Below are 72,089 nucleotides of genomic sequence, written 5' to 3' on the forward strand. Positions count from 1 at the left end.
ATGACAAGATGATTTCTACGAAGGAGTTCAAAATTGGTCAAAAAGTCATTCTTTACAATTCACGACTTCGTTTGTTTCCAGGTAAGTTGCATTCTCGTTGGATTGGACCTTTTGTTGTTACTAATGTTTTCCCTCATGGTGCAGTTGAAATTCAAAGTTTAGCAACTTCCAAAGCGATCAAGGTGAATGGCCATAGACTTAAGACTTTTTATGAAGGTTTCCAAATAGAGAATGTGGTAAAATTGGATCTTGAGGATCCAATTTATACTGATTGAAGAAAGACTTGAGTCGAGCCAACGACAATAAACAAAGGCGCTGCTTGGGAAGCAACCCAAGGGGAGTTTGTTTTCTTATTCTCATATTTATATTTTTGTTATTTTTGCCTTTTCTTTGCATTTCACCTACATTGGGGACAATGTTAGTTTTAAGTGTGGGGGAAGGGATTTAGGTTGTGTTTTAATTTGTTTTTATTGTTAAAAAAAAAAAAAAATGTTTTCCTTTTTGTTTTTTTTTTTTGTGGTTTTCAATAATTTTTGGTTGTGTATGCCATGAGCAAGATTCAATTAAGCTTGGAAAATTCATAACATGATTGGATAGTAATCTTTCGACTTAGAATTATTTAGTTTGATTATTTTCCTTAAGATGGTGGTGACTAAATTTGGTAGACAAAAACCGGTGAGATTTTGAGCCTTTAGACTGACATATCCATATCAGTCTCACTATTTTCTTTCATGTGTGATATTCTTTCATGGATTTGTTTCTCCAGAACTTGCCTTGATTCTCTTCAAGATCATTTTGACACGTGCATGCATGAATATGATTAAGGCCCTCTTTGTTATAAATTACATGAAGCCAAATAGTCTACCTTGTAATTAATTTTTCCTTTGTTGAACCCCTTTGAGCTTTATCATTTATTATGAACCCACATTACAAGCCTTAAACCCGAAAAACAATGTCTTTACCTAAGCCATAAAGTTAGTGGAGCATTGTTCATCATTATGATATGTATGGGTATGCAAGAAATAAGTGTGGGGGCGTCTAGATTTGTGGTTTGGCTATGACTGGTGAAATGGAACATGTTCTCATTCTCAATTCATGAGTTCCATTGTTGATGAAAAAAAAAAAAGAAAGAAAGAAAGAAGGGAAGTGATGGAGGAAATTGCCTTTGATATTACAAATTGTCCATGTTTATAATTCCTCCTAAAAAGGGAGTTTGTTTATACGTGAAATATACAAATTGAAGAAAGCTGCTGAATGGAGTAACTGGTTTTACATGTCTTATATATTCGAGCTTGAATTGATTTGATTTTTGCTCCACTAGTTTCAATGGCTTTTGAGCTACACTCCCAAATATTTCCTACCTTGATCCTAAACCCTGTTACAACCCTTGAAAAGTCCTTATGATTCATGTTATGCATGTGGTCCCAGTGGTGGAGAATGAGAAGATATGCAAGCCTATGGTAGATCATTTCCATTGGAATGAATTTGAGCGAAACACATACCCTTCAAACACATGAGAGTCGAGTGTTTATTTCCGTGAGGGTCTACGCTTTTAGTCTGCTCCATCTTCAAGTGAAAATGCTTGCTAAGTAATTTTAACCTGTTTAAAAAATTGTTTGTTCATGATATGTTCTGAATTGTGAATAGCTTGGTTGTTCCTTGTTGATGGCATTACAACCTTGGTTTTCTTAGGAAGGTGAATTTGAGATTTGCTCGAGGACGAGCAAAGGTTGGGTATTGAATTTTGAGAATTAGAATTGAATTCTAATTCTATTTACAAATATCGAGGTAAAAAATTGTGTTTGGATGTTGAATTTTGAGATTGAAAAATATTATATCTTAATGGTAAGAAATGATTGGAAGTTTAAAAAGTTGTGTATAATGATTGGTATTTTGAAAAGTTGTGTAAAATAATAATTTAAATAATAATAATTTATTATATATTGATTATTTAATTAAAAAATAAATAAATATTTTTTTAAAAAAAAAATTAAAATTAAAATTAAAAAAAAAATGATGCAGGGGTGGCTGCCGGCAGCCACCCCTTTGGGGGTGGCGCGCGGCCACCCCCATTGCCTGGGGGTGGCCGGGGGAGGCCACGCTGCCACCCCCGCTGGTCAGGGAGGCCGCGCAGCCACCCCCAGTGGTCGGGGGTGACCGCGCGGCCACCCCCGCTGGTCGGGGGAGGCCGTGCGGCCACCCCAAGGGTCGGGGGAGGCCGCGCGGCCACCCCCAAGGGTCGGGGGTGGCCGCGTGGCCACCCAGTTGGCAGCCACCCATTGTTTTTTTAATTAATTTCTTTTAATTTTTTTTTTATTTAAATTTGTATTATTTTATTATTTATATGTGGGACCCACGCGTTTTTTGGGAGACAGCTTGTCCTGCGCGTGGGTCCCAGCCATTACTCAAAATGTCAACTTAGAATTCAAATGAAATTCGGGTCAAACTCGAGTATTCGGGTGGGTGGGCGGGTTTTAGAAAAAATCCGAGTGGAATAATTATTCCACTCTATTGCCAAACACACCATTAAGTGTGGGGGAATTTGATGAGAATGTAAAATGTCGTATTTTTCCCCTTAATATTTAATCTCTTATACTTATTTAATGCCTAAATGCACTCATTATTCTTATATTTTGATTTAGGATGCAAATTGAGGCATTAAATGCAAAACAAAGCTAATTGGACGATTTTGGACAGATTTGATATCAGTTCGTAATCTGAACATAACTCTCTCATAAAAGCTCCGATTGAGATGATTCAAGATGCTGTGAAACGCCAAGAAAAATATCTACAACTTTTATGTTTTGCGTTTTGAGAGATACCGAATGAATCAAGGTCGAAATTGGGCTTGAAGTTGACGTTCTGATGTGGATCTGATGCGGTTTAATTGCAGAAGTTTTCAGATATGGAAATTTCTTTACTTTGAGACTTTTCATAATTATCTAATCAATTTCAGCCAAGCCAAGCAATAAATACAAAGTCAAGCAAAAGGAAGAAAAGGAAGGAAAAGATGCCTGGAGGACCATGGAAATAAAGAAGAGATTTGTGGGGAGTCGAACAAGGAAAGAATCGATAAAGCATATGGCAACAAAAGTCCCCATTGAAATCATCACTTTCCTAGTTATCCTAGCCTTTATTTTATGTTTAATATTTTTCTTAATTAGTAGATTTGTGTATTGTTATTTTAGGATAGTATTTGCAATATCTTTCTTTAGGAGATTTCCTAGGTTTCTAGCATATGGGATGAAACATGTGTAAAAGGGGGGAACCATGACACACAACACACACCTTCTACCTTACATCTTCTATCTTCCATCTTCTCCCCTCTTTTCTAACTTCTTTGAGTCATGGTCTTGCGTGGCTAAACTTTTATAATTGGTCGAAGGAAACGGAAGCCTCGGAATCAATAAAACTGTGAGATCTAATATGTTTTTATTGTTCGATTTATGCTTTGAGTATCGGATGTTCTTCTTTACCTAATTCCATGATTGTCTCGTTTAATTGCTAGGAGTACTACTAGTTTATTATTCGTTGCAATCTATTGCTAGAATGGATATCAAATCCATAATTGTTTGATCCCTCCAATCTGTGAAGCAACTAAGATTTAATGATTTGCTGTTTCTCAGTGATTATTAAATCTTTGGAAGAACATCCGACGAAATTAAATGCAACCGCTTGTGCTTGTGTTGTTTCGCTTCATCGATCTCTCTAATTCTTAAGGCTGCTACTAGATTAAACCTATAGCGCTTGTCTTAGGTTGTTTAGTAGTTAGGGTTAATTAGAGCGCTTGTCTTCTAATTAACTACGACTAAGGAGAGATAGGAAAATAGTTCCAATGGTGAATATTCAAGTATGAATTGATATATATTTGCATCGATGATCAGTTGTAAAATTCCGACGGTGGAAGTTGACTTAGACCAATGTTTTCTTACTTGATTGATATTTTAAATTGTTTCTTTGTTATTTTTCTTAAAATTATTTTCATACTCAAAACCTCCCATCCTTGTTCACGTAGCATAAAAATCCGGCTAATTATTCTCCGTGGGATCGACCCTTACTTGCACTACTACATTTATATTTTTAGAAGTAAGGTTTTATTTTTGGGTGCTCGCGACAGCACGCCAGTTCCACAGCCTATGGACGAACGGCCGATACTCGTATAGTAAGCCTATGGCAGTCCGACTGCATGTATCGGTTTACCATTTCATATGATACAATTAATATAGTCAATTTATTCAAAAATAAGTAATACTTGTCTTGAAACAGATGTAAGGATATTATAGAATTTTTGCATGGTTATGACATATATTTAAGGAAAATAAAGTATGTTCAGTCCATTGACTATTGCATGTTAAAGTGAGATCAGTTTTGTAAATATTCACTTACCTCGTCTTCTCATCCACAAGTTCGGACATTTTAGATTCTCACTACTACGAAACAAACCCTAACATAATAAATAACTACTCAAAAATCTAACTTAAGCAAGTAACACCTTAAACCACAATTAAAACCCTAAATTTGTGATTTTTAGCACATTTGAACGTTCGGCCTTTAGCACCGATCGTTTGATTCACAAGGCTTAACCTTATGATTATTAATGTTACTTTTATGTTATGATGGGCTTTGGATCCAATGCTTTTTTTTTTTTGTGACTGGCTCACCATTTACGTATAGGGGTCACAGTTACGACTTTTCTAGTAGCATGAGCCATGCACCCGTGGTTGGACTCGGTCGGGTTGCTAATATATGATGGTATGCGTACATATCCGAGACACCAGTGTTATATTACAGATCCCTCGGGATAGCATTAATTTTATCGAGAATGAGTTAATATCTTGGGTAGACCATACGGAAGATAACTATGACTAAATTATATATGTATAGCATATTTCCCTGCACTAAAATATTAGTGTTGTCGCCAAAATTATGCCCCAACAACTCTTCAAAATAAACTACATTTTATTAGGCATAATAACGGAGGCAATATGCATCAATTTGTGAAAACCCACGTTTATGGTTCTAAAATTATTAATGTCACTTAAGGCTTATTACATAATTAGTTTAGTAATGATTTATTTACTAAGTCATAGACTTTTATGCAGTTATTTCCCTTTTCTCGGTGTTTAGAGTTTAGCGGGTTGCTAGTATTTAAGAACAAAAAATTCGATAGGATGAAGACGCCAAGTGAATGGCTCGTAGTAGCAGGTTTGGTTGTTTTAAATTTGTTGTAGAAATGATATTGAAGAACTCTGAGTTTTTAATTGAAGATACGTTTATGGATGATTAAAATAAGTAATCTAGTATCATGATATTTCGTTTTCCGCATTATTTTACTTTAATAAGCTGCTATGGTAATTCTACTAAACAGTTATCAGTTAATTGATCTAGGGGAACCACTAGCAACTCTTCAAGTTAAGCAAATATAATTACCTAATTTTGGGGGCATTACATGAATAGTCTATATAAAATAGATGAATTATAAAGACATTCATAAATGCTAAGTCTTACATTGATTTCTTTTATTAGGTGAAACTAAGTTTTATAAGTAATTCTGTGAAACTCAAAATTAATTAATAATTTTGGAGTGATAACGCATATGTAACTAGCGCTTTTTTTGTATTGTTTATCATATCAACCTAGTATTTAAGAGGGGGGGATAACAATGAGTGAATTATAAAGGCATAGCAAATTAACGTTAAAAGTGAAAAAATAAATTACAAGTTAAATTTACATATTTTGAAACAATAATTAATTTTTGTTATATTTATTATGTTACATATATTCTTAAATATAAGTTTTTCTTTTTTAAATTCTATGCGAATCAAAATCCTAATTCCGCCACTATATGACTTAAACATCCATAATTATAACGCTAATCTTTCATATTTGAACTGCACCCATATGGAATCTTGTTTATTTCTCTGAAATGCCTAAACCTAGGGACAAGAGGCTTGGCGTGGTGTCAACTTCTACTCGTATTAATTCGCATATATTTGTTATAAACTATCCCAATAGTCGATGAGTCTTCCACTTCAATTCTATAGTATTCCCTACACTCTACTTAAATGTTGAAATTATTATCAGCAAAATTTAACTTTACCTTTTAGTTTTACTTTGCTAACTATGCAAGTGAAAACTAATCCAAAACTAACACGGGTTACATTCATAAAGACAATAATGAGTACATGAACCTTAGATTTGATGTTTCGTGGTCTTAAGCAATCCATTCTAAATTTGATGATTATTTTAAAAGTTATGTTATTTTTGGGATAAATAGAGAATAAGAGTCTTGTATATAACATTACTCATATTATATAAAGAGAAATGCTACGTTGTATTCTCATGTCATTCTTTCATCAATCTCCGCTGATGTAGCACTGGCAATTCACCATTGATTTTTTTATTTTTTCTTTATTTTTAATTAAGATTAATCTAAATGTGAATTGACAATGTTATGTCAGCAGAGAATGATAGAAAAATGACCAAATAATGATGTATAACATATCTCATATATGTATATACACACACATTGTTAGAATATATAAGGGGATTTGATTTCAGAGATTTGTTGTAATTGATTGCAATCTCCTATAATCCGATTTGATTACCATATTTATCTACCCTAATACTCTTATAAATAAGAGTCTTACGTACTGTTAAAACATCAAGTGAATAAGAGTAAAAATGTAGATATAGGTCATACACCAAACTACATACATAAAATTATTTATCTCTATTTCATTATTCCGTTATTTTATTTATTATCCGTTGCATTGTAAGTTCTTTCACACATGATGTTGAAACTGATTTGAAAAATGGTATTGCAGACATTAGACAACATTGGAATCATTGTTATTAATTCAATAGTGATCAATTGTAAACCTAATGATAATTTTAAAAGGTACATCATTTTTTGAGTGACACAATAATGACAAAAGAGTGACTTTTAGCGTTACTCTAAATATTAAGGGGTAATTACCTTTTCCCCCCATGAACTACCAAAAAATGCGCGATGCCCCCATGAACTACCAACTCGACCAAAATAGAGCATTCAACTACCAAAGATAACCATTTTCCCCCCTTCCGTCAGTCACACGCCGTTTTACCCTCATTTTCTTTCTCTTTTCCCCCTATGAACTACCACCATCTTCCTCTTTTCCCCCCATGAACTACCATCATCTTCCAACATGCCCCCATATAAAACGGCATATGACCCGTTGACCGTTTGTTTAACCCCTTTGACTGACGGAAGGGGGGAAAATGGTTGTCTTTGGTAGTTGAATACTCTATTTTGGTCGAGTTGGTAGTTCATGAGGGCATTGCGCACTTTTTGGTAGTTCATGGGGGAAAAAGGTAATTACCCCAAATATTAATAATGGAACATTTCGACAATTCTCTTTCGGAATATATTTGAATACTATGACCATACCTACTCTAATTCCGATCGTGAGATTTGACAGTATTCACTACACGACTTTGAGCACATCACTTTCTAAAAAAATATTTCGTAGACTTAGATCTTTACTGAATTATGTTGCATAAAGAGCCGGCAGTGCCTCAACCACAACTGGTTTTAAAGGCCGGATTTTAATTAGGCTTCTAGCTTTTGCATGGCTAACTATAACATCAAAATACTTACCATAATATATACAATATCAAAAATATTTGTCAGGGTACGATGATTGATCATAGTATTAAAATATGGACGTTAGGTACAAAGAAAACGTCATGCATTTGTGAATTCTGATAAATTAACTTTATTCCGACAAGGCACTGAAGTTGTTTTTGTTTTTCAGTGCATTTAGCATCTCCGTGATTCAAAGACAGCTAATTCAATCAAATTCCAATTGTTTTGGTAATAGTTACATTTAGCCTAACCTCTTTTTCTTAAATATGATAAATATATTTTTGGACCTCTTGAAAATTCAGATTATGTTTTAGGCGGGGTCATTATGAATGTGTACTAGCTAGTATACTAATAGAGGAGATGCTCTCCAACGGTTCACGCCCAGAAGGAAAGTTGCAATTTGAGTAAATATGGTCATATTATTGAGGCAGTTAATGGGGCTGCTACGGTCTTACGAAGAAAGCACTTATTCTTAGTGAGGAACGGGTTTTTTCTTGAGGAATTTCTTTACTGTTTTAATGGTCTTTTTTCATGTAGAACGCTTAATTTTATATAAAAGGAGATCTCTTTTTTTAAAAAAAAAGAAAAGAAAAGAAAAGAAAAGTAGTTTATTGTTGAAAGCCAATATTTAAGCAAGTGGGTCTGTCATATTCACCACCAAACACCGGGACAATTATTTTGATTTCTGCAATATGAGGGCACCTTCATGTTCCAAGGACAACATCATCCCCATCAAGGATTTGTTTATCCTAAATAATTAATTTGTTTAACATATATATGAAATGAAATGGCTTGTAATTACCAAAAACAATCTCTTGGACACAAAAGAAACGTACGTTTCTGTGTCTCTGTGTCTTTCTTTAGGGAACTCCCTTTAAACCAAAATCTGATCATACACAAAAAGAAGTTTCAAACAAATTAACCCAGATGGAAAAAACATCGGAAGGAAAAGAAAACGAAGAAGAAGAAGGAGGAGATCGGGATTTGGCTATATGGGATTGTGGCAGCCCTCTATATGACTCGCATGAATTGGTTTCACTTAGTCATATCATCGATCGGCATCTGATGGCAGTGCCACATGTCGGCGGATCAAAGCGTCTCATCCCCCGATTCCATCGCGCAAACAACGTTGTCACCCCGATGGTATCGAACCCCTCCAGAGGGTCTGCCATGGTGGTCAGCGTGAAGGAATTTGATGCCAGGAAGAAGAGGAAGAAGAGGAAGGTGACAATAGGAGGATGGAAGGAAACGAAAACATGGCTTTCTGCCGTTCGTAAAAGGATTAATGGTTTGTGGAGGAAATAGATTGAAACCGGCCATGCGCACATATCATATATATGAATGGAAAAGGTAATTACTGATACGTCACAGCATATGGAAATCATGATTTAATGTATATTTCATATATCTTTTCTTTTTCTTCGTTTGTATCGAAGTAAATAATGTGTAGCTGTGTTTTCTTTTCAGAGAACACTCTTTTTTAAATAAATTTATTGAACATAAAATGCTTTGTTTTCGTTTTTCTTAATTTGTTTTTCCTCTTTAACCTTCTCCCTGATAATTTAATTTGATCAAATCCATATGAGTGACTCAATTTACATCCTATGTAAAATAATATGCATCCTATGATCATATCCTATATATCATATAGCAGTTCTAACTAACTTTTAGAATATATATATATATAAACAATGACGGATCAAGGGTTGGTTAGGACTGTCACGTTAGCATTATATTGTTGGATAAAAATGTAATTTTTAGCATTACTCCTCTCAACCTAGTCGATCTTAATATTTTTAAAAGTTGTTAATCTTTATGTTTTAAACGTTCACTGTTAATTAATAATTCAATTATTAAATTTCAAATTAAGTTTTTAAGATATAACACAAGGAAATTTGAGCTTAGCTCAGAGGTGATGATGATTATTAGAATATTAATATAAATAATTAAATTTTTCTTTTTTATTAACTAAAAATTTAGAAATAATTGATAATAAAATATTCAGAATTCTAGAACTTTTTAACATAGAACGTATCTCAATGATATGATATCCTTGAATAGTTGAATGTAAAACTCATGGAGTGATGTGTTGACCTATTCAATAATAGTCTCAAAGTAGTTATTAGAAAGGAAAAAATAATATTTATGTTCCGTTTGTTTCGACGTAAAATGATTTTCGTCGTAAAATGGTTTCAGGGAAGTCATTTTTCTGAAAAATATTTTTCGCCGAAAGCATTTTTCGGTGTTTGGCGCGTACAGAAAATCACAAATATTTTTCATATTTTCATTCAATCATATTAACCTATAAAAATTAATTTTTATTCAGAATATATAAATATTAATATAAAATAATATAAAAATCATCGATTACGAGATTCAGTCACTGACCGACAAGATTCTGACAATTTTTACCTGATTCCGGCTAATATAGCCAGAATTCGAGATAAAGGCCGGAATCCGAAAAGTTTTGTCGGAATTTGGGATAGCCGGATTCCGGTAGTTTTGCCGGAAATCCGACACAAACTGCCGGATTTCGGCCATTTGGCCAAAGAGGCCGGATCCCGGCAGGCTGGCCGGATCTAGCCAGATCCGTCAGGCCAGCCGGCAGTTCTTGGCCAGATCCAACCTGCCGGCCGGGATCCGGCCTCTCTTGCCAAGGCTGTCCGGGATCCGGCCTCTCTGGCCAGATCCGGCCAGATTGGTCGCCGGAATCTTGCTGACTGGATTCCGGCAAAGGTGGCCGGATTCCGTCGCCAGATTCCGGCAACATTAACCGGATGTTGTCGGATTCCGATACTGGCAATATTTCGATGGTACTCGGCTGCTTGAACGTAAAAGTCGATTGTGTCATTTAAAATAGATCGACCGTGTCTGGCATCTTCGGAAAACGATTTACGCTTTTAAAAAGAAATGCCGTTTTGCCGTTTAAATGATTTCTGCTTGACCAAAAATGTCGTTTTGCTTATTTACTATTCACACTGGAATGAAAAATTATATTTTGCTTATTCTATGAAGACGAAAAATGGCTCATAATGAAACTAATAAAACCGAGTGGATTTTTGAACTTAAAATGAAAGATATATTAAGTAGAACTAGGTTTTAAAGTAAACCACTCGCTAATGTTATTCAAAATGAATGATTATTTCAAAAGTTTAAACTAATAATTTTTTTTTTTCTAATTCTGAAAAGTAATGAATTTGATCATACAAATGTTCTTTTAAAAATATGAGTGTGTTATAATAATGTCATTATATACCATTTGTGCTGTGTTTTATTAACTAGATCTCAATTACTTTAAAAAAGAAAAAAAAAATCAATTATATAAAAAAGAATTAATTTTATGCATAAAAAAAAAATGCCAACATGTAGAAGGTGTTACATTGGGAAAATTATATAATGAATTATAAAGGATATTCATAATTTAAAAATCCAATTAAAACTTTGACCAACCAAATCAAGATCCAATGATTGATGTCACGAGTATCTCGCATTTCTCGCCCGACCCATTCTAGCGTCAAGGTCTATGAAGACTATGATTCCTTACAGCTGTGGCCCAAGGAAATGGTGCGAAACTTCAAGTTCGGGGAAGTGACGTGGAGATCCGACCCACTTAATCCCTGTATTTGGGTGAGCCCAATCGAACAAACTTCGCCCGGCCCAAACTTAAACACATCTTGATCTTGGAGACTTTAGACTTGCAGGTTCCAATTAGCCCATTCCTGTGAGCTAGGCTGAGTTAGTTTGGTTCAAACCCAACTACGTATGTAATGAGATTTTAGCAGCCAATTTTTCCTTTTTTCTTTCAATTCTAATTTTTTTTTTAATAAAATTTTACACAATAAAAAATAAAAAATACATAAGCCAATGCAAATGGGCTTAATTGGGAGTAATTACTATTAGGAAGGCAGATCCATATATTGCTTATTAAAAATAATGTATTTATTATAAAATAAAAATAAGTTTTACCACTTTTTCTCTCCTCTTTATCTTTCTCTTTCATTTCTTTACCATAGATTGAGATCTCCTGTATGGTGGGTATGCAATTCTTTCAAATTTGGCTGTTCTTTGTTAATGGACGGTTGGGTTTTATACATATTAAAAAAGTTTGTCACGTTATTTAAAAAAATAAATGTCTTTAGGGATGGTTATATACCACCACTAAGTAGTGATCAAACCACCCTCGGAATGGTTTATAGAGGTGGTTGTATGGGCTAAAAAAAGTTTTTGGAAATAGTTGGCCACATTTAAAACAACTGATGAAAGTCGTCAGACCACTCCCAAGCGTGTTAAAGGTGGTCAGCCACCTCCAAAGCAACCAATAGGTGGTTAGACAATCTCTAAAATAATTTTAAAGCTAATCGGTTATCACTAGAAGCTGTAACCACATTTTAATGTTTTTCTATTTTTTTTAAAGAATGAATGACATGACAAACTTTTTTAATAAAGTATTTAAATCTCGACCGTTCATTAGTCAAGATTGTAGAGAATTGTAGGGATCTCAATTCTCCTTACCATTATCTCCCTCTCTTCCCTTAGGCCTCTCTCTCCTCTCTCCCTAATTCTATGGTATATGGAGATGGAGTTCCAACCTCCATAACATTCAACTTGATTTTGACCCTAAACATGAAAGATACATCACGTTTGAATATACTAACTGGTTGACTACAGGATATTTGAAACGGATATGAGAAGCTGATTCTATGAACCGGCAATACTTGGATCCATTAAGAATAAACATCATCCAACTTGGTTTTGACCTTAATCATGTTATTTTTATATCTTTTAATTTGTTCATATTTTTCGTGCACTTTCATATGTATCATTAATTTTTTTTTTTTTTTATCTAAATTCATAAATTAGAAATATAGATGAGAGGCATATATACGCATCTCCTGTACAAACAGATATGAAAAATCCTACTATACAGACATAATATAGATGGGTCTTCAAATTGAATAAAAAGAACGAAGCAGTCTCAATCAAATTGCTTGTGGAGTAGTTAAAAAATGGGTCTTCTAGATTTCTTTCTAATTTTAAATTGCATTAGAAAAAAACATTTTGACCAACAGAAGTGCAAACCAATCAATAAAGTTGAATAAAGTTGTCTTCGTAATCCATCATATATGGCCCTTTTTATTTTGGCCCAATTCAACGCGTACTCAATGGAAACTAGTTCCATTACCATCATCTTAATCTTAATAAGGCTCTTTATAACCGTAACATAAAGATGTTGACTTCAAGCGCAGAGTATATTTTTTAAGGGTTAAATATTTTTATGGTTCTTTAGTTTTGAAAATTTTAATTTTTAGTTTTTGAGTTTCAATTTGCATCACAGTTGGTACCTCAATTTTAAGAAAAGACCGAATTAGTATCTCAGTTAAATTTTTTGTCCAAAAACTAACGGCTCACCACGTGTCAACCTTTGTAGCACTATATATAATAATAATAATAAAAAAATAAAAAAAAAAGCAAGGGGGTGGTTGGTCTGGGTTGGTCGAACCACCCCCAAGGGCAAAACTGATCTTGCCATATATATATATATATATATATTTCTTTCTAGGGGGTGGCCAAACCACCCCCATAGTGGCCAAGAGCCACATTTTTTTATTTTATTTTTTATTTTTTAATTAATTTTAAAGATTTTTAATTTTTAATTTTTAAATTTTTATATACTGTCAGAGGTTGACACGTGACGGACCGTTAACTTTTGGACGGAAAATTTAACTAAGGTATCTATTTGGTCTTTTTCCAAAATTGAGGTACGATCTATGATGCAATTTAAAACTTAAGGACTAAAAAATAAAGTTGTGAAAATTGAAGAACTAAAAATATGTTTAACCTTATTTTTTAATTGTAATTGTGTTCAAGATTGTATTTAATGAACCATTCCTCTTCTATTTTAGTTAGGTATGGCTAAAGTAGTACTTGCCAGTTGGAATCATACAAGAGGGGTATAGACGGTGAGAATTATAGGAGCTCTCTTAAGTCCGACCGAATCATAATCTGATACAATGCCATCAGAGGATCCAAAGGAATCCAAGGTGTTAATACAAATAGGGTTGTGAATTTTCATTTTGAAAGTCGAACTCCCACGCTAATATATGCCAAATTACTTGAAAAAATTTCTTAAGGTCACTAAACACACGACTCATTGTTAAATTGACTTGAGTGATGAAAATTGCAGATATGCTTATGTTAATATTTGAGGAGCCTCTGCAGATCAATATTCTTGAAGTCAAACGATTATTTTACTCAAATGATCAGTGCATCCCAAGTTCCCAACCTTTCCCATATATTTTAAGAGCATAATGGAGATGGGATCTTTCTCTCAACAGAAATTGGTAAGTGTGTTTATTGTAGTTGATGCAGTTCAACCAGAAACAAAACATGGCAGCGGAAGAGAAAGAGAGAGATTTATAAGGAGTAGGGTCCAGGAGGGACGGCACCCGAGAGATTGGTGGTGGGGCAGCGACTCATGGAGGGGTAGTCAGAAACCCAGACTCGTCAGCCGAAGATTTTACGCGGCTGCGTCTTTCCCTTTTCACATCTTTTCATAACGGCCAAAACCATGCTTTTTCGCAGTAGTCACAAACAAGCAACACCAAGGAAAATGAAAGGAAGAAGAAAAAGTGAGAGAGTCGGTCAGAGAGAGAGAGAGAAAGAGAGAGCGAATAAAGTTAAAGAGAAACAAGAGAAACTGGCCATTCACTTTTCCGCTTTTCCGCTCTTCACACTAAGAGTAAAGCTGGAGGGCAACGACAAGGTTTTTTTCTTTTCTTTTTTTTTTTTTTGGAAAAAAAAAAAAAACTTGTTTCCATGGCAATATCATTGGCCAAAAACATTGGAAAACGATCCGTGAAGTTGTGACCTCTCTCTGTCTGTCTGTCTGTCTGTCTCTCTCTCTCTCCACGAAGCGCTCTCACTTTGATCGAACAACCTCCTCGAATGTAGTTTCAGAACATTTCACGAATTCTAGGCGTTAACCCCCGTACTTTTCCAGAAAAATTGTCTCCACGAAAATCCTCGCTATTCGTTTCCCCTCTGTTTGGATCCTGAGAAAAATGGGAGGTTAACCATTCAAAGAATCAAACAAGTGGTACGGAAATTAGATTAGATGTGATTCTCAGCTAGTAAAACATTTAGCTGAGCTCACATTCTGTTGTCTTTTTCTTTCGTTTTCTCAGCGGTCAATCGTTGACTATAAACAGTGGTTCCATCTATTATATTTTAAGATTTTTCTAGTTGTTCACACTTCACTTGTTCTTGTTTGGTACGTCGTCGTATTCTGTTTCGCTTTCTTTGGTTGTCTACTATGGCGGACTCCGCTAAGATACGGTTGGTTCTGTGCCCAAAGTGTGAAAATCTTCTACCGGAGCTCGCTGATTACCCTGTTTATCAGTGCGGTGGTTGCGGTACGGTTCTTGGAGGTATTTTTATTCCCTTTCAATGGTAATATAAAGCTGTTTGTTTAATTTTAGAGACAGAGAGAATTAGAATGATGTTTCGAATTTTATATGATTATTTTCCATAAAATTTTTGGAACTCTTCAAGAGTAGTCGAAATATTTTTCTTAGGTTTCACAACCAAAATGTTACTTTCTTTTATATTACCTACCCTTTCTCAGTAATCAAAAGCTGCATCACTGTTTCTTTTTCTAGTAATGCTATTGATAATTTAAGAGTCACTTTTCGTTCTTGTAATTCACTGAGAAAATATCTTTCTAATTGGTGAGAAAAACATTAGAAAAGAGATCAAAATCTGAACCTTTAATTTCCATTGTATAGAACCCAAGAGCAGGAAAATCAAGCAACACACCCATTGGTGTAGGGATTGAGTTTTTTTTTTTTTTAAAAAAAAAAAAAAAATTGGATGCCAAAAGAAATCTAAGCATGAGGTTTAACATTGCAACTAGTGACCATTTCCGTCGTTTTCTCTTTAACAAAATAGAGCATCACTCGATTTTGTTACCCCTCTAGAAAGTAAATTTCTAACCAAAATTTGAGTATAGTATTCTTGTTAATTTAATTTGCAGCAAAAAAAGAGAATCTCGAAGGAGATGGCTTGTCCGAGAAGTCAGATGAAGAAAGGTTAGGCGGACTACCTGCTAAATCAGAGAATTCCTCGGATAGAGGAATGGTTGATTTGAGTGAGGCTTCTGATACTGATGTTAAGCCAGATGGTGGCTCTTTGAGATGTGGTCAAAGGGATTCAAAGAAGGATGATGTTGCATATGCTGAGCAATATGGGAATGAATCTAAGGTTGCAACTGATAATTGGGTAGCTGAGACTGGTCTTGATATGAACACAAAAAGAGATGAATTGGGTGAAGCAATGGGAAGGGAACAAGGAGAACTGAATACTGAAATTGGATCTATGGGAGGATTCCAAAGATCGGGACGAATGTCTGATTGGAAAATGGGAGACAGACGTGAGATGGAGGGGTTTCGAAGAAACCCGAGAAGTGATGTCGAAGGTGTGAGGCTTTCGACTTCAAACTATCTTGATGAGGAGGGCCCATCAAATTACAAGTTGGATTCTTCTTATAGTTTTGGGGAGTCATCTAGGAACCCTGTTGACCCAGAAGGTGCTAATAGGGTTAAGTATCTTGAACAAGATCGAGCTGAGCTTTTGAGGAAGCTGGATGAGCTAAAGGATCAACTTAGTCAGTCTTGTGATGTGGCTGATAAATCAAAAGAGAGGGTTCCTCTTGATGGCAGGATGGCTCCTCCAGATTCGTATGGTGGCCCTGACAATTGGTTTCAAAATGGTTCTTCGGTGTCAAATAGGGCTCCAATGCAGTTCTCTGGATCTGATAAACATGTTGCAGGCCACCCTTGTTCCAATCATTGGCCTGATCTATTTCCTTATCCCAACAGGCATGAAATGGCCATGCATAGCTTCTTTCCTCCAGTGCATAATCCAAATCATAATCCTGGATATGGAGATCCTTTTGGACCTGAAATGCTTAGGAGAGCTCCACACCAGTTACCTGGGCAATATCCACCACAGCCATTGCATCCATACTTTTCTGGACAATATATTGACACTAATCCCAACTCATTTGAGGCATACCCACCTAACTCAATATTTCACCAGCCTTCTTGCTCTTGTCTCCATTGTTATGACAAACTTCAGCGAGTTTCAGCACCAGTTCCACCCCCTTTCTGCAATAGAAGGTTTCCTGATGTCCCAAACAATCCTGTTATGTACCATCATAAGAAACCTGGGGCATTTGGTCCACTTGGTCATAATTCTAGGCCTATCATTCCTCCTCCATCAAGCATTAGTGATCCACAACGCCATGCAAGATGGCCGAGTGACCTTAATTCTGATATGGGTGGTTTTGTTCGCTGTCATCCTCGTAGGGTGGTGTTAGCCAGTGGTGCCCACTATTGCCGTCCCATAGCTCATGGTGCCCCCTTTGTAACATGTTATAATTGCTTTGAGCTACTGCAACTGCCCAAGAAAGTACTGCTTACCATGAAGAATCAACAAAAAATACGGTGTGGGGCATGCTCTGCAGTAATCAACTTTGCTGTCATCAACAAGAAACTAGTTCTTTCAGTTCATGCACAAACAAAGGATATTCCCATAGATGTTGATGGTAGCTCTAATGAGGTGGTGAAAGACAGTTCTTCGCATTTCCACGGCCACATGAACCTGAATAGTGCTAATTTCTCTTCTGATGATTATGATGTTTCTGGTTACGATTTTCATTCAATAGATAGAGAACCTGTTTCATTGTCTACGGGCCCGGGTTTGAACTCAAACAACGCTCAGAAGATTGGAAGCTTTCTTTCTTCATCCCCCAGCACCTCTGAGGATGAAAATGGTCCAGAAGTCATAACTGCTTCAAAAGAAGTCAACACCTCCAGTCAGCAACCAACCAAAGCTGTTCTGTCTACACCACCTCCTGGTTCACCTCTTCAAGAACATTTTGATTATACTTCTAATAATCATGCAGTGGACCGTTTTGGAAAGGGAAACCGAAGTAGTCGTTCAGATCAAGAGAAGGTGAAACCTAACAAGGCTGCCTCACGCCAAAATTCTTTGAAAGAGGCATCACTTGCTACTGAGATGGAGGTATCATTCAATGACTACTCCAATACCGTGGTTTCTCAAGATTCTGGGGATGCAAGCAGAGAAGACGATCAACCAAGAAACAACAAAGGGGGTGAATCATTTTTTGCGAACATTATCAAGAAAAGCTTTAGGGATTTTTCTAGATCTAATCAAACAGATGAACGTAGCAGAAGTAATGTATCAGTAAATGGGCATCTCATACCAGAACGTGTGGTTAAGAAGGCTGAAAAGCTGGCCGGACCAATTCAACCTGGAAAATATTGGTAAGAATACATTCACAAGTCTATTTTGCATCAATCCTCCAGGCACGCATGCTTCAAATTAACATTACAATTTGCTAGTAGTGCTATATCAAAGTTGCGTGATCAGACATGCATGCTTGAATTCACAAACCTATGCAGAAGGAAATAGTAACAGAGATGCATAATTATTTACGGTAAAGACCAATAATGGTTTTGCTGAAAATGAGTTCAATAGCTTTATATTGGCAGAATTTTGAAATTTGTTGTTGTAAAGAATTTGTTTTTAACATCAAACCATATTGGACCCACTCAGAATATTTCGTGCATTGGATTCTGCTAACTGGTTTCTCATTTGGATGTATGCTCGTTTGTAGGGGTGAAAACATGGGCGGATAATAACTACCCGCATCCGCTATCTGCACTTACCCGCTATCCACAAATGTGGATGCGGTGAGCAAAAACCACTATACACATATGCGGATGCGAATAGAGGTTTTAGGGTATGCGGATGCGGTGCATTCCCTTTATATATAATAGATATTTTAATTAAATTCACTAAAACAATGTTTTGAATTTGGTAAGTTTAGGACTTTTAGGTTATGTTAGGTTTTTTTTCATTTTTATCTTAAAGTCATACTTGACTACATTTACTTTTTTTCTTTTCTTTAGTAATCCAAATTTCGATTACTCTATGAGACAATGACTATTTATGACTGATAATCGTGAATTGTGTAACAAGTGAAATCTTAATTTATTTAAGCTTGTATTTACTAATAACCGCATTATTTAATCTTGCATATAGATTTAGATAGTAATTCAAAACGACCATTACCTCATATGCGGATAGCGGATAATAACTGTAATAACTGCGCAGATGCGGATAGTAATTGCATGAGACTGATACCTAAAAGTGATAACCGCATTATGCAGATGCATAAATTGCTAATAACCGTATTTGTATTTTCACCCCTTACTCGTTTGATATAAATCCATCTGGCTTATAGACGTTCTTTTTAGTTCTCTTAGGTGGAAATCAGGATATTCTGCATTAAAAACTTATGTTCTAAACTAATTTTCTCCTTTGCAACTGTGCTTCTGATATAATTGTGTGCTCGGCTCTCATCCTTTGATTGTATTAATGGATTTGGTTTTCTTCAATTTGTTTAACCAGGTATGACTTCCGAGCTGGATTCTGGGGCTTAATTGGTGGGCCTTGTCTGGGCATAATACCTGTAAGATCAACTAATTCTGACAAAACCATTATTGCATCACTCATGTTATTCTATTTTCTTCCTTGTTGTGTTGCTCATGATGACTGGCATTTCTCTTGCAGCCATTCATTGAAGAGTTCAATTATCCCATGCCAGAGAATTGTGCTGGAGGAAATACTGGTATTTTTGTAAATGGGAGAGAGCTTCATCAAAAAGATATAGATTTGCTTGCTAATAGAGGTCTTCCCGCTGCTAGAGATAGATCTTACATCATTGAGATTTCTGGGAGAGTCCTGGACGAGGACAGTGGTGAGGAGCTAGATAGCCTTGGCAAACTTGCCCCAACGTAAGTGCCATTTTTTTTTGTTTTTATGTTTTTGTTTCGTTTTCTTATATCTTCCTCAATTCTATTTTCCTGTTAATTACTTGCTATAATTTCTAAGTGAGATATTCATCATCCAAGCATTTTTCTTATCGCTAGATCCAATTTCCTGGTCCTTTTGGGAAGGAAAAAGAATTTGAAGTTCTTCCTAAATCAATAACTTAGCATATTCATCTGCTGTTGCATGTCAGTTCTTATTCCATAGATCATGTTTAGTACTGGAGAGTCCATGTTACATTCATTTGTTTCATATACTAGACAATAGCTAGAGAGTGTCCTAGGTTGGAGAGAGAGGCAAGTAACAAAATAATGGGCAAATCATTATTGGTTAATCAGGGATAAGCATTACATGATGACCTCAAGTGCTCTGGAGATGGCTTGTGTAATATGATGGGGAGTTGGTGGACTAGGTCAGTAAAGATGGGTTGTGCATTGAAATGGGTACTAGAGACAAATTTATCACTGTTCTATAATCTCCTATATTCTTGTAAGTATTTTGCCTTGTTTGAAAAAAAAATTAACCAAAGCTGAAATTTTTGGACATACATATTCTAGAAGATACTTTCAACATGCATGCCAATGAATCAGTGTTGTATATGCATTTACCACATATGCTGCATCATCTGCTACATTCAATTGATAATCTACTGCACTACTCCGCAATCAGGTAGCACCCACATGTCTAGAAAACCAATTCCACTTCCCCTTTTTGATGTTCCTCAGCCATGTCCTGGGATGAAGTGTGGGAGTATATATTTATTCACACAAAACACTGTTATATGTTTCTATTATATGGGGAAAAAAAAAAAAACCTTTTCTGTTTCTTCTGTCTTTGAAATGAGTCTTTTCTCAGAATGACCTCTTCTCTCAATTTCTATGTCTTGATAAATCCACTTGATTGTGTTTCCTGTTATTATGATGTTTTCATTCATCTAATATCTGGCTCAGCTAGTATAAATGGACAACATCTCAAAGCTCATCTGACTTGACATTTTGAACAGAGTTGAGAAGGCAAAGCATGGATTTGGTATGAAAGCTCCAAGAGGAACTCATAATCAATAGAAATCACAAAGTTCTTTCGTCTGTTCTGACATGTTGGAAATATTAAGACATCCTGTCCGAGAGCTGGAAAAACCGTCTTAACAAATTCATTTAGAGGATCTACGCAAAGTTCTCTCACCATGACATAATATCAGATGTTGGATGGTGGGTATGCCTCTTGACTTCCGAAAGCTATATATCTATTACTAAACATGGGATGGTTGTCACGCCTGATTCATCTGAAGGGATTGTCTTGTTGCACACCCAAAGTAAATGTGTGCTAATGTTTTGTTTTTTTTTTTTTTTATATGTAAATCAAGTAATTTTTTTGCTTGACCTGATTCCAGTTCTTACTGTACATGGAATGATGTTCTTCGTAGTTATTGAGGTTGAAATTGATTTTGAACTAATATAATAGATGGTTCATGCCTTCATGGCAGTCATCCTATTTCCTAGTTATTTAAAAGCTTAGTTCTAGCAGCTTTTATTTTTAATCTTCGATCTTTCTGCTTGCTCATTTACTGGGTGGGGAAAGCGCTTGAATTTGATTTTTTTTTGGTTTATTGGCGTCAAAGTTGAGAAACTATGTCTGAGCCAGAAGAATTTCATTTGCATCAAGACCCAATTGAGACAATGCTTCCAGTTTAATTTCACCCCCTACTTTTAGACCTTCTCGCTTATTTCCTGGCCTTTGACTAGTTTATTGTTATTTTCCACTTTCTGTATGTGTCCTTTTCTAAAGGGGCTAGAATATCAATGGTCTTAAAGCTTCACTAGGAAGTTCATTTTAGGTGGCCCAGGAACCCTAACTTTCAGACAGAAGTGCTTGAGCCTCCCTAGTCCCACATGTTAGGTTACATTTTTTTTCTTTTTCTTTTTTAGTAATGCTATACACACTTCAATTTCTTCACGGATAAGAATTCTCTCAAATTATTTGTAAATTCGGACAAGTGATTGCGATGGGTCACTTATGAGACTCGTCTGACCAGATAAAAATTGAGCTGTCCAACCACTTATTTGGTCAGGTGGGTCCTATAAATAATCTTTCACAATTAATGTCTCGAATTCTCTCAAATTAGAATGTTGTCTTTATGTGCTTTGCACAAGATTGGAAGGTGAAGATGGTCCCTTCCTTATATGAGCCTATAAGGGGTTGTATTATCATTGGATTCGGCATGGAGCAGTTGACAGGTTAGTGTGGAGTCTCTCTAAGAGGGGGCATTTTGAAGTGAGGTCTTTCTATAAAGCTTTAGGTAGTCAAGTGGTTGTCTCTTTTTCTTTGAAGAGTATTTGGCGTGTTAAGACCCCGTCTTGGATGTCGTTTTTTGTGTGGTCAGTGGCATTAGGAAAGAGGCAATCTACGTAGGCTTCATATAGTGGTGGTTGAGTGGTGCTATATGTGTAAGAAGAGTGCGAAATCTATTGAACACCTCTTACTTCACTGTGATGAGTAGTTGGGGCAATTCACTGGGTTGTGGTCAAGTTCAGCGAATTTGGAAGCATGTTAACATTATTTATCAAAAAAAAATTCTCTTAAATTCGGATAAATAATTTGATAGGATTCTAAACCGTTCTTTACACCCATTTTAACACTCTCTTAAATAATTTTTAAAATTATCATTGAATTAAAATTTAATAAAAATCCCTTAAAAGAAAAAAGAAAAAAACGGTTCTGAACAAAATAAGAATGTAGCTAATTAATAATTTCTCAAACTCTGACAAGTCAGAAGTATTAAGGGCCGACTTTCTAAGGAGATTGAACCGACCAATGATTAGCGTGTCTGGTACAAAAGCTCAAAGACATGCGCTTCGGATGGAGGGCCCTAAAGTTTTATGGACAAGGGTAGGTCCACAATCAATTCAGGGCCCATACTTTCCGAGCCTAGTGCCCTCCGGACTGGCACAAGGCCCACTATAAAGTGAGAAACAGAGCATGGGTTCGGTTCCTTGCTTCTTCTTCCAGAAAAAGATAGTCGGTTGCCTTTGAGATTGAGGCCACAGGCCACCAGACATTTCTCACTGAATAATAGATCCCTTTTTTTTTTTTTTTTTTTTTTTTTTTGTGGTCAAATAATAGAACCATTTGATAAAATTTAATAAATGTGATTGAGACGGAAAGCTCTTCACTTCAAAGCTTTTGCTTTCCCAATAAAAAGATGGGGACCGGGGAAATGGCTGAAATGCCCCTCTATAATTGGACGTAGACGTAGTATTATATAAACCGTTAAATTTAAATTCTAATTATAAAATAGATAAAATTAAAAGGATTTACTTAAAAAAAAAAAAAAAAAAAGATTAAGAGGATTCTTATCCGTATACGTAGATAGTATAGATACTATGACTTCCTACCTATTAAAAAAAGAAAAGAAAAAAGATGTTAATAGAGGAAAGAAAATCTAATACAATTTATTTTACCTGCATTGACCAATCCACGTCAGAGCAATTAATATTCCTGATGTCAGTTTAAGTGTCTTAATCAATTAATAAGGATGCTTAAGCAGTAAGCAGTCAGATTATTTCCCCTCCAAATAAAATATTATGTCGGTGTGTGAGGTTGGTTTTTCATTTTGACTGATATGAACCCAATGCCAAACGTTGTACCTTAATATGTTTTAACGAGGTATTTAGAATTTTTGGGTTAATCTCTAAACACGCGTGTAAGTGTAACTGTCCTACACAAATCACATAACAATGAAATTTAACATTTGGAGTGAGCTCGAAGGATGGCACGTACAGGGAGAGGAGAGTCTAGCTTCCAGCTACCTCCAAAAGAAACGGGATCCCCAAAAAGGTAGTAAAAGAGGACAGCAAGAATAAGTACGAAATTAGATTGATTAAGCACAATGATGTGATTAAATTGCACAAGTCCCACTCCGGAATGGAACATGCAAAAAAACATAAAGCACAACAACGTAGATAGGACTCATTTTTCTAATACGTAGGTTCATATACCTTTTTGATAAGTAAAGCCTAACACATAACATATTTAATATTATGTTAAATCATTCGTTATTTAAAAAATTTAAAAGTTTTAACCAAACAAAAGAGAGAAGTTTTAAATAGAACAAAATGAGCTCGCATCACACACATATAATTGTTGATTGTTTCTACGTATTGAGATGTGGACTCGTTGTTCCACCTATAAAATTGTTTAATTTTAAAACTATAACAGCGAGTAAAAAATAAAATACCTTGCAAGTACTTAGACTTCGACCCATTGGATCGGGGAAGACTCGGACACTTTTGTTGAGGACATATCGAATTTGAGTCTAGTTGGTAGTATTGCCCCTTTTGTTGATATGTATAGTTTTGAGAATGATATGCAGTATAACTGGATTAGTAGTTGTGTATATTGGACAAAGATTGTCTAATTAATGTTGATGAATGTAATTATGCTCAAGTGTAGTACTATGATATTACCACTCTCTTGTTGTTATTATTTGTTTGAAATTGTGTTAAGAAGCTTAAAAAATACTTTTATTTCATAAAAAATTACGAAAAAATATATATATATATATATACTTTTTTGTTTTAAAAAAAGGAAATTGTGTTTTGAGAGAAGTTTAAAACTAAAGTTTTTTTTTTTAATTTAATTTAATTTCTCAACGCAATTCTAACCAGCATAATTTTAAATGTTTATTTTAAAATTAACTAGTTGCGAAGATGTGTATTTTATTTATTGTTTTGTTTAGTTTGGTAGGTGTACTTCAGTACTTTAAACTTTAAAGCAGTCAGGACCTAAAGTTGGAGCCAGCTGGAGGAGAAGAACAGGAGATCTGGACATGTTCAGCAGATCCAATTCTTTTCCCTTTCCAACTTGCAACCAAAAATCCAAAATAATCAGATCAAAAAATGTTTAGACTTGGACCCAATGAGTCAATGACATATATTCTCTTCTCCTCTGCAGATCACGTACCCCAATCCCATACACCCGACCCAATATCAATTTCTAATTCTCACAAAGTATATTATAAAATAATTTTGTATTTGAGGTTTTAATAATATTAAAATTACTCAAAATTACGACATTTTTAAACGGACAAAAATTAATTACAAATTAATAATAAAAAATTAATCATGTAAAACATAACATGTGAGTAATATATATATATATATTAATTAATACTGTTAAAAAAAAAAAAATAAAGAAACATGTGAGAAATATATGCTATTAAAAAAAATTATATTTCCCATATGCTTATAAAACACATGCCACTTTATCATGTTGATTTGTTAAGATTAATTATAAATTAATTTGTAGCTAATATGTCCTATAAAATTCTCCTAAGAGTGGTGTTTGTTGCAAATTAAAATTTTGGAGTAGTGTTAGAAGTTTTTCTTGTGTTATTTTTATGTTATTTTTTTAAAAAATAAAATGATTTTTAAATTTATTATTAAATTTATGATTAATTACTATTAAATTTTAATTAAATAATAATTTTAAAAGTTATACTATTTTTAAAATGACACAAAAATAATAAACCGAGTAACTTCAAGTACTCGAAATCTTCGCTTTAAGAAATGTCTTTCGAAACTCGTTTTCGTCAAACGGTCTCTTGAGGCGACATATTTCCGTGACAATAATAATAAAAACATACAGACAACACGTCCCTGTCGCTGTAATAAACGTCTCTTTAATCTTTTATTATATCCACACGGCCACTGCAGCTGCCGCAAGCAAACGTACTGTCTACAGACTTCTGCTTCAGCCTTTAACATCCACCTTAATAATTAATTATAGCATTTTCATGCTAAAACATCATTTCTTGTGTTGCGAGAAAATAAAAACATGTTAATTTAATCCATTTTCCTCTCCTCTAAACCGCTCAGAGATTTTCTTTGGTCTTTTCTGACACCAAATGGCGAAGGAAATGAGGTGGGATCCGAAACTGTTATCACTTCACAAACGCACTCATGTCTTTGTGAAGTTTGCTGTCTCATTTCTCTTATTGGGTCTCGCTTTCCGCCTTTTCTCCTCTGATTCAACCGGAGTTTCTTCAGTGGTCGAGACAACCCCTCTTGCAGAGCAAAAGGCAGAGTCCCCTGCGGTTTCTCTTCCCATTCAGGCGCCTGTTTCTTCCGTTTTTCCTGAAAATGAGAACCATACATCTGAGAATGGTGAGAAAATTTTCTAGCTTTTTATTGTTTGTTTTATTTGATGCCATGCATGAATCGGAAAACGCAATTTTATTTTGGAAAAATTGGTGTTCTTTTATCTTTTTTCTTATTGCCTTTGATAAAAAATGGTTGGCTGATTTTTTGTTCCAAATATATATATAATTTTTTTTTTTGGCTATATAGGAATGCTTGAATATGGGAGATTTCAAATCAGAAGATAATTAGAGAAAAAAAAAATAATAATTATTTGTTTTTCCATCATTCTGTGAGGCAAATTTGATGTTTTTCACATTGTAGTCTAGCTAGATCATTCAACTCAACTACTCAGTGGCTGTTCAGTTGTTGGGCACTAAGAAACTTTTCTAGTTTAAAGCTTGAAAGCTATATCGGAGAATATATACAGTTTTCGTTTTCTATATTTCGTGGATTCTTTTTTAGCTTAATTTTTTGTGTTGTGTTCCTTTGTTCTGCTGACCGCCAGTACCTACCATGATCTTCCACCATATACGTTGTTGTATTGATCTTGTTTTACACAATATAGTTGCAGCGAAATGTGACATTTTTACGGGAGATTGGATAGCTGACGAATCAGGTCCAGCTTACACCAATGAGAGCTGCCATGTGATTGAAGATCATCAAAATTGTCTGAGGAACGGGCGGCCCAAGTTAGATTTCCTTTACTGGAGGTGGAATCCGCGGGACTGTGAATTACCCAGGTTCAATCCTCAGAGATTTCTACATCTTATGAGGAACAAGTCATGGGCCTTTATTGGTGATTCCATTTCGCGTAACCATGTGCAGTCATTGCTTTGCATCCTCTCTCAGGTACACTAAACAAATTAAAGTTAAGTATGATTGGCCAATTTTTGGAAAGGATTTGGTTTCGAATGAAATTTTGTGTAATTTTTTCTTCAAATCAGGTTTTACATTTGTGTCAATTTTTCATTTATATGCCTTTTTCTCTTGCCTGTGATCATCAACATGTGCTTTATTCTATGTCTTACAAGGTTATGAGTACAAGCCAAGCATCCTTGACGCAGTGATCAATTATTAAAACTGTAGCCACTTTTTCGTTGCTAATTAAATAGGTGACCCTATGGACTGAATAGAAATGGTGGGGCATCAGTTGTTCATGTGCCAGCCCATAACTAAGATTTGCCTCTTTCTACAGCAATTATAGCCCCCCTTGCTCCCTTAGCATTTATACATTGACTTTTCTATCATGTTCATTGTGGGGGTGAGGCCATCACACTCCCATAAGGTTCTGGCTAAGATACGGGTACAAAAGCATGCTGGCTTGTGCCCCATTTCTTATCAATGATGATTTCATCTGTGGAGAACAGCTGCTCACTTCTATGGTTAGACTGCTGCCCTGAAGAAGTTGTAGTGTCTTATCTAAGCAGGTTTACCTACCATATGGCTTCTCTTGAAGTAATAGATAAATTACTGTTGTTGGCTTTTCTATGTTTGCGGTCTTGTCAACACCAATTATTGTAGCTTGTCTTGGGCTCCGTTTATTTCGGCGTAAAATATTTTTTAGAAAAGGTTTTCCTTATTTATGAGTATTTAACTTAGCGTAAATTATTGATCAATCTGAAAATGTTTTCAGTTGACAAAGGAAATAGCCTTCATGACACGTAAAATGGTTTATGCTTATTATATGCTTAAACCATTTTCTACTGCTATCCCACACTTTCGGGCAGGCACTATTGTGATTTGTGAGAGGGCTATTGCCAAGAATAGATATCTAGGTTTCGAGCCCCTTCTTTTTCTAATTAGCTTTCTCCGTTGAATTTCCTGCAATTGAAGTGGTAATCATTTCACCAATCACAAATATGAGAAAAAGAAGGTTAGTTACAATATGTAGACAATGCAAATGGGTAAAGTTAATTATATTTTTCATGTTCTGTTTTGTTCTTCTCATATTCTCAAAATTTGAATTGTTTTGCCACATAAAATATGTTTTCCCAACTGGGAAGCAAATACCTAGTGGAACAGGTTTCTATAGCATTCTTATTCTAAATCTAGACCCCCGGTGGTACCCAATGACCTCAAATTTTAAAAGGTTTTAAGTATAGATATACTAGGACCTACCGCCACCTGACATGCTTAATTTTATTTGCTGTTTGAAATTGTTTCTGTTGTTTTCTTGTTGATTCTAGAGCATTGTATACATCCTGTGTCGGTTTTCAACATTTTGGTCCTACAGATGATGTTATCAATCAAATTTTGGTGATTATGTCCCACAGGTGGAACGAGCTGTTGAGGTCTACCACGATGAGGAATACCGGTCCAAACGATGGCGCTTTCCTGCTCACAACTTCACCCTTTCAGTAATTTGGACCCCTTTCCTCATAAAAGCAGCTATCTTTGAGGACATGAATGGAGTTTCTTCGTCGGAAGTCCAGCTTTATCTGGACGAACTTGATGAACAATGGACCGATCAATATAAGGATTTTGATTACGTGGTAATTGCTGGCGGAAAATGGTTTCTCAAGACAGCAATTTACCATGAGAACAACACCGTCGCAGGCTGTCATTACTGCCCTGGAAAGAACTTAACGGAGCTAGGATTTGACTATGCATATCGCAAGGCGCTTCATCGGGTTCTCAACTTTGTCACACGGAATGACCATAAGGCGTTTGTTTTCTTGAGAACCACCACGCCGGACCACTTCGAGAACGGAGAATGGTTCAGCGGAGGGTACTGCAATAGAACTGTTCCATTCAAAGAGGGTGAGGTTGAAATGAGGGGTATAGACTCTATAATGCGTAACATTGAGTTGAAAGAATTTGAGGAAGCTGCGGCAGTAGGATCTGAAAATGGGGTGATCTTGAAGCTATTGGATACAACCGGCCTTTCAGTGTTGAGGCCTGACGGGCACCCTGGTCCGTACAGGCAATTCCAACCTTTTGCCAAGGAAAAGAGTGCCAAAGTTCAGAATGATTGTCTACATTGGTGCCTGCCTGGGCCAATAGACTCTTGGAATGACTTGGTGATGGAATTGCTGGTGAATGGTGAAAAATATAGATGATCAATTTTGTTGGCCTTGGGTTGTCAAGAACCCTGTCTCGTTGACTTTCGAAAATTCGAGGGAGATTGTCTTGCCTGCCGTCTGAAAATATCCTCTATTGTATCTTCCACGAACAGTTTTACCATAACTTAATCGTTACATTTATATTACAGAAACCACCAAAGTACAAAATACATATCATCAGAGTAAATTGATGTGAATATTTCTGATTCGTTGAATTTAGAGTGTGGAAGGCTGACAGTTGGTAGTATCAAGTCCTACAATCACATGGCTGCCTGCGTGAGAAGCTCAACACTTTTTTATTTAAAAAAAAAAAAAAAATCAGAAAAAACCTTTTATCATTGAGTCAACCAACTTCAGATACAGCACTTGATCAGTACTCACATTTTGCTTCCGAACAAACTATTATTTGAATAAGAATTCATGACCCAAACTGCAACTAGAAGTTAAGTCTGCTTAACAAAACACACTCAACAAAACAGACCCCGATACAGCCTTAAAATCACATCAATGCCAACTTCCACATCCTTTCCTTTACTTGGTTGCGGGGGGTGCATCTAGCTTCTTTTGTGCTGGTTTACGGAATAGATCCTGCAATTTGAAATATATGAAAATAAATGAATTTGATACTGATCACAATCTCCCAAATCAAATTCAGACACCATCCAACATAAATAGCGTCACAACAAATAAAATGAGCAGGTTGGTAAACTGTGCAAACAGTATTTCCGGTTAAGATGCAAAAGGAATACACTTCCAAGATTGTCAAAACGTTTGTAAGAGGTCATAGCAAATGATTCCTGACAGAAGGAAACAGAAAAGCACTTACCATTCGAATGTCGTATCTTTGTCTTAAATTCATCTTTCAGAGATCTCTCACGGGTGTTTGCTGTGAGAGATTACTTTTTGATATATTTTCTTTCTAATTCAAAAATAAAATCTGTGAAATTACCTCAGTTAGGTGTGATAGGCAAAATTAGAAGAGAAAATTGAGGGAAAGAGAGGCAGAGATTTAAATCTTGGAGTTAAAGAAACAACCATAGAGCTGGGCTATATATATATATATATATATATATATATATATATATTTTTTGTTGGATAAGGTAAGTACTATGTACAAAGAGACGGGCATACCCCAGACAACCAAATTACAAGAGCAACCGGAGGAGTTATAATGACTCCTATCCAACACTACAAAAGAAGAAACAACCATAACTAGCTGACATCATTATTCATGTTAAGGAAACTACAAAATGTTCATAGTTATAATTTCTTCCAACTTTCTGAGGTTTTCCAACAACCAACAGAGCATATAAAGGCTCCCGATTTGCTTCCATGGAAGCCAAAAGTTTGCAAAAGAAATGTGGTCAGCAAGCCAAACAAGATTGGTCACTAATTTGTCATTCTAATAGAAACGTTGGCAAGCTATACAATTAAGAAGATCTCAGCACAGAAAAAGGACATGATTAGCATGCCCAGCCTGTCTCCAACAAAAGTAACACCCTAAACATATGGAACAAAGGTCACATTCTATTGTTTCCAAAGCGGTGCTACTATCAAGAAAATGCCTATTCTATACAAAATCCAATACTCTTAAGCACCAAAGGAAATTCAACAAACTTACCTAACGCATTTTTTTTCATCCAATGTTTGTGAGGAAACCAAACCGGAATACACACAAGCAGGTGAACAAGTTGATCCTTTGCTTTTAAAAAATGACATGGTATAGCTCATAATTCAACAGAACTACAATATCCATTGACAACGTCATGCACGAATTTGAATACATAAGAGCTCACTGGAACCAATCCCTGGAGCTGCATCTATGTTGATAAATTAGACGTAACCCTTTTTTTTTTTTTTGGGGGGGGGGGGGGGGGGGAGGAATATACATAGAGCCCAACTCATCATTCTCATAATCATCAAAATTAACACCAAAAAGCGATTGAGCAAGAGATTCACAAGCGTCACAGCAAGATGCAAATATTCTGGTCATCCTCAGGATAAAATACTCTAGTACAACTCCATAAAAGAGTGAAAATTTTACATTTCCAATGACCCAAACACTGAAAATCAAGCATTCCAACCCTATTTTTTTTTTCCCTCAAAAATTTCGGCACTCGTTGTAGAAACAGTACTAAATTTTAAAACCCTAATTTTCAACTTAACACTTGTAATCCCGATCTAACCCAGAAACAGCAGACCCTCAGTCACACACCAATTTATAGAATCTAGCAAAAACTCAAAAATCTGAAAAACAAACAGAAACATAACAATTATACTAAAAAAAAAAAAAGGGAGAGAGCATTTACTTTCTCGACGAAGAGGATATCGGCGATGACCACAGCGGCGACTATGCCGCCGAATATTGCAGCTGGGCCAGTAAGGAGACTCCATTTCCTGTAGATCATCTTGTTCTTTTGCGATTTCTCTTATTCTGCGATTTGTGTGTGTACGGTTCGTTCTGGTATTCTTTTGTTTCTTAAAGAATCACGGAACCAATAATTAATTAAATAAACGACGTTAAAAGGCCGAAGGCCCAGGGCAAGTTTTGGGCTTTGCTTGCTGGATAGTGCGAAAACTCTTCGGCCCTTCTAAGAGCCATCTCCTTTTACAATCTCTCTCTCTCTTTTTTTTTTTTTTGGGGGGGGGGGGGGGGGGGGGGGGTGGGGTTCTAATTATATATAATAAATCTCAGAGTTTTGAGTCTAGTTTCAAACTAAATATAGGATTTTAATTAAATTAATATTCATTTATTGTTTCGAAATCATTACCCGTTAAATTCTCATTTAGTCTCTATTGCCTAATATTACACCAAATGAATTTTCAGGAATTCATTTAAAAACTAAAGTCAAGTTCTAAGATTTATTATGTACGACAGTACGAGGCTTCCTCAACAATTTTCACTTAAAAAGGGAAATGTGTTCAATGTAATAGGATGTTTATCTTTGAGCAAGTACAGCCTCTGGTAAGTGCAAATTGCACAACTAAGGGAGAAGCCCAACTTAATGATACAAGGAAAACCCCAAATGGGATTATGGGAACTGGATTCTTCCACTGAAAAATGTCATGAATAATAAGTTCAAAATCCTTAGGAAGATTTCTCTATTTGATCTTGATGAGTCCCGGATATCTTGGGAACACTCAGGGTCTATTCCTTTTACGAGGGTTCTTAGAGAATGTGTCATGTTTTTGCAAGGAATCACAAACAAGGCTTAGAAACTTGCAAGGCTGTTTCAGCTAGAGTTCCAATGTCAAAGTCGGCTAAAATTTTTTAGAAAAAGCTCAAAAGGATCTCAGAATTTCTATTTGGTGTTACTGTATGGGTTTTGAAAGGGGCTTACCCTTTTCTTATATCCCTATCGTTATTGCTTGCTTGCCCGAACGGATCAATACTTGTGTATTTCTCTAGTGCTAGGTTTTTCATCAAATGAGTTACTTACAGTTATCTGAGAGTCGCTTATTGACATATTTCGTGAAGCTGCGGCTCTCCATTAGCCTTCTTTGCTTTGGCCGACTTCTGATGGTAGTTTGGTCGCCATCGATGATGTATTTTGGATTATGTTACTGTTTTTTGTGTTTGTTTGTTTCTAGGTTTCCCTGTTGTTTATTTTCCTTGTTTATACTTGTATTTGTGTTTTAGATACTTGTGGCTCAAAACACACCCCAAACCACTTTAATTGGTGGCCTTCTAATTCTTGGCATCTGTGTCACGAATCTCTTGACCCGCATTTTCGAAAGTATTGTCATCTCGTACTTTTTTTTCTTCTTAAGTTTAATTTTAGTATGTTCAAATTCTGTTTGTTGTTTTCTCTTTCAGCAATTTTTTTTTTTTTTTTGATGTATCTTAAAAATAAAAAAATAAAAAATGATTTATCGGCTTCTCGATTTGGAAAGTGGGGAAATATTTAATGCTTACTCCACCTATTCAAGGAAAAGGACTTGGATCCTCTCCAGTTGGGTTCAACTAGAGAGGATGTAAAATTACCAAAATACCCCTATGTATAACCAACCGGCTCCTCTCCCATTGAAGTACAGCTGAAGACGATCTTAATTCCAAGGAAAAAGGGGAGCGCATTAACGTCACCTCGAATCTTAATTTTGACATTCATCTTTCCCAACTCATTTCTTATTAAAAGCCTCCTTTTATTTTAGCAATTGATTTTTGAAGAGAAACTTCAATTAAAAAGTGAGAAAAAGAGGGGGAGGAAAAGAAGAAAGACAATGAAAAAAATAAAGCTGATTCTAGTAGCTTTTCTGATTCTTCCACTCGAGCGCTAACTCAGAAAGAGATTTTGTAGAAGAACCGTCTTTACTTATGGCCTTGACGGCAGCTTCCTTAAATCTATTCATCTGGTCGCGAATCCTTATCCCTTCTTCCCCTTCCATGAGACACTTCACAACCTTCGCTATCTCCATCCGTCCCACTAGCCCATTTTCGTTACTTTCTGGCCTCAGCGCCACCTCTAGAACCTCAGTTAACAAGACTGCGTTCAACTTTTGCTCAGCGAATAGAGGCCAAGCTATCAAAGGCACGCCGTTCACAACGCTCTCGAGGATCGAATTCCAGCCGCAGTGAGTTACGAAACCACTCGTCGAGCCATGGCTAAGGACCTCAATTTGCGGTGCCCAGGATGGCACCACTACACCTTGCCCTTTTGTCCTCTCCAAAAACCCTTTCGGTAGGTAATTGAAAGGGTCTTCATTACTTTTGGCACTGAAAAATGAGGCGCTGGTGGAGCCTTCATCTGGGCTTCTCACAACCCACAAGAATTTTTTCCCACTCATTTCCAAGCCCAGAGCTAATTCATTCAACTGATCATATGAGAGAGTTCCGCCACTCCCAAAGGAAACAAACAGAACAGATCCACGAGGTTGTTCATCCAACCACCGTAAACACTCTGACCCATCAGCCCCGCTACCCGAACCAATTTGTACAAGTGGTCCGATAGGGTATAGCGGCGGTTTTCCCTCTTGCAAGGCTTGTATAGACCCAGCTTCTAACTCCACGAAGCTATTCAACATGATTCCCGCTGCTAAAGTACTGGAACGTTTTGCGTGGTGAACAAACAGCTTGTACACATCATTCTTCCGGTCTTGTAAAGGTTCCGGAAAGTCTCTTCCGTGGATAGGGACACATCCCGGCAATCTAACCGGTTCAGGCATGTCTCTGTATTCGCAAGAAACGTTCTCGTCGAGGTTTGGTAGGTAAAGGAACAATGACAACGCCAGAGACATATTCCCGATAAATACGTAGGAAGGGATGTTGAATTCCTTTGCGACATCAATAGCATCGGTGCCAAATAAATCAACAACCAATCCCACTATCCTAGTAGTTGTGACAAACGACTTGAGCGCATCCCGTATGAAAGAAAGAGAACGAGCGACAGAGAGAAAGATTTTCATTTCTTGCTTCATGCCATGGGCAGGCAAGTCATCGAAGCTAACTGGGGAAAGAAAGATGTGGGTTATCGTAGTGGGGAGGGATTGAAGTACTTCCAACTGAGCTTTAGGGGGAGGGCCCAAGCTGGGAAGGATGAAAGTGACGGTGAAGTCATGGTGGAGAACGAGGCGTTTGGCAAATTCAACGAGTGGGATGAGGTGACCCATCCCCGGACTCGGTATGATGGCTATTTGGGGTGTTTGTGTTTGTTCCATGCTTGCCAACGGTCACCTGCTTCAGAATTAGAATGCTCCTTCTCCGGTGGAAACTATATATGTTTTATATACGAATATAACTGCGTCTTAATTTTCATCCCATCGCGATAGGAATAAATAATTTAAATAAACAAAAATATAACCAACTGTCGGTCCAAATTTTGGTAGATACAACCACCTGCGGGGTACGTAGTAGAGGTAATTTTATTGTCAGGTAAGGAAAAAAAAAATACTAATAATTAATGGACCATACCAACTCAACAAAACTATATGTGAGATGGACAGATGAATTAAAAGAACCATTTCTTTGACAAAATAACATGGAAAACAGAAACGATAGGGAGAAGCTAGAAGGGAGTGATCAGTGTATCTTAGAATAATAGTTCTTTTTTTTTTTTTTTTTTTTTTTGGAAAAACCAAATTTAATATCTAGGTTTTTCATGCAATTTCAATTTAGTCTATAAGTTTTCAAATTCGACAATTAAGTCCTTAGATTTTCATATAGTTTCAAATATGTCACTCTTTTAACTTACCTCCCAATTAATTAATAGCATGTCATGTTAAACTAATCAATTACTATCAAGTAAAATATATTTTAAATAAAAAAATATTACTTTTTTAAACAAAAGAGATGGCTTGCCAACTTTGTCACACGTACAATTTACAAAAATGGTGTGTTAAATGAAAGCCGCATATCATTAATTAATTATTTTGATGTGACATACTATTTATTAATTAGTCATTAAGTTATTAAAGAAACATGTTAGAAATGAGAGAAAAACTTTAAAAACTTAATGGTTAAAATTAAAAATACAATAATTAAATTGAAATGGCGTGAAAATTGAAAGAATAAATTTGATTTTTTTTTATTTTTTTTATTTTTTATTATCAGGATAGGTTTTGAAATAGAGGAAGAATGTTGGGGTACTTAAAACTTTTAAAAGGAAAGCTTAAAAACTTACGTGGCATATTCTTAAAGACGAAAATGCCCTTTACAAAGGATAACGTATGGCGGAAGCAATGACATCGTACGGACGCCTTTTTTGAAGCACCTAGTGGGTTGACTTTTCCAAGGCTCGATTTGCTACTTAATTGCTCCAAGTAAATTAATAATGAACCCCTGGTATGAAGGCTCTGAAGTCTCTGAACAACTTCCATGGAAAAAGAAGGTGCTCTCACACGCTTCCATTACCACTAATTAATGAAAATAATCATACTACCCTTAATCCATAGTATACTTTCTCCATTAAGAATGATCAGTATTTGCTGAGATGGATCAATATTATCCCTTTCTAAAAGGTATTATCCACTATATATGGATTAAATACTTCCAAGCAAGCTATCTATAGACTACATTGGAAAACATATTTGCCTCTTTGTCTAAATCACAAATTTCTCGATCAAAAGAAAACTTCAGAATTACCACCTAGGGGAGTGGTCTAGCGGTATTCAAATTTAATCATGGGGTAAGGTCTCAAGGTTGAATCCCGAAATAAAAAGCGTTTGGCTTACCATCCCCTTGACTTGAATATTGTTAGTATTCTCAGTGGAGTTGAATAGTAAAGTTATGGCTCTATTGAACTTGAGGGAGCGCTTGCGGTTTTTCAACGTCTAGGTCCTTCTTGTGCAATTGGCTAGCGAGTAGGAGCTACCATGGTCATGTCCAGGTAGAGTAGTCACTTTGGTCGCTACCCTTTACCTTTATAAATTTTTTTTTTTTTTTTTAAAAAAAAGATAATTTCATAATCAGACTTGCTCACAATAACTTCAAGCTCCTAAAGCTTGGGCTGACCAACTTGCAACTGTTGGAAAGCCAGGACGAAGATTTAATTTCTTTCATCATCAATGGTCTTAAATATCCCACTTTCAACTCATTTATACATCTTTTTCTTTTGCTACTCATGAAAATCCATTAAACGTACTGTGATGATTTTCAGGTTGAGTTGCTAAGTCACGAGATGTTTCATAATCAGCAGCACACTGCTGCATGCTCCTGATGCCTGTACCTTAATTTGCATTGTTTACTAACAAGCCAGGTGCTCGGAATTTCAACCCCAAAGTTCGTTTCTGATGTGGAGACCATAGTGTTAACAAGAACAGAATGCAGCACAATAGATATGTGGCAAGTCCAATCGATTACCAAGCTCTCGACTGCTTCCATCGCATAGACTCTTCCTACTAAAGCAGGCATCCTCCTTTTCAGTTAGCAGCCATGGTAGCACAAACAAATGCCACCTCTGAGGAATAACAGTGGTTTGTTGATAATGGAGCAAATGCATTGATCTGGAAAATCTCATCATCCAGCAACCATTTGAGAGCAATCAAACTGTTGCAGTAGGAAATGGATCAGGCCTTACCATTGATAATACTGGTTAGCTAAACACTTATTCATCCTTCTGATTCTAATTAACTTTTGGCTTAATAATGTTTTACACTAGTATGTCCAAAATGCCTCTGCAAAGATTTTGTGTTGATAATGACTGCTACTTGAAATTAACCTCTTCCCATTTGTTTTGTGAAGGACAACCGCGCCAAGGCAATCATCCTAGAAGGTAAGAGTGAGAATGGTCTCCAGACTCTCCACGCCTTGCGGTTTCGAAGAAGCTCAATCAAAGCTAGACCTACTTAATTTAGTTGCTTTGTTAAGAATAAGAACTTCTGCTTTGATTTGGCACTTTAGGCTAGGACTGCATACCTTCCATTGATGTAGCTTCACGAGCTAGTATTCAAAATCATCTTCCTGTTTCCAATTCAGATTCTAATCAAATTGTGCTTTGCATGTGATCGTGTCAATTGGGAAAGAGCAAACGCCTACCTTAATTTATTTGTTTATATATCAACAAATAGTGATCACACATAATTGCAATCATTAATATTTGCTTATACCAATGGTAACATTCATTGTTTTTCTCTCTTTATCTTTGTATTCCTCTCTAATGATCCACGACGTAATCCTTGACGTTAAGAATAAAAAATAAAGTTTTATTAAAGGCAACAATTATTAGAGTTAATTATTTATCATTCTTCTTTCAAGTAAATCTCTTATTGAATATTAAATGTCCTCAATAATATATATATATATATATATATATATATATATATATATTGTGTTATGATCACCTCAATCAAAAGTATAAAGTAAAACCGGGCTATGTACGTGAGTCATGATTTTACAAAGACTTAATACAAAAGTACTTTGATGGAAGCTTATTTTTTATTTTTACTTTTGATGAATAAGCATTTTCATTCCAAACAACTACAAAATACAATCAAAGGTCTAAACAGACCAACAAACCACCAAGGTCCAAACTAGAGATCAGAACAAACAAGGGCACAAACAACAAACAAAAAAGTAACAATCAAGCCAGAACAGAACCAGTTATGTTACACATTTGTCTTTTCCTAAAATTCGAGAACGAATCTCCCATAAAATTCCTCTAAGAGTCTGCTCCTCCGTTTTTGGCTGACCTTGAAATCTAATCTCATTCCTTGCTTGTCAAAGATGGTACACAACAGAACTAAAGATTAATCTGTACAAAACAGCAAGCAGATTTTTTGTTCTCCGATCGATTACTGCAGGCTTTGAGGGAAGTTTATTAAACGTGAAATCTAGGTGCTAAAGCTTGAACCCTCATTACTAATCGACAAAACTGTTCAGAAACAGAGCTCTTTTTCTCTTCCAAAGCTTAAAAACTATTGACTCTGTTAGGAAAAAAATAAACTTTTACACGAATCAGAGCCATTAAGGTATATTCTCAAATGATGAATTAATAGAAGAAATCTTTGAAGGCCAGCTAGGTAGAACTTCTATTCTCCTTTCTTAACCTGAAAAGTTGGAAGATCTGTACCTGACACGTGTGTTGTATCTCATGGTGACGTTACGGGCCTTGATGAACCTCTAGTGACGCCCAAGAGATCAAATGGACTTTTCAATCATTGTTCAAACTTTATAAAATAAAATTCTAGTTTTATATATTACCTTAACTTGATTATGACCCAATATCTAATATCCATATATCGGCTCTTTGTTATCTTTGGTCATCATTTGCGGTATCAAACGTTGACTATGACTGTTAATCTTTTTTTTTTATTATTTTTTATTTTCTTGCGTCATCTTTTCGTCATAAAACTGTCATTAATTAATCTTGTTCGGATTGTTTGATTAATTATGCTTCTTTTTTCTTTTTCCTAATTGATTATGCACGGATTGCTAAGTCTACAAAATTTCTAGAAAAATGTTAGGTGTACTTAAATTTTAACCAAAAGAGTTTTACTTACTGATATGGAACTTGATAAGTGGACGGATAAATGCCCAGCGCTTCAGCCATGGACGGATCCACCACGAACGGAAAAACCTTTGCCTGTATTGCATAGAAACCGCCACCTTCATTCCTTATCACTATCCCTATCCCTATTCCCATCCTTTGCAAAACAGGGTCTAGAGCAGCATCTCAGTTGATTTTTAGGAACCCACTAGGAGGAGGCCGCGGAGACCACCTATCCCTCGGGGACGCACTTTCTCTATTCATTTCAATAGGCCGCTATAACACAAGAGAAAACTCTTCCACCATTTTCCTTGCCGCATCAACAATCCCTTGGTGTGCTGAAAAAACTCGACCAAAAACCACATCATTGTGCCTCAACCAAATCAAACTAGCAACATTAAGAGCCATTAGTAGCTCCTCTCCCTCAAGCTTTGCCCACCAGAACTGTGAAATTATTATACTATGAAATGTGCAACTTGTAAGGTTTAATTTGGTTGATTCTTTCGGATCATATACACTTATCATATTCTATAAATACTAAATCTATTATCCTTGGGAAAATGACACTAACGACGTGTGTAAGGAGTTTTAAAGCTGCTATGGAAAAAGATCTCTTTATGACGTGTCTTTCATTAAAGCTACTGCATTCCCATGTCGGACTTTTTCCAATCGTTGGACATATATTGGAAATTTTTAGGGCAGCTGTTAGAGATAAATATTCCATATAATATAATGGTAGGGTAAGGTCACCCATAAAATTTTATATGGCAAGAGGGAGTGCTCCTATAAACAAAGGACAAGGCATAGAGAAGAAGAGATTGTTTTCCTCTTGGCTATGGACCACTCGGCCTCGATCTCCATCCCTAGGGGCTTCCTCTATCTCACTTTTTCTTCGGCTCCCCTTTGGTTTCTTCCTTTCTTTCTTTCTCTCTCATTTTCTTTACTTCTCTATGTAATTCAAAACACATACCTGATACATTTTTCCACTCCAAACATAAAACATGTTAACGGGAAATGATATCGTCCCCAACATGCTCTTTTTGTTAAAAAAATTAAATTTAATTAAAAACTGTCATTTGATGTGATGTCAAAGAACAGTTTTTGATTAAATTTGATTTTTTTTAACAAAAAGAGCTGGCAAGGGGACGGTTTCCCGTCCCCTGCATAGCAGCTCTCCATGCTAACTTAGTCATATGAGTGTATTTCAACTTCGGCCGAGGACCTTTTGATTAAAGGTGTACATGCGAATATCTGTACGGTTATTTGTAATACCCACAAATATCACTTTTTAGATATTCGCATCTACATCTGCATGTGCGGATAATGGAAAGCTAATAGGTGCGGATAACGAATGTGGGTGGTTAGTATCTGCCCGTATGTACATCCCTACTTTTGATCGTCCCCTCACTACAACAACAACAAAAGAGAGAGAGAGAGAGAGAGAGAGAGAGAGAGAGATCATATCTTTATGATCTTTTGCTACCCAAGACACAACTTTTGACCACCTTGCCCATGTGACAATGTGGCCCCTAGCTAACATTAATGTTTTTTGAGTAATGATTTACTACCATCTAAATATACAACTTTTCACCACCTTGTCTATGTGACAAGGTGGTCCCTCACCTTAATTTATTTTTAAAAAATAAAAAAACTCAAAAAGTAGTAGGGGACCACCTTGTCACATAGGCAAGGTGGTGAAAAGTTGTATATTTAGGTAGCATTGAATCATTATTCATGCTTTTTTACTTAAAAAAAAAAAAGAAAAAAAAAAGTAAAAGTAAAATTTGCCACGTGGATAAAGGTAGTCAAAAGTTATATCTTGAGGTGACAATGTACCATATCTCATTTATTAATATGCTAAATTCACAAAACATTGTGGTTTTCGGTTTCCTTTTTTTTTTTTCTTCTTTTTCTTTTTCTTTTTCTTTTTAAAATCGAAAGATTTGAGTATTTCATTGATCAAAGATCACGAGCATAAAGACTTTACATTACAATGCATAAAGCTCTGCAAAATCATAGCCACATACTATGAGGTTACAAAGTCATAGATACAAACAAAATTCGTACAATAAACTGTTATCTATGACTTTCATCTTTCGCTACCCCATGTATAAAAGTAGTTAAAGAGTAGATCTGCTCCGAGCAGAGTAGTTCTAAAACAAGGGTGGCCAAATATCAAAGAAAAATTTATTTAAAGAGACGGTGAGAGATAACCCATAAAAAAAAAAAAAAAAAAAAAAAAAAAAAACTATGTAGATGGAAAAAAAAAGAAAAAAGAAAAAAGAAAAAAAAAGAAAAGTCACGTTATCGGTTCCCTCACCAAAAGCGTTAAATTTAATAATGTATAGAATTGTGTCATCATTTTAAAATATTAAATGATATAGTTTAAATTTTGTTATGATTGTCACGTTATTGGTTTCCATTAACTAATATCCTATTTCAAGAGTATGGAGATAAACTATTATCTTATAGTCTAAATTTTATTTTAAATAAATTGACAACATATTCATATATTTTATTGAATCTATAAAATTTAATAAAAACAATTTTCTTTCCCTTTCTTCTTTCATTTCTAAGCATATTTAATAATATAATAAATTCACAAAACTCTTATACTCACTTTTTGAACTACCATAAAAAAGAGAGTAATGTAAGTGCCAAAAAAAAAAAAAAAAAAAAAACAAGAGGAAAAAGACATAAGGTCATGATTATCACGTTATTGGTTCCCTCACGAAAAGCGTTTGAAAAAAAAAAAGAAAAAGAAAAAAGAAAAAAGAAAAAGAAAGCATCCAAAGAGCAAGCGAGCGATAAGAGGCAAGCGCTGTTGATAACATAAGGCTTACGTTAGAAGTGACATCATCACGCCACATACGATTACAAGCATCACGCCCATGGCATGCTTATGGAAGTCTTCTTCTAGAAATTACCGTCCCGGCCATATTGTTTGTACCCCACACAAGAAGTAGACAAAATATAAAATAGCCATCCCATTCCCGTAGACAATTCCACAATTAATTAAGTACAACGAACCTAATTAATGATTAATAATTAATCAAACAATTACCCTCCCACACAAACCCACAAACGTAAGGCTAAAAGCTAAAGCTCTATATAATGCGCCACATCTTTCTCATATTTATGCTCCACCCTCCACCCCCATACAAAGAGAATTTTTAGCCTGCTAGCTGCCATGGAACAACAAGCATCCCACTCCCACGTAGCCATTCTACCCAGTCCCGGAATGGGACACCTCATCCCACTCGTTGAGTTCGCCAAGCGACTCGTCCACCACCACACCTTTATCAAAATCACCTTCATCGTTCCCGTCGACGGCCCTCCCTCCAAGGCCCAGAAGTCCGTCCTCGACGCCCTCCCAAGTTCCATGAATTACACCTTTCTCCCGCCAGTCAACCTCGACGATCTCCCCGAAGGCACCAAGATTGAACCTATAATTTCTCTCACGGTGGCTCGCTCTCTTCCTTCTCTGCGTGACGCGTTTAAGTTGTTGGTTCAGACTACAAAGTTCAAGGCCTTGGTTGTTGATCTATTTGGCACCGACGCCTTCGATGTTGCCAGAGAATTTCATGTGTCGCCGTACATTTTCTTTCCCTCCACAGCCATGGCTTTGTCTTTGTTCCTTAATTTGCCAAAGCTCGACGAAATGGTTTCTTGCGAGTACAGAGACCATCCTGAGCCCCTGAAAATCCCTGGGTGTATTCCAATTCACGGTAAGGATCTGCTGGACCCGATTCAAGACCGGAAAAACGAGGCCTACAAGTGGGTGCTTCACCACTCAAAACGCTACCGCTTGGCGGAGGGAATCATGGTGAATAGCTTCATGGAATTGGAACCAGGACCTATACAAACTCTGCAAGCACAAGAACCCGGTAAGCCACCCGTTTACCCTGTTGGGCCGCTCGTGAATATCGGTTCAAGCGTCAAGGTTGAAGGGTCGGAGTGTTTGAAGTGGTTGGATGAGCAGCCACATGGGTCTGTGTTATTTGTCTCGTTTGGGAGCGGTGGCAGCCTCTCTTATGATCAGATTAATGAGTTGGCTTTGGGATTGGAAATGAGTGAGCAGAGATTCTTGTGGGTTGTGAGGCCCCCAAACGATAAGGTTGCCAATGCCACCTTTTTTAGTCATGTCCAAACTCATAAAGACCCTTTTGATTTCTTACCAAAAGGGTTTTTGGAAAGGACCAAAGGGCGGGGTGTGGTGCTGCCATCGTGGGCACCACAGGCCCAAATCCTGAGCCATGGCTCAACCGGAGGGTTCCTAACCCACTGCGGCTGGAATTCTATCCTCGAGAGCGTTGTCAACGGCATCCCACTAATTGCTTGGCCACTGTACGCGGAACAAAAAATGAACGCGGTTATGCTGACCGAGGACATAAAAGTGGCGGTAAGAGCAAAGGCTAACGAAAATGGCCTGGTCGGACGAGAGGAGATTGGCAGACTCACCAAGGCTCTTATGGAAGGTGAAGATGGGAAGAAGCTGCGGAGCCGCATGAAGGAGCTTAAGGACGCCGCCGCAAGGGTTCTGAGTGAAGACGGGTCCTCCACAAAGGCACTCTCTGAGTTGGCTCTCAGCTGGAAGAGCAAAAACTAACCTGTTTCTGTATGGTCATTGGTCTAGACCGAGCACATGATTATTGTATAATAATACAGTCATGTACACGTGCTTTGCATACAACAATCACTTTCTATTTTTTTTTTTTTTTTTTGCCTTTTGCTTATAATATGAAGTAGGTGAGAATTAAGATTGTGGCCACGGGATTGCATACAGAGTAGCATGTAGATGTAGTTGAGCGGCTTGAGCCAAAAGGGGGGGGACCCAACTGCTTTGAAAATATCGTTACCTCATAATGTGGTGAGAGGGAAGTAGGTGGCTGGCATTGACGTTAGGATAAGTCCATTAAGACCCGTTCAAAAAAAAAAAAAAATGAAAAGTCCATGAGGACCATTACTGGATTTAATTCAAGAAAAAACACTGGATTAACTAGAAAAGTAAGGGAAATTAATTAATAATGGAAGAGTGCCCTTGCCCTGGCCTGCTTATCTCAATTACATTTATAATTCCCAGAAGTGACTGCCTGATCTGCCGTGATACGCAGTCCCAGTTGACCATAATCTATAATCTAGAAGCATATAGGAATGGATACAACAACCAAAACACGGAAAAAAATGGGTGAAGGATAATTGGATAAACATCAGTGAAGTGGGTATTTGTCAACAAAAAAACTCTGCGCTCCAACTGGCCCGCCAGGAATGGATGCATGTGTTTTTCAATGAAATTATTCAAGTAAATAAAAAGTGCTACGAACCCTTTTGTTTTTCCTCTTTAAATAAAAACAATTGAGTAATAGGAATTAGGACGACTTGGAAATTTAAATAATAATAATAATAATAACAAAAAAGACCATTAAAAGATGAGGAATAGGAGGTCTCAATTCGGTCCCAAACAATTAAGCATAGGAATAGGGAATAGGGAATGTTTGTCCTACGAAAAAAGTGTTGCGAGGAGAGGCACCTAAAACTACCCAATTTGGAGCCGAGTGGCTTTACAATAGGAACGCCCAAACTCTCTCTCTCTCTCTCACTTCATTTTTTTTTTTTTTTTTTTGGCGCACAGCAAATCTGTCATTTGCATGGGAAGAATTAATGTATTTAAATGAGTAATACAATGCGAATCGTTTGTGTGTCACACCACGTTGCATGCACATTTTACGTACCCCAGTGTGTTTTGCGTTGAAGGAACGCCATTTTTTACTTCCTTAAATTTGTAGGACATTCTTCGATTCAATAAATATTTAGTTAAAATTTAACTAATATATGTAACTATTTATTTTTTCAAAGTACATATACTTGGCACTTAACATTTTAGTTATCAACTTTTATTATTTTATTTAAAATATTATTTCTTTATCTATTATCACTATTCCCGAATAGGAAAGTGGATAAGATTGTTTTTTTTTTAAAAAAAAAAACAACAATAATAATAATAATAAGTTGTACATTGTTGAGCTACAATGCTCAATAAATTTGATAAACATTATAGAAACTAGTTAAATCCTTAATCAAAATGGCTAGTCCGATGTTGAGTTTATATGTATATATTTTGCTATAGATTTTGTCTAACCTAATGTGAGTGCTTGTATGAGTTATAATATCATTCATTCTCCTGGGCAAGTACTCCAATACATGTGGAAGGATTTGACCAAGTGCTGTAAAAAAAATAAAAAAATAAATACTGCACATTTCCTTTAGTTTTTTCAACGCTCGAGATCTAATTTCACTCGCTCTCTCTTATGAAAAATTTGAAATTAAATTTAAACAGTTGAAAAAACTACGGAAGATGTGTCATATGTTTTTTTTTTTTCTTTTTTTCTTTTTTTTTAGTACGAAGCCAAATCTAGCGTAGAATTGGAGTTTTTTTACACAAAATATTTGAGGTAATACAAATTTATTTACAAATTAATGTAGAAATTTATAATTGATGAAATAATTAAAAAAAAAATGATAAACTAATTAATTTGTTTGCTTAATTATTCCGTCAATTATAAGTTGCCAAATCTAATTATAAATAATTTTGTAATAAAAGTTGTAATAACCGTAACACCTGTCTATAACTAAAATAGGGTAGACTTTATAATATGTTTAGTGAAATTTTCTTTATGTTATGTGACGACTGGAATTTTATTATATCGATGAGGATGAAGAAAAAAAAATATATATATATAGAAATGTTTATATTAAAGATAAAAAAATAATTGCACCATTGTTCCCTAGAGTATGCTATAATTATGAATCACACTCTATAGTTTAAAAAGTTCAAAGAAGGTCTTTGTGGTAAACTGTAATTACAAATCGATCTCTAAAGTTAAATTCTGTTAAAAAAATTTGACAAATTCTGTTAAATGCCACGTCAGCGCCACATCAAACCAATAAGATGACGATACGTGTCTATCTGAATAAAAAAAATAAAAATTTATTAAAAAATAAATAAATAAACTTTTTTAAAAAAAAAAACAAAAAAAACAAAACAAAAAAGGGAAGGGGTGGCCTTCACCTTCTAGGGGTGGCACGATGGCCACTCCCAACCTTTGGGGAGGCCGCGACCACCCCCAAAGGTGGCCGGGGGTGGCGTGTGGCCACCCCCAGTGGGCTGAGGGTGGCCAAGTCACCCCTTCCTTTTTTTTTTTCTTTTTTTTTTTGTTTATTTATTTATTTTTTAATAAATTTATATTTTTTTATTCATGTGAACACGTGTCGCCATCTTATTAGTTTGATGTGGCATTTAACAAAATTTGTCAAAATTTTTAACGAAATTTGACTCCAGAGATCAATTTGTAATTATAGTTTACTACAAAGACCTTCCATAAACTTTTTAAATTATAAAGAATAATTTGTAATTATGACACACCTTACAATTATCTCTAATTATAATGTCCACCTTGGATGAGGGTCCTTGACCTTTTTCATCCGCGCAAACTTTGAATAATTTTATAGTAACGTGTAACAGCTCCACATGGACATGGGCCCTAGCTTACACGATCAGCATCGGTTGACAACTTTTCTCCAGTACAAAGTGGTGAATAATTTCAACCCAATAAGGTTATAAAAAATAAAATAAAATAATATCCTCAAAGTAGAGCAATAAGCATAAGATAAGCATAACTATTTCCCAATAATTACGTGCTGATTTATGTATATATAATAATAGGATTTCGTAGAGGACTGTGTCATGTCCATAATTTATTGTCTCCTAAAAGCTGCCTATTTTGGCATTGCTTCATCTATGCTTGTGCAAATTGTGCAATGACCACTCTGTATAACTTGGGATTTGTAAGGATATAATATAAGGGTTATGTGAGGGATATTATATAGGGGTTAATACGAGTAGGTTTGTTCGTATAATTGAAGAATATTAGTTGGGATATGCTTTTTAGAATATGCTTTTTGTTAATTATTTAGAGTCTGTAAATGAGGAATCAAGGCTATAAAGAATGGCATGAAAAGAAATATACATAAATGGATTATTGGAGAGTTTTGGCTTATTGAAGTGTCATTTTTGGAGAGTTTAAGCATCTCGAAGTGCCTTTATCCATTAAATTCATAACAAGTGGTATCAGAGCTGTTTGATTCTTCACTCATCGATTCCAAATCTCCCATTTCCTCATAATTAAAATTCAGAATTTCCTCATAATTTTAATAAATAATAATTGAGTTAGTTGTTCCATTGTGGGCAGGGCTTTTTTTTGGGTATTTCTGGTTTAGTTCGATGAGTGTAGCGTGGATATTCCTAGGGGGTTTGTTCTAGTTGTTCTGTTTTCTATTGTTTGGGCCGTAAGCCTTTTGTTATACAGTTGATTCTTTTTGTCAATATATAGTTTTACTCATTCTTTAAAAAAAAAAAAAAAAAAATTAATATATTGAGTTTTGTATGCATGGCACCTAAAACTATCCACAATGCCCACGCGATAGTTCTAATTAATTATTAAGTTTTCTAACAAAGATTAATTGAGACTAACAAATTAAGTTTTCTAATTAATTATCAAGTTTTCTAACAAGGAGGACTTTTCCTCCTATTTTTTTAAGTGGAGTTTTATTTTACTATGGCCTTTTTTAAAGGGACCCTTTTCCTCCCCGTGATCCTTTGTTAAAAAAGTAAAATAAAATAAAACTGGCCTTATTCTTGGGACAGTTATGTGTGGACACGATGTGACATCTCTATATTTAACAAGGTGCACTACTTAAAGTTTCCCTTTTTCTTAAAGAATATATATAGAAAGGACAAGAACCTTCAATTTTTTATTTTTATTTTTTTTTAATTTTTTTTAATTTTTTTTATGATGAGGAACCCTTCAAAACAGGACTACTTTGTGTACCCACCCCTATTAGGTAAGTCTCGAAACCATATAAAGCGCCTCTTCCAAATCGGATAATAATTCAGTTTTGCTGGTGGGCTGGTCCTGAAAAATTGTTTGCACTCAAGAGAATTCGAACCTTAAACCTCATGAAATTACTACAAAGACCAAGACCCTTACCAATTTTTTTATTTGTTTATTACAATAATTGTGACCGAGAAAATGAAAAAGAAGTAGGGATATTCGTTCAAATTGTTAATTAGGAAGCCTCTTTTCATTTTTTTGGACATCCTATTTCACTATCAAGTTGTCTCTAGAAAGATTAGTCATCTTTTCCAGTGAAAAATAGACTCTTCTTTTAAAAACGATCATGGGAAATCCTCTATTATTGAGGTCATGTCATATTCGTGCTGATAAGATTAGCTGGGATTTGGCTCATTCTCAAAAAGTTCTTTGGATTTTCAATTAATTACACCCAATTAATAAATCCCTGCCGACGAAAAATATATCAAATGAATCATTTCATCCATGTTTAAAACGCTTATAAAATAGCTTATGTAGCTCAAAATTTTTTTAATAAATTAAATAGTAATGAAGACAAATCCTTGGTGGTTGTGGAGGGCAAGGGACGAACCTCCATGGCCCTCCACTACCATGGAGAGATCTCTGAGGAGGGCCATGCTCGGATCACCATAGCTGTCAATGGGGTCCCTCGGTCATGGAGGGCTATGGGGTCAACCTTCATGGCTGAAGGAACTTATGGAAATAAGATGAATTGGGTTTAACTTATTCTATTTTCATATAACTAGAATGGTGTTACAGTAAAAAAAAAATTTGTTTTTAATCTATAGGGGTTGTAAAAAAAAAAAAAAAAGTTAATAATTAATTTGTATTATCACGTCATTTTAGTTGTATGACAGTCATATATTAATATATTAAATAGTATTTATCGTTTGCAAAAAATGAGAAAATCATATATATATATATATATATATATATATATATATATATATATATATATATATATATATATGCTCAAAACGGGTTTGTCAAAAATGTGAAATTGGATGAAAAGACTTATGAAAATTTTTAAGCAAATTTGGTGTGAAATTTTGGATCTTAAGGATTTCATATTTTTAATGTGACCTAAACAACTAAAAAACAAAATTCTGGATGACAATTAAATACCAAAACATTAGCAATTTTTTTCTAAAAATAATTTGAACTAAAAATATAACAATATATATATAAAAAAAATAAATAAGATTCGAGTTTAGAGTTGGGCACCGGGCAGGCTGTGGAGTGTGGACTACCTCCGCTGTAAAACGCGACAAATGACGTACCCATCAATGAGACGATGATGCTGTGGGGCTGGGGTCATAAGCAATCTACCAAAAGTACAAGTGTTAGATTACGTGTCAAATGTTGATACCTCTCACTTTGAAACCATGTCTAAAAAAGTAGCAGATTCTTTCACCGTTTAAGAACAAAATTACATGGAAAGAAAACCTGTTTACTCAGGATGTATTGTCAATTTTATTTTATTTTTTTATTTTTTTAATTCATGGATTGAAAGAGGGTTACAGGAGAGATGAATCTTTTACGCTTCTGATTCAGATTGAATCACATTTTCTAAGTTACACACTCATAAAAGCGAAAGGCGAGCGAACAACGGAGAATGGAATGAATTTAGAAGAGCCGTCAAGGAGAGAATAGTATCATCATTTCATCTAGAAGATAACTTACACACTAGCTTTCTTTTTGTCTTTCAAGCAAGTTATGATTATTTTACCCTTTTTTTTTTTTTTTGCTTTTTGGTAGGTGACTCAAGTGTACGTTATGGCTTCACAACTTTTGGGGACAAAAACAATGAATAATTATTACCTTTTTTAACCTTATTTTTGCCTTTTCAGTTTCTTATATATACGTAAATACGTGTGTTCGATCTCTTCCTCTTGCCAATTCCATTTTTCACCACCAAAACACGTATTTTGACAACAATAGAAACATCGGTGACCGGAGGTGGTGATGGTTATGTTGGATGTTTTGATATGTTGTTGTTTTTAAGTGTCGTAGCTTTTGCGGACTGATTTGTTGTTGGCTATGACTGTTTGTTGTTTTGCTACTCTAGCTAGTAGCTTGTTTCCAGTCTTCTGGAGCGATTTGTAGACTTTTTGAGTTTGTGCTTTATAAAGCTTTTATTCATCAATATATATATATATATATATATAGAGAAATGATTATTCACCACCTAAATATACAACTTTTCACCACCTTATCTATGTGGCAAAATGGTCCCCTACTTTATTTTATTTTTTAAAAATAAAAAAACTCTAAAATTAGTAGGGGACCACCTTGCCACATAGACAAGGTGGTGAAAAATTGTATGTTTAGGTGGTAGAGAATCATATCTCATATATATATATATATATATATATATTTCTTTTGCCTGATAAACCCGCATCAGACACCACGTGTATTATTCTTTAGTTTTTATTTTATGAGGTAATTATATTTTCTTCCTATCAATTATTAGTCATTATTAACATGCCATTATGAACTGACACCTTGACCAAAAAAGAGTATGAAACTACCATTTTCATACCGTTATCCCCCTTCCGTCAGTCAAATTCATGAAAAGACTCAAATATCCTAACTTAAAATCAAAATTTACATGAAATATCTTCAAAATTAAACAAATAAAAATAAATAAATAAAAGAAAAAAAGAAAGAAAGGAGGTGGCTGCCACCGGCCATCTCTCACGAGCCACACCGAACGATAATTTAATATTCTCTATTAAATTAATGTTTGAATGCGTTTTTGTCTTTAAACAAAATTTAACGTCTAAAAATAGAATATTCCGTCCGATTTAATGAGATTTTCTAAAAGAAAGCGGTTAACGGTATGAAAATGGTAGTTCCATGCTCTCTTTGGTCGAAGTGTCAGTTCGTGATAGCATGTTGACAATGATCGGTAATTGATAGGGAAAATATATTTTTTTGAGAATCGAAAAGAATGATCAACGTTGGATTCTAAACTTAGACCTACCTAATCGTAGAAGTTGGTAATTTTTGTTGAAAATGATCTCCTTTGACAAATCAAGAGTTCATGGGCTTGTTTGAGAACGACTTTTGGACGCGCTTATTACTTTTTACTCCATTCTATTGTTTTCAAAAAGTAAAACACACTTGCACACTCATAAAACAAAGAAAACTAGAGAATATAGAAGGGAATGGGGTCTTTGCCACTACAAATCGAAAAGTAATGAGGAAGAGAGGGAGAGATGAGAATGCGGCCAGAAAACTTTATGGTAGCAACCCAATTTGCCAATAGCGGACACATAAATTTGTATTGCAATTGACATTTCAAAGTTCCCAACAAGAAGAAGCCGAAATTGCGGATAAAATCTTGAAAATGGTGGAGGCAATGCTCCAATCTTGCATGATGGCAGACAATTAAAGAGAATGAGCAACAATCATCGAGTCACATTTCGAATTGAAATGAGATAAACTCAAAGAGATCGCCAAACAAGCTGCCAAGAGAGCAGCCAATGCTTTGCCAAAAATGGGATCACATGGACAATTAATAAGAGAAAACAATGGATATTACAACAAGAAGAATTTTTACAAAAACTTGCTTTGTTGGAAATAATCCTACTGCAAGTCGACTTGAAGTAGTAGTTCCAATTCGGGTCCAATAAGGACTTTTTTAAGAATCTGATCAACAGTTCAACTCTCAGTTGAATGGGGATAGGACTCTCATACCAATTCAAACACCAGGCACTCCTAGTTCAAGTGAGAGTAGTAAACCCAATTCAAGTTTGATTCCACATTTTTGCCAATAAATATGCCTATACCCTAAGTATACATGAGAGCCTTATTATTTTATACATTGAGCATACTTTTCTCTCAGAAGCTAATTTAGGCATCGGAGCGAGACCTCCGGAAGGGGCTTTTAATTTTAGTTATTTTGCAGTATTCTTGGGAAGTATGAAGAACATTGAAGAACATGCAGCTCACACCGTACTAAAAACTATACCAACAGTTTGGCGCCGTCTGTGGGAACGATTATTCGTTTCTCACACAAAAAAGAAGATCCGTTATGGTGATGAACACACGTTCCGGAAGCCAGATCAACCGAGATGCTAGAGTCTGAGTGGAGCCAGTTATTCAGAACAATCCATAGCCTCTACCATTCCCTCCCCCAAGCGGTAGAGATCAGGATCGTATAACAGTGTTGGAAGCCCAAATCGAAGCCTTAACATAGCAGAATGCAAAATTGCTGCACAGGAGTCCGAGATAGTCCCATCCCGAGGAGAACCGGGACGGGCATGAAGAAGAAGATCGTAACAACAATACCAATGTTCAGAGGGAGAATCGTCCGGAGGACAACCATCAAGGAGATGGTTCCCGGGAAGACAATCACCGGGAACAAAGGAGTAGAAGGACCGACGGGAGAATGCAGGAAATTTGAGCAAAGTTATTGTTGAGTTGGAAAGAAGGTGCAAGTACATGGAGATGGAAAGGAAGGACAAAAGTAGATCCGTAGTGGTGGACAAGCTCTTAATGGGTACAAACTCACCTTTCACCAGATGGGTAGCAGACTATTGGCTACCCGATAAGTTTAAGATACCTCAAATCCTAAGTTATACCTCAAATCCTAAGTTATGCTGGAGAGCTCTTAATGCATTATATTGTCTTTCTTCCATTCATTTACGTTACGTGAGTATAAATGGGCCCTCACCATCTGCCTAAATTGACCAAACGGGAATAATAATAAAAAAAAGAAAAAAAAAAAAGAAAAAAAAAAAGAGACAATATTAGGGCCTGTTTGGTAATCCTTTTGGAGAGTTTTTTTTTTTTTTTTTTTTTTTGAATAGGAATAAGATGTGACTGATGTGATATAAAGTTTAAAAAAAAATTGATTTTTTTTTTTTTAATGAAAAAGTGAAAAAAGTTTTGTTTTGTAGTAGATTTTTTATTTGAATAGTAATAAAAAATAATTGATGTGATATAAAAAGTAAAAAAAGTTTGACTGTTTTGATATATATATATTAAAGAAGTGAAAAAAAAAAAAGAAGAAGAAGAGGGACGAGGGTGGGGGTTTATCAAACAAGGCCAAGATCTTTAAAGGCCACAAAGAAACAATTGTGGCCGACAATTCCACTCTTGGCTATTAGTGATCTCTTTTTAGGAGTTTTTTATTTCTAAAGAAAATTCCAACAAAAAAAATCAAATATAAGAAAAATTATTAAATTAATCCCTACCGTATGTAAGGGTGAGTACAAGGGGAATCAGTGGCGGTAGGAGGTTTTCTGCCTACCACCTTGCTGCTGTTGATGAAGTCAGTAATTCATCTCAACAACAGTGATTTTGTTTGTTAACGTCACTGCCCAGTCGGTAGGCGATGACAGTCGATAATCGGTTAATGAACCCAACCAGAAAACAAAGCAAAAAGAGATAACTAATCCCAAAACAAAACCATCGAGGTAGAGAAAGATAAGTTTAAGAGAGAGAGAGAGAGAGAGAGAGAGAGAGAGAACTAGAAAAAGAATGAAATTGCTTATGGTTTGCTTTGGGTATCCATCAGAAAATCCAAATCTATCCCCAATTGTTTATAGTCATTAAAGTTCCCCCAACACTAGAGAGATAGAGAAAGATAAGCTTCAGAGAGAGAGAGAGAACTCTTGGAAAAGAAAGATAAGCTTGTACACTAGAATATCAAAGTTTTATTTTTTTTATTAAACCCGTGGAGAGAGAACCAATGTCTTACATGTGGAAAACTAAAAATTAAAAGCATTTTTTTTCTTTTTGTATGGGAAATGATACGTTGCTTTCTTCTAAAAAATATTGTTCTATCTCTATTTTATATTGCATCAAATTTTTTTGGATGCTCGTAATTCAATGAAATTATGTAAAAAAGTAGTTTTAGACCAAGAACTACCCATTTATGTTGTACAACTCCCCACCTCTTCATCATTTGACGACATATACCCACTTCCAACATTTCTAGAACCATGAGCATATAGTGATCATATAACCGACCCAAGACATCCTTCAATTGAGAAACAATTCTTTTTGCTTTCTCAATCCAAAAATTAAGACCAAACTAAAATTTTAAAACATTCATCATATAATGTGAATCAAGCAAAGTAGCCGCAAACAACAACAGGTTAATCTTCACGACATTTCCCCAATACTTATCATATTTCACTTTCATTATTTTCACCATGGTACTCAACAAAACGCTACTTTCAAAATACTCTATCAAACATGAATGAACATGACACAGTACGTCGAATTAGATGTTGGAAGTCAAATACATGGAACTATATATCTTCACTGGAACATCATAAACCACTTGCAATAATTTAATAAAAGAGATGTACATTATACCAATCATTATCCGTTGAAGACCCCATGTACCCATTTCTTTTTGCACAATCCTCGAACAAATAATTTAAAAAATAACACGGTATAAGTAGAGTTCCATCTACTAGGAACATCAACTGTCAATGAAGCATTGCGCCGAACTTTTTTTCTTTCCGCATAAGACTTACAGAGGGCCAATCTTTGAAGGGAAAACTTCACATACTTCACCATATTTCAGATCTTTATGATTGAATCGCAACATACTTCGAACCCTCATGCACAATTAGATTAAGAATAGGTGCAGAGCACATCACATGGCTAAACTCATGACGGCAAACAACTTCCTTGTTGGCCACAATTCGTTTTTTAAACCATTCAATTGCACTATCATTAGCACTTGCATTTTCAATTGTCAACGTTCTATCAATTGCCCATTCAACCAAACACACCTCTAAATCTCTCGCAATTCCCTTATGATCCGACACTTGACGAAATGTCAATATTCTTTTGTGATATGTTCGATTAGGATCAATAAAATGTCCAATGATAGACAGATAATTCATATTTTGAATTGAAGACCACGTGTTGATGGTCAAACAAACTCTTTGACCAATCATAAAAAATGTGTTCTTATCCTTCATATACAGCTTGACACAATACTTTACCATTGTATAGAGAGAAGCACCCTTAAATTGAGGCTCAAGAACTCTAAGCAATTTCTAAAATCCCTTCCTCTCTAAAGTCATAAAAGATATTTCATCAACATTAATAATTTCGCAAAGTGTTTTCTTAATAACTTCCTCAAAATACTTGGCAATCATGAGGTTGTTAACACTACCACCCTACCCTGCCCAGCTCCAAAAGTAAACTTAGATTAAGAACTATCATTTTTAGCTTTTAGGTTCCTATACTTTTGGAATGCGTTCACGTGATACAATATGGATGAGGTGCCATTTTTTGTGACATTTATATGGAGTCCCACAATAGTTACAATGTGTCACAAGATCATCATCAAGAGCACTTTTATCCCTAGTGAAAGGGTCCCATGTTGTGGATTTGTTTGAAACATTTATATTTCACTAGGAATAAAAATACTCCAGATGGTGATCATGTGGCACATTGTAACTATGGTGAGGTTCCCAATAAATGTGACCCAAAAAACAATGGCACCCTCATCCATGTTGTATTATTTGAATGCATGCCAAACGTACTTGAGCCTAAAAGTTAAATAGGATAGGTTTCAATCTAAGTTTACTTTTGAAGCCGAGCAGGGTGTAGTGATAGCAACCTCATGATTGCCAAGTATTCTATGAAAGTTATTAGTGAGACACTTTACGAAATGATTATTGTTAATGAAATGCCTTTTATGACTGTGGAGGGAAATGGATTTTAGAAATTGCTTAGGTTCTTTAGCCTCGATTTAAAGTTCTTTCTCGCTATACATTGATAAGTATTGTGTCAAGTTGTACATGAGGGATAGGAACATATTTTCTACGACTGATCAAAGGGTTTGTTTTACCATTAACACGTGGACTTCTATTCAAAATATGAATCATATATGTGTTATTAGACATATCATTGATCCTAATTGGATATAGCACAAAAGAATATTGGCATTTAGTCAAATGTCCAATCATAAGGGGCAAAAAATTGCGAAGGAATAAGATGAGTGTTTGGTTAAATGGGGGATTGATAGGATTTTGACAATATTAGTTAACAATGCAAGTGCCAACAATAGTGCAATTGAATGGTTTAAAAAAAGAACTGTGGCTAATAAGGAAGTTGTTTGTCGTCATGAGTTTATTCATGTGAGGTGTTTTGCATATATTCTTAATCTAATTGTGCAAGAGAGTATGAAAGATGTTGATGATTCAATCATAAAGATTCAAAATATGGTGAAGTATGTGAAGTCTTCCCCCACAAAGAATGGTCTTCTTTAAGCCTTGTGCGAAAATAAAAAAGGTTGGGTGCAATACTTCATTGACACTTGATGTTCCCACTAGATAGAACTCTACTTATACTATGTTGAAGGTGGTAGAGAAGCACTAAAGGGCCTTTGAACTTATGCTAGACGAACATGGGTATTTTTTAAACTATTTGTTTGATGAGTTGTAGGAAGAAAGGTATACTTGAGATCTCCTATTAAGTTCTTGCAAGTGTTTTATGACATCACAATGAAGATATATGGTTCCTTATATTCAAATTTCAACTTGATGTTCTCACTAGATGGAACTCTACTTATACTATGTTGGAAGTGGTAGAGAAGCACTAAAAGACCTTTGAACTTATGCCAGACGAATATGGGTATTTTTTTAAACTATTTGTTTGATGAGTTGTAAGAAGAAAGGTGTACTTGAGATATCCGATTAAGTTCTTGCAAGTGTTTTATGACGTCACAATGAAGATATATGGTTCCTTATATTCAAATTTCAACTTCTTTTTTTGACATACTCCGTTCATTTCATTCATGTTTGACAAAGTGTTCTGAAAGTATAGATCTTTTTTTGGGTACCATGGCGAACATCATGAAAGTAAAATATTATAAGTATTGGAGAGACGTTGAGAAGATTAACTTGTTGTTGATGGCTACTTTGCTTGATCCACGTTACAAGATTGATGAATTGAAATTTTGGTTCCAACTTAATTTTGGGATTGAGAAAGTATAAATGATTGTCTCTCAATTGAAGGATGTCTGGGGTAGGTTATATAAGCACTATGTTCAAGGTTCTAGAAATGTTGGAAGTGGCTCTATATCGTCAAATGATGAAGAGATGCGGAGTTGTACAACATCAGTGGGTTGTTCTAGGTCAAGAAATTTGATGCAATGTAAGACAGAAATAAAACAATATTTTTTTAGAGGATATTGAGGCATAAGTGAAAATTTTGATATTTTAATATGGTGGGGTAAATTCGACAAAGCTTTTGATCCTCGCTAAGATAACGCAAGATGTATTGGCAATTCCATTTTTCACTGGAGGTCAGGTGATATATCATTTTCGAAGTTTTTTTGCTCCGAAAACAAGGACGGTTCTTGTATGTACTTAGAATTGGTTGAGATTTTCTCCCACTAGTACCGCGCATGAGTCATACTTGTCTAATGTTGAAGATGAAGAGAGCTACAGGCTTGACTTAGGTAATAGTAGCAAAACAAATTTCATATTTTGTTAATTGTTTTAATTATTTGATTGTTTTGGTTTTACTATTTCTTTAAAAAATTTCGTATGGTAGAAATTGTGTCCAATTCCATCACATAGGACACGGATTAAAGTTTGAGGGATGAACTTTGTTGAAAGATGTTTCTTTGTTACTTTTCGGTAAATTTTAGTTTTTTAGGTTTTTTTGGCATTTTATTGTTTTCTTACTTGATATTTAGTTGTTTGTGGTCTTTTTTGATTGATCACTATACTTATGTTTTGATTTATTTGGTTATTGAAGGGATCAAATGGAAGGAATTGAATGATGTATTTAGTTTTAGGTTTTCCTTGTGTAATCTTATTATCTATTTACTGTTTAATTAGCTTGTGTTAGATTTCTTGTTTAATTTCTAATTTGGTTTGTAAAATATTAATTTACTCTTTATTTAATTGTTTTATTGAAGTCTGGTATGGACAGTGAATTATGGACAATGAAGTTATGTTTGATTGCTATTTAGTACTTTAAAATGTGTTTGTGCTTTGAATCAAATAAGAGTTACCATACAACTATGTCGTTTTAAAAGGTCCTCACATAATCGCAAGCAAGTTACTAATAAACAAATCCCAAGTACCAACTAAAGCCCCTACAAAGCATTAAAGAAAAAGCAACTTATCATTTCCCATTAAAAAAAAAAAAAAAAAAAAAAAAAAAAAAAAAAAAAAAAAAACCAACCTAAAAGAAGAATTGCATTTCAGTTTTCCATTGGTAAGACACGTGTTCTCTCACCATAGGTTCAATCAAGAAAAGAAAGAAGATAAATAATGTGAGCCTTACCGACTAATGTGGAGATTATTCATTCGAGTGAATCAAAATAATTAATAAAAATAAATGTTACCGATACCAATGAATAAGTTTCATATCATCTTAATAAAAAAAAATTTAGTACCTCTAGTATTTCTCAAGAAAGAATTGTTTTTCATTTTCAATTTTTCTCGGGTAAGACACAGGTTCAATGATTATTATTTTTATTATTTTTTAATTTTTCAAATTTTAGTGTGCAAACTTATCTTTCTTTTGCATAGGTTCCCTCTCTAAAGCTTATCTTTCTTTGGTTCTCTCTATGAAGCTGATATTTCTCTAACCGATTACCACGCGACTGTCACTGCCTATTGACTTTGTGGTGACGATAACGGATAAATCACTGTTATCGGGATGAACTCGGTGAAATTATCAACTTCACCAACAACGGCGGGGCGGTAGGCAAAGACCTCCTACCCCCACTGATTTTTCCGATACCTACCCCCTATATAGGGTTATACGTACTAAATAACATTACTAATTTACTATTATCATATAGATTTGCCACGCTTACAGAAAACATCAATAAGCCCAATAAAATGTCCACACATATACATAATGTAAATAGGAGAAACTACATTTACTCGTTATTATCATAACTTTTGCAATATCTCCCTAGTGTTTCAATTTTTGCAATGTGCCCCTCTCCTCCAAAAGATATAAAAAAAAAAATAATAAAAAATTATTATTTGGGTTTCAATGTTTCAAAATAAATAAATCTCCAATTGGGGTTGTAATGTCCCAATTATGTGACTCAAAACAATAAAAATACCCTCTATAAGATAAACAATTCACAAAAAAAAAAATTATGCATTTTTTTTAATATTATAAAAGGATATTTTTGTTATTTTGAGTCGTGAAAGGGAGACATTGCAATCCCAATAATAAATTAGAGGGACATTGCAAAAATTAAAACATTGAAATGAAAGACAATGTAACAACTAACAATGATGATAGTAAGAGGGAGTAAAATTAAAGTAGTTAACCCTCAAAGAAAACTATGTTATCTCGTTATATCTATGGTAATTAAAACAAAAAGCATCATGATAGTTTAGATCTAAAGAAAAAATTTAGTCTATGATCAGATTTACAAATTTTTAAAATGAGATATATATATATATATATATATATATATATATATATATATATATATATATATATATAGAGAGAGAGAGAGAGAGAGAGAGAGAGAGAGAGAGAGAGAGAGAATAAAATCACAAAGAAGATATCAATGAGCTAATTAGGACCGTCGAGATTATGGTAAAGATAAATAAATTACCATAAAACATATTCAAGTCGGTGTTTCTTCGTCTTAATTCTTTCGTTTGATAAGCCAAGCAGTTGTCATTAACAGATAGATTGAAGTTGTTTTTCAAGTAAATAAATTTTTGTTTGGTAATTGAATGTCTTCTCAATTTGGTTTGTTAGGCGAGAGGAATCCGATATCAAACAGAAATCCTCGTATTACAGTTATTGTTAATATATATCGCATGTAACATGTTGACATCGATTAAATGCTCAAATTAATAGCTGAAGAACAAGGAAAGTATCATTACCTTTTGAAACTTGGAGTGGGCCGCCACAAAGAGATCGAGGGTCTTGGAGTTCTTGATTTTTCTTCTTCTAATAAAACAATACATTCTAATTAAGGTTTTTGAGGCTAGGGATGGGCAGCTATGGCTTAGAGAGATTTTCTTTTTCTTTTCTTTTTTCTTTTCTTTTTTTTTTTGTTTCTTTTTCTTAATTTTTGAGAGTGAGAATGTGACGGAAAACAATGGGTAGCGGATTAATAGAAGGATTAAATAACTAGGGTTTACCTTCTTTTTTTAAAAAAAAAAAAAAAAAAATTAAGCTTTCAATTAGGTTTATGATTTAATTAGCAAAAGACACTAATTTATTTATTTATTTTTAACCCGGGTGGCGGTTAGGGTTTGGTTTGGGTTTCTAGAAACTTAATTTTAAATTTTGGAATTTCTCTTAATTAATAATTTCAAGAAATTAGATTTTTAACCCAAAGTTTGAAAAAGACCCTTTTTAAGCCCAATTTTAAAAATCTACCCTTCTAACTTAGATACAATCACCCCAACCCACTCTCAAAGCCCTCACTTGGACCCACCGTAAGCACAAAAGCCCATTTACCAACATAAAAAGTCTTCCAAAAATCAAAACTTTTCAAATTAGAAAAAACCCTAAGGGAATGTTTGGGTAACTCATGTTTTTTTTTTTTATTAGATTTTATTATTTTTAGAAAACATGTTTGGGTTGATTTTTCAAATTCAAATTATAATCAAGTTTTATTTAATTTTTTTCAAATTTGTCTCAGGTTCTCTAAACCATCAAACCATAATTTTAAAAAATAATTTTTTCGGTATTCGCAATTTTAAATATAGTAAATAATAGTAGAATACAAACAAAAAAAATTGCACACCCAAACGACCCCTAAAATTTTCTATGACCCCATATTATATATTTCTAGCACTATTCTAAAACATCTATCTATACCTTATCTTGCCATCTCTAAAATTTTAAACTACAAAAAAAAAAAAAAAAAAAATTGATGATTGAGCATTCAGGTTATTAGGGCATGTTTGTGTAACACATTTATTTATTTATTTTAAAAATATATATATTTTATTATTTTTGAAATAAATATTTGGGCTGTTTTGGTAAATTTGATCAAATTCTACTCAAATTTTATTCAATTTTATTCAATTTTGTCTCAAGTTTTCTAAACCATCCAAATATAATTTTAAAAAATAAATTTTTTCGGTATTCACACTTTTAAATATAGTAAAATATAATAAAAAAAATCACACACCCAAATGTGCCTATATTCTATATTAATTCTATTCTATTGCGGTGATTGTTAGGACTGCCTTGTTTGTGTACTTTTTTATTATTTTAATGTAATCTTATCTTAATTAAAAAATAATGATCGAATCTTTATGCCAATTAAACTATAACGTGGACCATCTTAAGGAATTCATTTATCTAATCGAGAGTGACAACTGTTTGTCTTGAACTGATTTGCCATCGGACCTGCATTTTTCTTTGATGATACTCGAGATATACCTACTAATAAAAAGGAGCTTAAGAATATATATCTCATAATCTAGTTGGCCGTAACCAACAGTACTATCTAAATACATTGTATATATTGGCATTCTTGTGTTCTTGTCTATACGTGATTACAATTTGAAAGAGATTCCATGATCATACGCAAATTAACCCTATCAATTTGGTTCTACAAGCAACACCAAGAACATTCAAATGTTACCTTAAAGAGCATTCTCAACAGCTTATTTATAGTTCATTTTCTCTTCACTATAAAGAAAAATTACAAAAAAAATGTCGAAAAAGTTACAAAAAACCATTAACAGTAGATGCTTTATCGTTAAGTATTAGGAATGCTACAGTTCTACCCAATGTGTAGAGAACTAAAAGTGCTTCCCTATCCATTATTTTAAAATAAATATTTCACTTTCTTCTCTCATCTTTTTGCCTTTTATTGAGGATTGTGTTGAAATTTTGTGAAAAAAAGAAAAGAAAATGTGAGGATAGGTAGAAATTTATAAATGTAAAGAAAGAATATTTAATTGATATATGGAAAGATAAAGGAAGCTATTACATGTGGAGTGTATTTATATAGAGAAGCAAAATGTAGTTTTGTTTCTTAAACTATGAGAAAATCAAAGGAAAACTGTTGTAAATGCTAATGGCTTGGCAACTATTCTTTGAGGATATATATCATGGGTGGGTTAGCCCGAGGAAACATTCCTTTTCCACCGCCAAGTGGTAGCTCTGAGCTCATGCTACGCGGGGAATGATTAAATGGGGCAGACCCCCATGGTGGTCAGACACCCCAAACCCAATTGGACAAACATTCCTCTTGGATATGGGCTAGGGAGTAAGCCTCGACTAGGGATTTGGGGTTGAACATCCGGACAGGTAGTTGGATTTCATCATTTAACCCCCCCAAGAAAACAGCTGAGCTTATGCTCATCAGGTAGACGGTGTACCTTGAGAGCCAAAATGTCAAACTGTTTCTTGTAATCTTCCAAGGGACCCTCTTGCTTCAACTTGGAAAGAGTTTCATGGGGTCATCGTAGGGACCCTAGCCAAACCTGATCTAAATAGCTCGGGTGAAATCCGTCCAAGACGAGATCTCATTGCTGGCCTTGAGCTCCTGGAACCAAACCAGGGCTTTTCCATCCATGTGGAAGGCGAAAATTGAGAGTCGTTGAGTGTCCGGTGTGCAATACATTTCAAAGAATTGCTCAGCCCGACGACACCAAGTTTCAGGATCTTCCCCATCGAAACGCGGGAATTCCAGCCTAACGGTCTTGGGTTTGAGGCCCTCCCCGGCATGGGAACTTTCCGGAAAGGAATGGGACTCATCGCCCAAGCTGACTGGGGGCGGGTTAGGGAGAGGTGGCTCAGAATGTTGAAGGGTATGTTTGTTTGGGGAGTGGGTTTCCATGTGGGTTTCAGTGTTTGGGATAGGTTGTTTTTCTGGATTTCTGGGGCGGTCATTCATAAGGAGCTGCACCATCTGTGTTAGGCGATCCATGGCCTCCCGGGTGCTCTGAATTTCAGCCCGAGTAGCCATCTCAGCTTGTAGGCTTGTAACTTGCCCCTGAAGCTGAGCCAACTGCTGGGAATCTTTAGCCATTGCAGCAGAACATGTTTTCATAGACTGGGATCGGGGGCTCTGATACCAAATTAGGGCAAGTTAGATATAATTCTGGGGTATTAAGGGAAATTAATGGAGGAATACTGGTAGTAGTATTAATGACAATGGAGAATAACTGTAAATGACAGAATTCGAGGTGCCACCCTCCAGAAGACAAAAGCAGCAAATGCCCAAAAGATAACCCTAATAATCTAGTGGCTTTATATTTATAGCCCCATACAATTAGGCCTATTAATTCTTAGATAATAATAGACCCACTCCAGGCCAACAAGCTGACCCTTAATTACTAAGTATGGTGGCCCAGATATGCTCTCCTAGACGCACCGTTTTGGGACAGCATTAGTGACTCTGGCTGGAACGCAACTCGCTAGCTAATCACCATTCCTTCTTCGTCTCCTTGCACTGTGACATCTTCCATCTCTTCCTTGGCGCCCCGTTTCCTTTCTTTTTCCTTTTCCTTTTCTGTGACCCGCCGGTGATGACGGTGCCTTGGAGAGGGGTTTTGTAAAGAGGTGAACACGAAGCTGGAAACGGAGTTTGAAGCGAGGCGAGGAGATCGAACCTGAGAATAGGAATCGAAGAAAATTCGAGGCTCTGATGGTAAGAAAAGGGTCCTAGGGTTTATAAGGTGCTACGATCCGCCATTTGAAGCGCTTGGTGGAAATGGGTCTGAATGGGAAATAGGTTTGAAGCGCTTCCCGGTAACTATTGTTCATCTGGTCCCCGGCTTCTTGATCTGCTGCCCTGCTGGGCTCAATCTCTGTTCTGATGCACACGTGTGCATCTGATTGATTTTACACATTTTTTGTGCTTTCTGTTTCAGGTGCTCCCTAGGTTCCCTTTATATCTTTGATCTTAGATTTGTTCTCAGATTTGGGGCTCTTTGTATTTGGATTGGGATCTTCCTCTCTCGTAGTACACTACTCCCTATGATAATAACATTTCTTTCTGGGATAACAACTACTACAAAAAGAACAGAAAGATATAGGCTACGAGCATCAATGAAAAGAAATGGGTCTGACTGGGAGAGTGAAGCTTTTTAATTTTGATCGGAAATGGGTTCGATATGAAAGATGTTTTTCTGTTGATTCTTTGTTTAATTTTGGTTTTTGTTTGGTTTCTGTTTGTTGATTCATGTTTTTCTGGTTGGTTTCTGAGAGAAAGATGGGTTTGTTCGTGATGGAGTGGATTGGGAATAAGATAAAGAGGAGGGGTTGTTAAAGCGGTATGAAGAGCTTGATACGGATGCAGGCAGAAAACCCCACCAAATGTAATCTTTGTGTGGCAAGTACCGTCGGCCTTAGACATGTCACATGCGATAATAGGATAATGGTAACTAATATTAGCCACAACTCACACACGCATGCGCGAGCCTGGTCTATCATATAGTCATATACATAAGACGAAGTTTGGTTGTGAATGGAAAAGCACGGGGATCGAGTTGCAATGGAGAAGAATAGCTGCAAGGTATGTGTTACGGGAGGTGCAGGCTTCATTGGCTCTTCGCTAGTAAAGAAGCTTTTGCACAAAGGATATACTGTTCATGCCACACTGAGGAACTTAGGTGATCTCTTGCTCGGTTTTTTCTTTTTCTTTTTTAGAAAACTTTACTTATTACTCCATCTTGATCTTTCATCATTTTTAAAATCATATACTTAAAGTTTAAAAAGTGTTAATTTACTATATTTTTCTTTCAACTTTTTTTAATTTCATTAATCCATTAGGATGTTTTGTTAAATTCTATCAAAATTTTTAAAATGCTCTTATTTTAGAAATTTTGACACCCCTCCGTTAGAATTTAACAGAAAATTCTAACGAACGGATAAAATTGAAAAAAATTGAAAGATGAATACACTATATTGATACTTTTAAAAGAAAGCTTATGAATATGATTGTGTTATGATCCTAAATAATTGATAGTAATAATATAGCACTTCGAGGGGCTAATCCTCCACACGCATAAGCACACAGCTATATGGTTAGACTCCAAATCGTGATCTTCTCATTAATGCCCAGGTTTGTTAAATACAAGGAATAACATAACTGCTACTGAGAGTGGGCTGCTCTCCACTACTTACTACTGCCCATTAACTCATAACCGTCCCAACGTCTACTAACTGACCCACTACATTACTGACTAACTAACCCACTACATTACTAGGCATGTAGCCCACAGCCACGTTCCAGTAGAATATGGAATTCTTTAGGGAATTAAACACAACACACAACTGACCCACTAATCCCACTAAACCGACCACATTTACAAGCATAACCTCTAGCTGGTGTGCATGCTCCTATCTGGTGCCCCAAGGAGAAAACACGTGGCAAACATCCATGGTCCTTTGAGCCCTGGTATCAAGCAACCCTATTTGAAGCATGCTCCTCTCCTCAGTTCAGTAGGGCACATAACAGATTGTAAAAGTAATAAAAAACAGGATTGTGGTAGGAGGTTTTTTGTTTTAGGGTATGTCTCTTAGGGTGCGTTTGGGATTGCGATTTCGTAGACAATAAGTGCGATTTTAAACCAAATCGCAGAACATAGATCGTTTGGGAACTGCGTTTTTAAAAATTGCGATTTGAAAACGTAGAAAATCTACTTTTTCAAATCGCAGATAAGATGGTGCTTTTTTGAAAACGCAGAATTTTAAAAGATAAATTCGCGATTTTAAAGGCTAAACCGTGATTTTGCCAAACGCTTAACTGCGTTTTTAAAAATCACTTTTTTCAAATCGCACATTTTAAAATCGTTATTTTAAATCGCACTTTTTGAAATCGAAAACCCAAACGGACCCTTACTCTTTCTGAACAAAGATATAATATATGCCATGGTGCATCTATAATAGATGATAGGTCCAAGGTAGGCCTTCTAAAGAGCTTTCCTGAGGCAGACAAAAGATTAGTGTTGTTTGAAGCTGACATTTACGATCCTGATGCGTTTGAGCATGCAATAAAAGGCTGTGAATTTGTTTTCCATGTTGCAACTCCCTTGCAACACAACAAGGGCTCTGATCAGGTTAATTTGTCACTTCACTTATTTATTTTCGACATAAATTTTAATTTTATCTGAGATATCAATGTAACTGGCCGGAACAGTACAGAAACATAACTGAAGCCGCGATTGCTGGGGCAAAGAGCATTGCAATGTGTTGTGGTAGAGCAGGAACAGTTAGGCGACTAATCTACACAGCCTCTGTGGTTTCCGCATCTCCTCTGAAACATGATGGAAGTGGTTTCAAAGACTTGATGGATGAAACATGTTGGACGCCTCTGAATCTTTCATTTGCTTACTGTAATGATTCACTAAAGGTACTTTCCTACCATTAAGTTATAGCAGTTCTGCTCTGGGGATTGTGTAGTTTCAATCTGTGGGTAATTATATTATTATAGAACCATATCATATATTCTAACAGATTTTTTGTTCCGCTTAATGATAGTATTTTCGGATGACATGCAGATTTTTTAGCCCTTCTCTGGTTTGTCGTTGTATTATATATATATATATGAACATTTACATCTCTTTCATGGTACAATGTATTAAGAGGATAAATCAGACATGCAAAAGGATCCTCAAATCAAGGCACAAAATCCTCCAACATCAGCTCTCTCTCACGGCAGCTTCTCCCCTTTATTTCTGCAGAATCTTCTCCTTGTTTTACTCTCCAATGTCTCCTGATTTCCAGCATATTTCATTCCATGTTTTATGGGATATTGTTCCCTTTACATCTCTATATATTATTCCTCTTGTAACTGAAGAATGTATTGAGAATCAGTAAAGATGTAGCTCTTGAGTTTACTTGTGTTCTTCTTTGTTTTCTGCCTTCCCTTTGTTTTCTAACACAATGATCTTAGTGTCATAACCATTGGCAATAACATTAATTTGCTGTCTGTGCAAGAGAAGATAACGAAGGAAATCCAGAGATCGATGCTCATATTTCTGATACAATTATATTAATATTATATTACAGGACTATACAGATTCGAAGACAATGGCAGAGAAAGAGATCCTGAGGTATGGTGACAACAATAACGGTGATGGATCATTGGAGGTGGTATCCCTGCCCTGTGGCCTTGTGGGAGGGAATACACTCTTATCATCCATACCCAGTAGCACGGCTATACTTATCTCCCAGCTTACCAACATGGCCAATGAGCAGCGAACGCTAAATATTTTGGAGGAACTTCTCGGAAAGATTCCAGTCGTGCATATTGATGATGTCTGTGAAGCCCATATCTTCTGTATGGAGAAGGATTCAATCAATGGTAGATTCTTGTGTGGAAGCTCTTATGTTTCATCCCCAGAAATAGCCAATCACTGTCGACAACATTACCCAGATCAGTTTCATGTAATGCAAGAGTAAGCTCCTCTCTATGAGTTTCAAAAGTGAGAGTTTTAGGAAGCTTTCTTTTAGCATCTAGAATTCTAAGTTATTTTGATATTGGGTTTCAGGTATTTGGATAGGCCGGAAAGGAAAATCGAGTGGGGTTCCAAAAAGCTTATTGAGAAAGGTTTTGTATACAAATGTGATTTGAAGATGATAATAGATGAAAGCATCGAGTCTGCAAGGAGGTTGGGCTATCTCTAGTGGTAACTTGCTTTGCCCTACATGAGGAGAAACAAAGGGAGGCCTTTGACTAAATGCCAATGGCCCTCCTATATATCCAATATCATGGAAAGGTCCACTCCATTGAGTGGGCTTGGAACCTGTTGTTGGCTAGCTAGTTAAGTAGAGTATGTGCTGTGTTAATTAAATACTCTTGGGCTATATACTATTTATGTTAATTACATCTCTTTGTCACTTGCTGTAATTAATCAAGTTGATTTGTTGAACCTGTTGCTTGCTGCATAGAGAAACAACTCTGGATGTTTAAGAAGATTGAGGTGATAATGTTGAAACTGATCTTTAGAAAGTTTTTTGTATTCCTTAAGCCAAAAGTGGGTTAAATATCTCTAAGTGTTGAGTATATGTACACGTGTTAATATAGAAAGGCTTGAGACTCACATTGGAAAGATATCATAAATGTTAGTGATGAATATAAAATAGTTGGGCAGGCCAAACTCTTAAGCTTAATCTGTTGGGTTGAGTGGTGTCTCAACATATTATATTATGAGCTTAGTAAAAGACTCCTCAAAATATCCGTCTTCGTAACATGTAGTACGCATGTTACGGATGTGGCCTGATTAGGCAACTTTACAATGCAATGTCAACTAGAGACGGTCAAATATACAAAATAGTAAAGGAAAGAAAAGATTGGTTCATAGTTGTAAATCTTGAATCATTATTCATAGGAATGACAACTTCTTTGTTCGATCAAACTCTCCCTCAAAAGATGTTAGCAATTGATGGACCGATAATTTTTGTAAGTACAAACTGTATGTAATTTGATTCACTACTAAAAAAAATGGGATTTCTGGACGGTTTAAATAGGAAAAAAAAAAGTCTGAAAAAAGGTCCAGACGTTAAAACCGTCCATGAAAATGGGTCGGGATTTAAATTTGCAGACGGTTTTATTAAACCGTCCGCAATTACGGACGGTTTGGGCTCAAACCGTAAAATCCCGAACGATTGGAGCCCAACCGTCCGGAATTGCCTTGCATCGAATACCAGAATATATAATTAAAATCCTAAAAAAATTCCTAATACAACAAAATAACAAATCCATTTCCAAAATCCTAAATTCAAATCCAAAGTCAATACAAATCCAAATCCAAATCCAAATCTATTTCCAAATTCGAATTATTCACAACAATAGTCTAATAGCTTACATATCTCAAAAATCCATGCATACCTATTACAGAATTCGAATATAAATACATGATACAAAACCAAAAAACATAAAACCTATATTCCATGCACCATTATAGTCATCAATGCATGCGAGCCAGCTTGGAGGAGAATCCAATTTACGACCTTGTGTGCATTGCTTGCTTCAACCATCTTGTTCATTTATGCTTTTATGTGTTTGCTGCAATAGGTATACAAATCTCAAATTGTTAGGTAAGAATCATCTTTATGAGGCTACGATTAACATGTTGCAAACTGCCTAGATTAACATTCCTCTTCAACCATAAATTATCATAACAGCATAACCATAATACAACTTATAATATGGAACTAATTAGAAAACAATTTTTGCAATCTAAAACAAGAACAAGAGAATGAAGAAAATACACAAATAAACTGCTAAGCTTGACAAATTAATGTGTTGCCATAAAAACCTTTCATATTCATATAAAATTGTTTTTGTCTGTTATTTTTGTTTGATGGACAAGTCAAGTCATTATAATCCAAACTCATATAGCATTAATGGAATGGCTTCAATCCTACAGAAACCAAGAATATGAAACTTCCTAAAAGGAAATTGATTGAACAAATTAATAATAAAAAAGAAAAAATGAAAAGCATAAGAATAACATAAATGAAAAGCTTAAGAATAACATATGACTGCAGTATATGATAATTAACAAAGCAATTATTAAAGTACTTTAAAAACAAAATGTGCTTGGGGTTGAAAATACAACAAAAGATCCAACTTCATACATAGTGAAGAATGCTTCGAAGGTGCTTTAATTTGAATGAAGTAATTTGTGCAACATCCCAAGTTCACCATTCCAACATAAAAGATATTGTTCAAATCAATATCAATAATACTAACTACAGTTTAGTACTGTCAAGTTTAACAACATATCATTTATGTATCCTCACAACTTCATCAACCCAAGGTCTTCTACGGTCCAATCTATCCACATATGATTATCATCTTAAGGTTATAACTAACTTCTCATTCTATATATGCTTAGATCTACAAAACTCGTGAAATGCAGCTCTTGCTAGTTATGACTTTAGATGACACAATGATTCTGAGTGCATATACAACATGAGAATCCCTCGACTTATACTTAGGCATAGTATTAAAAAACATGTCAACACAATATGAACTTTAACAATCTCCCCATTCGAAAATTATGTGACAAAAAATTCTCAACTATTTACAAGAGACTTATAACAAATCAAAGACATAAAAGACGTAACTAAAATTAACTCTAGCTTAATAAATGACATTGTAAGGATAGAAAAAATAACACCGCTTTATACATTTCTATTTACTTTTGAGAGCTTTTTTGTCATATCATACTAGTCAACCACAACATGAAAAATGACCTGTGACCATAAATACTGTAAAAATAAATCCAGTCCAATGAAGTTGAACGTAACACAAAACATCACCTTCTTGGTTGTTTCCCATTGATGGTTGTTTCCCTGCCATAATCATGGCTACCATACGTTTGATGGCTGTCAGCTCTTCCTGTTGCGCTTCATACTTGTTGTTTTGTTCTTGCAGTTTGATGTTTGTCGCTTCGTACAAAGTCTTCAAACGTTCCATCTCAACAACCATCTCTAGTTCTTTGGGAGTAGGCGCACTAGAGATCGATCCTTGTCCAGAGGTGTAAGAGATGGATTTCCTGGGAGTCGGCCCTAGCCCCAAACCACGTACACGACCGGAATGTTCTCGTCCTAGCACTTGTGCACATGCATCGTTATGCGACCAATAGACTGACCCCTGTGAACACACTCGTTCTGTAGGCGACTGGCTCTCAATAATTTCTCTCATCTTCGCCTGCACATAATATCCAAGGGTGAACACTGAACATAGAACTAATGATAATACTATTTACTACTTACAATAGCTTCCCCAGCCGCTGCATTCACAGGGTTTCCATCTTTCTTGGTATGCGAGACAATGAACATATCATCTCGGTTCGGTGTTTCTCCCATGTTTTCCTCCTGTAATATCATTAACATTATCAGTTATAAGCTTATTATCTTACTACAATACGTACAAGCCATAAACGTTTATCTATTATACGTACCATTTCTCGTGCAACTTGTGCGATGCTCTTTGATCCCAGAGTGTGAAGAAATACATTTTGGCCACACTTTGTCTTGGACTTCAACGCTCTCTCCTATACATTTGGTAATGTTAATATGTGGCATATTTCTTCAACAAATTTAATAAGTAAATAAATAAATGTAAATACCATATCAGCCGAAGACAACCATGTATCAACTTGCATTTCAAAGTCTTATGAATCGAAGACTGACACTGTCGAAGCCCTGCTGATCACAGACTCTAAGGTATCACCAGCTTTCAAATTTAGACTCCTCTTGATCTAGTATCTGTATTGCCTTCTTTTCTTTGCTAGGTCTTTCAACATTAATCCTTTTATGTGCTCAAGTAGGTCAATAGGCTCAAAATAAATTTTTTTCTACACCAAAAATGAAATCAACACAACTTAATTGAAAATGTAAGGCTACAAAACTATAAATAAGAAGTAATTGACATGAAAATAAATCGTTTCATACCGTTAGGGTGTGCCACATATCTTCCTTCCCTTTCAATGGTAATTTCCTCCAGTTACCATGCAATTGTACAAATCGACCATTTCTTATGATCTTCCCACAAATCCTTCTAAATTTCTCGACTCCCGGGCCGATTGGTTGGTACAACGTGTTGAATTCGATCACCACCTTTTCTCCATCAGGTATGTAGCATATGTCCTTAGGAATACCAACAATCCTAACATTCTTTCTACCCTGCTCATCTGTAACCCATGAAAAAAATTTACGTCACACTTGATTATCACTAAATTAGTAGAATATTATCAAAGTAATTGATTATCATCAAATATAAAAATAATTCATACCTATTGTGTAAACTTTGCCACCCTGTAATATACGCGGCACCCGAGTAGTACTACTATGATGTGAAGTCTCAAGTCCTGATTGTGCTGATGATCCAAACTCCATATCAGGTGCTATACATTGTTCAGAATCTACTAGCCCTTGTGTCTCGTTAGGGTCCTGTGTCATATCGTCTGACCCTACAACTAGTTGCTCATCAAGTACATGCTGAGAATGTACGACCCCTTGTGTCTCGTTAGGGTCCTGTGTCGTATCGTCTGACCCTACAACCGATCGCCCATCCGATGTGCGGTCTATAGGTGTCCAAAAATCCTTTTTCGGTTGCGGTGTCCATTTTTTAGGGGCCATGTCTACCTGCAAATACATTAAAATGAGTCACATTTAATGGTAAATAAATATACAATATGCAGCAATAGAAACGACATGCTTCAAAAATAAAACTAAGACTACTATAATTAAGTCATTCTAGACACCATATATTTGGATTCTATTTAATAGTTTAACCATATTCATACATACAATTATATGGTTGCTTCGGTGGTCGGTACATTGGTATGTGCACAATCAATGTCATCAAAACCAACGTCCCCCGTCACATTGACGTTGAAAGGCTCGTGCTCATGATAACTGTCAGTCTCGGTATGGTCATCACTTTCACCATTGCCAACATCGTACACATTTCTTGGTTTTGTCCTTACAGCAACAGCCCAATTTGGATTTTTGGGATCCTCGATATAATACACCTGCGATACTTGATTTGGTAGTACGAACGGATCATCGGTGATTCGCGCACCCGTGTG

At 35.5% G+C, this 72,089-nt stretch overlaps 5 protein-coding genes and 1 long non-coding RNA gene across 7 annotated transcripts; 4 read left to right on the top strand and 2 right to left on the bottom strand.

Moving 5' to 3' along the window:
• The first annotated feature begins 13,974 nt into the window (after positions 1-13,974).
• Positions 13,975-21,029, top strand: LOC133863645 (protein ENHANCED DISEASE RESISTANCE 4-like). The gene is made up of 5 exons (XM_062299681.1): positions 13,975-15,054; positions 15,660-17,973; positions 19,124-19,184; positions 19,286-19,509; positions 20,547-21,029. Exons 1-5 carry the CDS (start codon positions 14,940-14,942, stop codon positions 20,605-20,607), a joined length of 2,775 nt encoding a protein of 924 aa, XP_062155665.1. The 5' UTR covers positions 13,975-14,939; the 3' UTR covers positions 20,608-21,029.
• Positions 21,030-25,323: 4,294 nt separating this feature from the next.
• Positions 25,324-28,957, top strand: LOC133863907 (protein trichome birefringence-like 25). Its single transcript, XM_062300048.1, has 3 exons — positions 25,324-25,704; positions 26,246-26,529; positions 27,954-28,957. Exons 1-3 carry the CDS (start codon positions 25,446-25,448, stop codon positions 28,737-28,739), a joined length of 1,329 nt encoding a protein of 442 aa, XP_062156032.1. The 5' UTR covers positions 25,324-25,445; the 3' UTR covers positions 28,740-28,957.
• A 3,944-nt stretch (positions 28,958-32,901) lies between these two features.
• LOC133863857 (hydroquinone glucosyltransferase-like) lies at positions 32,902-34,472 on the bottom strand. Its single transcript, XM_062299978.1, has one exon. The coding sequence runs from the start codon at positions 34,395-34,397 to the stop codon at positions 32,985-32,987; it is 1,413 nt and encodes a 470-aa protein (XP_062155962.1). The 5' UTR covers positions 34,398-34,472; the 3' UTR covers positions 32,902-32,984.
• Positions 34,473-41,787: 7,315 nt separating this feature from the next.
• On the top strand, positions 41,788-43,358 carry LOC133863019 (hydroquinone glucosyltransferase). The gene has a single exon (XM_062298987.1). The coding sequence runs from the start codon at positions 41,853-41,855 to the stop codon at positions 43,269-43,271; it is 1,419 nt and encodes a 472-aa protein (XP_062154971.1). The 5' UTR covers positions 41,788-41,852; the 3' UTR covers positions 43,272-43,358.
• A 4,474-nt stretch (positions 43,359-47,832) lies between these two features.
• LOC133862794 (uncharacterized) lies at positions 47,833-59,647 on the bottom strand. The gene is made up of 3 exons (XR_009899311.1): positions 59,451-59,647; positions 48,817-48,917; positions 47,833-48,225 (listed from the first exon to the last, which is right to left on the bottom strand). It is a non-coding gene; the product is annotated as an uncharacterized LOC133862794 (long non-coding RNA).
• A 3,269-nt stretch (positions 59,648-62,916) lies between these two features.
• Positions 62,917-67,495, top strand: LOC133864230 (NADPH HC-toxin reductase 1-like). Of its 2 annotated transcripts, XM_062300514.1 has the most exons (6): positions 62,925-63,410; positions 63,752-64,151; positions 65,431-65,600; positions 65,681-65,893; positions 66,553-66,941; positions 67,035-67,495. In XM_062300514.1, the coding sequence occupies exons 2-6, from the start codon at positions 64,007-64,009 to the stop codon at positions 67,168-67,170; spliced, it is 1,053 nt and encodes a 350-aa protein (XP_062156498.1). In that variant the 5' UTR covers positions 62,925-63,410; positions 63,752-64,006; the 3' UTR covers positions 67,171-67,495. The 2 variants fall into 2 exon arrangements, with proteins under 2 accessions (XP_062156499.1, XP_062156498.1); XM_062300515.1 differs by having other exon boundaries at positions 62,917-64,151; positions 66,553-66,930.
• The last annotated feature ends 4,594 nt before the right edge of the window (positions 67,496-72,089 follow it).

The sequence above is a fragment of the Alnus glutinosa genome, chromosome 3, assembly GCF_958979055.1.
Source record: "Alnus glutinosa chromosome 3, dhAlnGlut1.1, whole genome shotgun sequence".
In the NCBI taxonomy this organism is placed as follows: Eukaryota; Viridiplantae; Streptophyta; class Magnoliopsida; order Fagales; family Betulaceae; genus Alnus; species Alnus glutinosa.

Coding starts and splice junctions, on each gene's coding strand:
- LOC133863857 (XM_062299978.1), bottom strand. CDS start 34,397: ATGGAACAAACACAAACACCCCAAATAGCCATCATACCGAGTCCGGGG.
- LOC133863645 (XM_062299681.1), top strand. CDS start 14,940: ATGGCGGACTCCGCTAAGATACGGTTGGTTCTGTGCCCAAAGTGTGAA. Junction 17,974..19,123: donor ATTCAACCTGGAAAATATTG/GTAAGAATACAT, acceptor TTGTTTAACCAG/GTATGACTTCCGAGCTGGAT. Junction 19,510..20,546: donor CTTGGCAAACTTGCCCCAAC/GTAAGTGCCATT, acceptor CATTTTGAACAG/AGTTGAGAAGGCAAAGCATG.
- LOC133863019 (XM_062298987.1), top strand. CDS start 41,853: ATGGAACAACAAGCATCCCACTCCCACGTAGCCATTCTACCCAGTCCC.
- LOC133863907 (XM_062300048.1), top strand. CDS start 25,446: ATGGCGAAGGAAATGAGGTGGGATCCGAAACTGTTATCACTTCACAAA. Junction 25,705..26,245: donor GAACCATACATCTGAGAATG/GTGAGAAAATTT, acceptor TACACAATATAG/TTGCAGCGAAATGTGACATT. Junction 26,530..27,953: donor TGCTTTGCATCCTCTCTCAG/GTACACTAAACA, acceptor TATGTCCCACAG/GTGGAACGAGCTGTTGAGGT.
- LOC133864230 (XM_062300514.1), top strand. CDS start 64,007: ATGGAAAAGCACGGGGATCGAGTTGCAATGGAGAAGAATAGCTGCAAG. Junction 65,601..65,680: donor ACAACAAGGGCTCTGATCAG/GTTAATTTGTCA, acceptor TGGCCGGAACAG/TACAGAAACATAACTGAAGC. Junction 66,942..67,034: donor CAGTTTCATGTAATGCAAGA/GTAAGCTCCTCT, acceptor ATTGGGTTTCAG/GTATTTGGATAGGCCGGAAA.